We start from the raw sequence: 72089 nt of genomic DNA, 5'->3' as shown, positions 1-72089 counted from the left end.
AAAAAAAGCCGTAATTCCTCCACTAGCCTCAGCAAAGCTCAGGACCCAAACACCAGCTGCTCCCTCTCCAGTTTCCAGCAGGCAACCCACGCAGCAGGCACCATGGCTCCAGCCCTCATAAGCCATCAGCCTAGCCCGTACCCACTCCATTCATTGAACCAGATGAACCCACACCAGCCGTACTCTCCCCTATGCCTGGCCACCACAGATCCTCGCAGAAATTCAGGATGCTGGTGCCAGAAGCGGAACCCTATCCAACCCCGGTTCCTCTCTGTTCACAACTAATATTCCAGTGAACCATCCTTTAAGGTCCCTCCTTGAAGCCTCCCTCGACTCAATCCTACAAGCAGTTTCTCACAGAACCCTGCAATCTTACCTGACCGCTTGGAAATGCTTTAAATCTTTCTAGGCAAGGCATAACCTCCAATTCCCTGATTTTTCCCTGCTGTCTATGACTTCTTTCATCTCCTTTCTTAACACCTCAAAAAACCTGCAAGTCGGTTCTATTAAGGGCTACTTAAGCGGTATTCAATTTTTCCATAAACGTCACGGCATCGCCCCACCTCAAATAACCAATGCTCAGACCTATTCTGATGAGATTCTCCGGAATCTCATCAGAAAATTTCTCCACACATTCCTTCAGAATAGGTGCAGCCACCACTGCAGCAGAGAAGGTCTCTTCCAACAGCAAATTCAAACCCTCGGCCGTTGGTCTTCTAACGCATTCAAAAGCTATATTTGTTCAGACTATTAAAAAAAAAAAAAAAAAAAAAACCCTCCAGACCCTTACCAGTCCCACAGGGGATCACCCAAAGCAGGGCACCACTCCCACTACAATGGCCAGCTCTCGCTGTATATGACCATATACAAAATCTGCCACCGCAACGGCCATCCCAAGCAGGAGCATTGCACCCACCGCCATTTACTGCTCCCACTGTATATGACCGTATACAAAACCTGCCACAGCAGTGGCCAACACACGCAGGAACATTGCACCCACCGCCGTGGACCGCTCTCTCTGTATATGATCGTATACAAACCTGCCCCTGCAGTGGCCACCTGTAATGATCTGCCTGAGATTCCCTGGGTTCACCACTGGATGGCGCACTTTCTGTCCCAGGTCACCACCCTGTTAGAGACTTGTAGCACACCTGTTTTTGATCACTCCTAATGAACAATCTTATTTAAATGTCTCCCTGCCTATTGTTCTTGTTCAGTCCTCATGTCTTTCTCAGAATCATGCTGCCGAGTTTTTGCTGTAAGAGGCTTTCTTGTTTTCTGTGTTCTTTGTGATTTTTCTCCTGCCTGAGGTCTAAGGACAGCTTTCTGTTTGGATTACTTTTTTGTATTTTGTACCAAGGAGTGTTTTGAGTTCATCAGTAGCTATTCTCGTTGTAAGTCTCGAAGACTTTTTCTTGGTTCTTGGGATTCCTTCATTTTTATATTTTTGCTTGAGTAAAGAACCTGTCTCTTTAAGAAAGTCTCTTTAAGCCTTCTCATTATTTCCTCTGCAACTGGGTTTCACCTGCTCCAGTAGGAGTAAGTGCCACACTAATACATCCCGGAGACCTGAGTTCGATCCCCATCTGGACCGTAACAGTAGGACTGAACCATGGATACGAACCCAGCAGAGGAGACTCAACCTTTATCGAATGCAGAACGCATCCTTGCAGCTGTTTCAAGTCAGGCAGCCACTATGGAACGACATGAACAAGTCCTTGCACAACAAGAGGCGGCTGTTTCAAAACTGGGTCAGGCAGTCACTGAAATTCTGCATCACCTTCAGTCTATTTCAAGCCCACAGCAGGGAGCACAGGGAGCTCAGTCTCAACCTCAGGCTCCACTGCCACCTCCTAGCATAGCAGTGCAAGGCCCCGATATCCACCTGCTTCATCCTGAGAGGTACGATGGAAGCCCTGGCAGATGTAAGGGATTCCTCACCCAGTGTTCACTGAACTTTGAACTGCAGCCGAACAAATTCCCAACTGCCCGTAGCAAGGTGGCTTACGTCATTACTCTTTTATCTGGGAAAGCCCTTGCCTGGGCAACAGCCTTGTGGGAGCAGTCCCCTCAACCAAGGGTTTGTTCAGATTATAACAGTTTTATTGAGGAGATGAGACGAGTATTTGATCATCCATTGAGCGGGCGTGAGGCAGCCAGCCGCTTACTTCAGTTAACTCAAGGGTCTCAAAGTGTAGCGGAGGAATTTCGAACACTTGCTATGGAGAGTGGCTGGAATCAGGAGGCATTAACTGTTGCTTTCAATCGGGCACTGTCTGATGAGATCAAGGATGAGTTAGCAGCCCGGGACCCTGCAATAGACCTAGAATCCTTGATTGCTATGGCCATTCGACTAGACAATTGCCTTCGAGAGAGACGACGAGAGCGTACAGAGACTTCTAGATATGTACACAGTCAGTATCCCTCTGCACGTCCCCCGTCTCCCGATCTCCCTGCCTCATATGTAGCAGGATCTGAGGAACCTATGCAGCTGGGTCGGTCACGGCTTTCCCGGTCTGAGCGAGACCGCAGGATGAAAGAAAGATGCTGTCTGTACTGCGGAGAATCTGGCCACTTTCGTGCCTCCTGCCCTATTCTTTCGGGAAAAGCCAACTCTCGTCCAGGGAAGGGAGGACTGTGACGAGAGAAGCAACCACTCCCCACTCAGCATCTTCTGGGGCTCTCTTGAATACTTATCTTCTATGGAATGATCAGTCACATCCCCTGAAGGCCTTCATAGAGCTGGCAACTTTATGGATTTGGAAGTCGCTAGACATCTTGGTGTGCCACTCACTAACCTTGATGAACCCCTGACTATTACTGCACTAGATGGGAGGCCTCTAGGGTCGGGGCAGGTGAGTCTGCGCACTATTCCCTTATATCTCCGGGTTTGGGGTCACCTAGAAACTATACAGTTTTATGTAATCAAGTCACCAGAATTCCCTTTAATCCTGGGTTTCCCTTGGTTAGTCCATCATAATCCCCAGATAGACTGGTCCTCTAGTAACATTCTCAGATGGGGGCCTGACTGTAATAAGCGTCACTGTGCTTTATCTCTTGAACCTTCTGTTTCTCCTAAGTTACTTCAGGTCACCCCAGGGCTGTTAATGACCACTCTACAGTTACCCAGGACTTCTTCAGAGCTATCACATGTTCCTCTAGACTATGCAGACCTGTTAGAGGTGTTCAGTAAGAAGAAGGCCTTATCTTTACCACCACACAGACCTTATGATTGTGCCATTGACTTGCTGCCTGGAATGTGCCCTCCAAGAGGGAGGTTGTTCTCTCTTTCAGCACCAGAGAGGAGGGCCATGGAGGATTATATACAGGAGTCCCTGGCATCTGGCTTTATACACCCCTCAACGTCACCAGCGGGAGCTGGCTTCTTCTTTGTTGCTAAGAAAGATGGTGGGCTCCGACCTTGTATAGATTACAGGGGACTCAATAAGATCACTATTAAGAATCGTTATCCTCTTCCACTAATGTCTGCTGCTTTTGAGTTGCTTCAGGGGCTACTATATTTACTAAATTGGACCTTAGCATACATATCATCTGGTCCGCATTCGTGCTGGTGATGAATGGAAGACTGCTTTTAATACACCCACTGGCCATTATGAGTATCAAGTCATGCCTTTTGGTTTGGTAAATGCCCCTGCAGTATTTCAGGCTTTGATTAATGACGTGCTAAGAGACATGCTGAACAGATTTGTGTTTGTATACTTGGATGATATTCTTATTTTTTCCAAAGACCTCAAGGAACACGTGCAGCATGTTCGCCTGGTCCTCCAGCAGCTTCTAAAGAACCATCTATTCGTCAAGTTGGAGAAGAGTGAATTTCATGTGGAGGAGGTTTCCTTTTTGAGTTTTATTGTTTCTAAAGGTCATATCCAGATGGACCCTGCAAAGACTCGAGCAGTTAGAGATTGGCCTCGGCCAACTTCTGTCAAGCAGAACAGGTACAACGTTTTCTTGGTTTTTCGAATTTCTATCGCGATTCATTCGAGATTTCAGTGCAATTGCTGCTCCACTAACTGCTCTCACTAGGAAGAATGTTAAGGGTTTCCGGTGGACAGAGGAGGCTGAAGAGGCTTTCGGGAGACTGAAATATCTGTTTACCTCAGCACCCATACTAACTATTCCAGATCCTGAGCTGCCCTTCATAGTGGAGATGGATGCTTCTGAGGTAGGAGTGGGAGCTGTTCTCTCCCAGCGTACCATAGGAGATAACAAATTGCATCCATGTGCTTTTTTTTCACACAAGCTCTCGCCTGCGGAAAGGAATTATGATATTGGGAACAGGGAGCTATTAGCGGTTAAACTAGCATTGGAGGAATGGAGGCACTGGTTGGAGGGAGCCAAACACTCTTTTATTGTATGGACTGATCACAAGAATTTAGCCTATATCCAGGAGGCTAAGAGGCTAAACTCTCGCCAGGCCCGGTGGGCTTTATTCTTTAATCGCTTTGATTTTGTTCTCTCTTACCGACCAGGGTCAAAGAATCAGAAGCCGGATGCGCTCTCCAGGCAGTTTGATCTAACAAATAAGGTTTCAACTCCGGTGAGGATCATTCACCCCTCCAGGATTGTGGCATCAGTCAGATGGGGTGTAGAGACTACGGTTAGAAAGGCACAGGAGCAGGAGGCTGACCCAGGTAATGGGCCTCCAGGCCATCTCTTTGTACCTAAAGCTGTGCGCTCTGACGTTTTGCAGTGGGGACACTCCTCATCATTTGCATGCCACCCTGGAGCTAGTAGGACCCTAGAGTTCATTGGCAGCTGTTTCTGGTGGCCAAAGATGGCGGAAGACATCAGAGCCTATATTGCTGCCTGCTCCATTTGTGCTCAGAATAAGGATTCCAGATCCCGCCCTCAAGGTCTCCTGCAACCCCTCCCTGTTCCTGCTCGCCCGTGGTCACATATTTCTATGGACTTTGCAACTGGCCTACCACCTTCCCAAGGTAACACGGTCATTTTTGTAGTGGTTGACAGATTTTCAAAGGCTTGCCATCTTATACCATTGCCAAAACTCCCCTCAGCTCCACAGACTGCTGAGATTGTTTTGCAGCATGTCTTTAGGTTGCATGGCTTTCCCCGAGATGTTGTGTCAGATCGTGGTCCTCAGTTTGCATCCAGGTTCTGGAGGTCATTCTGCCAGCTGATTGGAGCTACAGCCAGTCTATCGTCGGGGTTTCATCACCAGTCTAATGGACAGACAGAACGTACTAACCAAGAGATTGAAACAACCTTGAGGTGTCTGGTGTCATCCAATCCTACGTCCTGGATTAAACATCTGATTTGGGCAGAATTTGCACACAATACTCTTCGCCATTCCTCAACAGGTATGTCACCTTTCGAGTGTCAATATGGCTTTCAACCTCCTATGTTTTCTGAGCAGGAGATCGAAGTGGGGGTTCCGGCTGCTCAGCAACTGGTTCAACGGTGTCGCAGGATATGGAGAAAGGCCCGGGCTGCTCTTCTTAAGTCTTCACAGCTACAACAGCAACGGGCTAACCGTAGACGCAGACCAGCGCCAATTCTACGCCCAGGGCAGAAAGTCTGGCTTTCAAGCAGGGACATTCCTCTCAAGGTTGAGTCACGCAAATTAGCCCCCAGATTCATAGGACCATTCAAAGTTTTAAGGAAAGTAAATCCTGTTTCCTACCGTCTCTTGCTACCCAAGTCTTTGCGCATTCACCCCACCTTTCATATCTCACGCTAAAAGCCTGTCAAATACAGCCCTCTGTCTCCTGTCACCAGGCCACCCCCAGCACCACAAATAATTGAGGGTCAGCCAGTATACACAATTCGGCGGCTACTGGACACTCGACTGGTTCAGGGAAGACGACAGTTTCTTGTGGACTGGGAGGGATTTGGCCCGGAGGAGCGAACCTGGGTCCCTGTTCGCCACATCCTGGACAAGGCTCTTATTAGGGACTTTTACCGTCTTCATGGAAACAAGGCCATTGGGAACGTCAGGAGCCGTTCCTAAAGGAGGGGGTCCTGTAATGATCTGCCTGAGATTCCCTGGGTTCACCACTGGATGGCGCACTTTCTGTCCCAGGTCACCACCCTGTTAGAGACTTGTAGCACACCTGTTTTTGATCACTCCTAATGAACAATCTTATTTAAATGTCTCCCTGCCTATTGTTCTTGTTCAGTCCTCATGTCTTTCTCAGAATCATGCTGCCGAGTTTTTGCTGTAAGAGGCTTTCTTGTTTTCTGTGTTCTTTGTGATTTTTCTCCTGCCTGAGGTCTAAGGACAGCTTTCTGTTTGGATTACTTTTTTGTATTTTGTACCAAGGAGTGTTTTGAGTTCATCAGTAGCTATTCTCGTTGTAAGTCTCGAAGACTTTTTCTTGGTTGACCGTATACAACAAACCTGCCACCGCAGTGGCCACCCTAAGCAAGAACATTGCACCCACGACCGTGGACTGCTCCCGCTATAAATGACCGCATACAAACCTGCCACCGCCGTGGCCAACACAAACAGGAATATTGCACCCACCACCGTGGAACGCTCCCGCTAGAGACGCTCACTCGCACCCACTGCTTTTAGCAGCAGACCGCAAAAGCTGGGGCTTTGCACCCACCGCCATGGACAGCTCCCACTAGAGGCGCTCACTCGCACCCACTGCTTTTAGCAGCAGACCGCAAAAGCTGGAGCTTTGCACCCACCGCCGTGGACAGCTCCCGCCAGAGTTATTTTGGCATTTACTCTCTCCCGACGTCTTGGTTAATTAAGTTTGTTTTCTGTTCCCAACATTTATATAACGAGGAGCACTCGATGAAAATATAAAGTTAACGATTTTAATCATGCACACATAAAGGTATAATACCTCGGGCAGGTAGGCAGACAGGCAGATTAACTAAACCACATAAAACATTGACAAGATCGGACAAACAGAACCGAAACCACAGGACTTAAATACACAACGGAAATACTTAATAAACGAGACACAGCTGAACACGATAAGACATTAACTAAAAGTAGGTCACACGGGGCACATGGCACACGACAAATACAACAACACAGAGTCCACGTGTGTGACATTCACGTTTGCTGGTATGCTGTTATTTGTACATGTTACAATGGTCAATAAGTGTTGTAGTTGCTATACTATTATTATCATTATAAAGTGATGAGGGCTATGTGTGTGTGTGTGTTAGGAATAATTGAAAATAAGATGTTTATTTAATAATACTAATAATTATTGTATTTTATTTTTTTGTCATTTCGAAGTTCAGCCAATAGGCAACTGGACTAGTGTCCTAAACATGAGGCTTGCTTTTCACATTTACTACTTTGAATAAAGACACAAGTTCAGTTTTTTGGTAATGTGATTTAATCTTTAATTACTTGTAGGGATGTAAGAGGTAGGTGGCTTTCAGGCCAGACTGAATGAAGGGCACTTAGAGAGATAATCACAGAGCGGGCACATGCATTAACAGCAGAGTCATTATAACCCACTCAGGAGTGGATATTGAATGCTTCTTTAATGGACGACACTAATGGCAGCCTGTAATGGACTGTTTTTACACTCCCAGTGATCAATGTCTTCTCAAATGCAGGTGTTTGATCTTAATAGGAGGTGAAATATTGTTGTAGATTTGAGATTAATAGTGTGGAATAGTTTGTGTTGACCCTTGGATGAATGCCTGTTGCAAAAGTTTTTTCATATTATGATCTCACCACCATGCCAACTTGTTTTACTGGTATATGTCAGTATTGTCTTGCCACATTACACTTTACAAAATCATCTGGTCATTTTCATAAATTAAACACAGCATTTGTAAGTAATGACAGTTGTTTGAATATTGTACGTTGTATAACATAAGGTGAGTATTTTTTTGATGACTTTGTTTGATGACTTGCTCTAAAGGGTCTCACCTTGTGCTATTGAAGGTGGAGAGAGAGCGCTGGATATTCACTCCCCCTACCAGCAATCCTTGCTGGACTCTCTGTTAGGCCACAACTGTATAATATCGTTCCATAATTGTAACAAGGATGCGGAGGCTGAGTTGGAATCCATGTGCAGTTGTTTATTAAGAACAAAGGCAGCACACATAAACTATAAGCCAGGCAGTGAGTCAGTATCATAAAGGCAGTCCGATCTGTGAAAAGGTACAGGGAAATTCAAGGAGCAACGTTAAGGCAGGCAATGGGTCTAAACCAGAACAGTCCAAACAGGCAAACAAGACAGAAGGGTAGGTCCGGGAATTGGTGAATAGGAAAACAGGCAGAGGTCATGCACATAAACAGCAATCAGAAACACAAATGGATAGAATGTTTGGTAAGGCAGATAGACTGGCAATACTTCGCATTGAGCACATGGAGGGCCTTGGATTATAAAGACCTCAAACAGGAATTGGATGTAGAAGAAGCAGAGGGGCAAAGTACAGCTAGTACTCGGGCAAGGGCTCCTTCTGCTGGCTAGATGTTACAATAATATTGTTAACGATAATGTTATCTCAATAGTTATCGTGCTTGGTGCGAACAGGCCTTAATAAGAATATTTATTGTTTTAAAATATTTACAGATATAAATAATCATAACATTATTATTCTGAATTATTTATTACAATTATTACAAACAACTAAACTTCTGAATTGTTAATTAACCAAAAAATTAATAAATTATAATAATAATATTTAAATAAGTTTCAAAGGATATGCACTTTTGGTATTTTGATTTTCTGGCACGATGGCCAATTACTTTGTTTAGCAGAATGCAGCAACTGACCAGTCATAATCAAGTATTACGGATGTTTTATTGATTTATATCTCACTATTCTGTAACATAAAATCTGTTTTAAAATTACAGATTATAATGTCAGACATTTTACAAATGCACAATAAAGTGTAACAAGTGTATCAGAAATTTTTCAGAAAAACCATCAGCAATATCAGTTACTGTAACAGAGCTGTAGATTTTCATAGTAACTAATTTTCCTTTCCCACCACAAATGTGCTCCTAAAAACCAAAGCACATCTTGTCAAGACAAAACCTCTCTGAAATAGATAGAATTCATTATAGCATGTTTATGGTGGTTAAGAACTTGCAACTTTTCACCTCAAACAAATTATTGCATGCACATCTGGGACAATTATGTGACGTGAATCATCAACACACTTGCTGGGTTTTTGTTTGCGTCTATCATTGAAGTAGAAGAACAGACATAAAGAGGTCGCAAAGTTTGATGTAACAGGAAACAGAAAGACAAGAAACGCATCATAGCCCAGTTTTTCAAGAGCAACTTTGGAGGCTTGTGAACAAGTGCTTCTCCTAACTGGTGTTCAAAACCTCCACCTCCCTGTGGTTTCTTGGCACATCAATAAAGTTGCTGTTTCCATTCTTGGTAATCTCCACCCACCCCCTGTCCCTCCTCTTCCCATCTCAGTCTTTCAGTAACCCACATAGTAAGTGTGGAGGATGGGATTAAACTTCAGGGGGAAAACACTTACTGAAATGCAATCAAATAAAGATGGAAAATTACAGACTTTATATGTCTTGAGGTGGGACTGTATATAGTTGTTTCAATGCAGATTGAGGTGTCCTGCTGATTTGTTGCTTTACTTGAAAATGAGTTGGAATCAGGAATTGATCCTCTAGAATCCAGACTCAGAACAATAGACATTTATTTGAGGATTTTTTTTGACCAATTTATAATAGACCTATTTCTCACATGTTATGCTGGGGAGCTTTTATAATGTACACTATCATTATTTGGCACATATTCCCATTAAAAAAAAGTAATATACATTATTTACAATTTTGTGGTGAAGAAATATTCCAGACTGAATTATTTAGCAAATGAAGTGTGTGAACAATGGGGAATAAATGAAAAGATAAAAAAGAAGCATCACTTTGGTCTGATGATCAATGGGCAATTAATCTGTTTCCCCATTTCTGCTTGTCATCCTGCTCCAGCAGAGGAACAGGATGAGAAGTACAGCCTTTGTTCTTCTGCACTTCCTGCTTTTCTTTATAGCCTTTTTGAATATATATATGAACTGCATGTTCAACAACAATAATTGGTTGAAAAGTGATTTTTCACTGACTTTTAACCTCCAACAGCTAAAATTAAAAAATGTCCATAACTAAATGAAGGATGGATAACAAAAATATAGTTAGTATATGTTAGTAGTATTACTGTTATAGGTCTCTGAGTGCTAAAATGAGGACAGCATCCACTTTACGATTAATGAAGACCAAAATATCACTCATGCTGCATTTCTTTCATTTTTTAGGATAGAGGAGGCTGTACCCCTTTTGTTTTTACTTCTGAGTGCTGTGGGGCATTTCTAGCTGATTACATGCCTCTTTATCTCTTGACATTACTGACGACTTGAAAGAGAATTTATGATTTTGTTTAATATTCAACAGGAATACATTAGCGTCACAACGTGGCTGGGCTGTTGGCAAACACATTTGTGCCTCTGCTGCAGCAAAGATTATATAAACGTAATTTTTTTTTTTACATTTCTGCAGTGCTAAAACTTTTAGTTACACTGAACACAAAATCAAGAAGCTTGACTTTCTTTTGGATGATTTTGTTTGATGATGGCTCATAAAAAAAAAATAAAAATCATCTTGCAAAAAGTGGTGGTTTCCACTTATGTAATGTAAAAATCATGCTATATGGTGTTTTTAGTGGTTACTAATGTGATTTGAGTGGTTTTGTAGCATGTTGCTATAGACCTTTTTCACTGAATGCAAAATTACCCATTATGCTTTGTGCATACACGTAGGGTGGATGCTCTGAACTTCCGGTTCATGATGTATTACATGCACCTCTCACACTACACTTATGTTCTCACGCAATGAACAATATATTGCAGAGCAAAGAGAAAACTGACAACACAGCGACAAAGACGTTGTCTCATTTCACTATGTACTGCACAGCTATATGTATTTGAAATGACAACAAAAGCCACTTGACTTGACTTGACTTGAAGATGACAGAGCAAGTTATTTCTGAAATTAAACAAGGTCTCTTGACTCTCAGCTTTTAAAATGGTGTCATTTTTAAAATAAACTCAAACTATAAATACCGTTTTGTGGCTCTTTACCGTGTTGTTACAGATTACTGTATTGCCTCAGTTAAAATACGTAAACTGATCATCTATTCATATTTATTTAAAGCATGAAATGAAAATAAATGAATAAACATCAGATTTCCGTTACGGAACGTGCCATATTAAGTTTAAGTCCAACAAAGTTAATCTACTCTTCTTTCTGATTTGTGGTTAAGCCCTGCTGAAAAATCCAGCTAAAACCAGCCTAGGCTGGTCAAGCTGGTTTTATGTGGTCTCCCAGCCTGGTTTTATCTGGTTTATCAGGCGGGTTTTAGAGGGGTTTTTACCACTTTTTTTTTGGTCTGGCTGGTTTTAGCTGTTTTTTTCAGCAGGGAGGCTAGCTATACAGCAGCGGTTACTGGGTATATACATATTTACCTATTTTCCAAGCAAACAATATAATGTGAAAACTACGGAAATGATTTTAAAAAGCATGTGACATCATAGTTTCATTACTTCAGAGTGTCACAGTGAAAGTCTTTTTGCAGTAAAGGATCATACTTTAATGAGTGAGAAGATAACCTGAAGCAACTCGAGAAGCTGCATTCAAAACAGATGATCTGCATAAACAGATCCTGATTGGACCAAAGTTCACAAGATTTTGTCCACAGAATGATAAGAACATACATTTTAACAGATTATTTTATTATTTAATACCAATAATTTAAATTCAGCGCTAAAATCCACACATACAGTACCGGACATGACATTGACTTATCTTTTTTATTTTGCCTCATAATTCTTCAGCATTTTTCATTGACACACTTCTAGATTAGCTTCTTTCTTTCTTTCTTTCTTTTTAAATCATGTACAAATTATTGGTGTGTCTTTATGATTGTCTCTCTCAAGTCATGATTAATATCTCACCTTTTGTGTGTGTGTGTTTAAGGATGTCTCCCACCTTTCTAAAACTGTATATAGCAGTGTATAGATTAGCCTAATTCCTGTCAGTAAGTCTGTGCAATGTGACAGGGGTTAATCATCGAGTCTCACAGTACCTATCCCTCTCTCTCCAGCTAAAACTGATGAGGGAAAAATTTGAAAGGATTAGGATAATGTGATAGAAAAGCCCCTTAGAACTTGTGTATCTATCCAGAGACAGCTGCTGGAGTGAGTTACCAACTCATGGTAAACTGGAGAAAAGGCACACTATCTATGTGTGGTGCAGGGGACCTGGCTGCAATTCAAGTGATCTCATCCATTTTTACAATAATTTTAGGTGTTTTCTTTTTTGCTTTGATTGTTACTGACCTCATTTTTGGATTATAGTATAGTTTCTGTATTGTTATAATAAAAATGAGAATGTTTTAGTATACTTATTTTAATGCCATTAAATTACAGAAAACAAATGCAGAGTGTTTCTAATACAATGTCTCTTTTGTACAATGTAATCTCTCTCTTCTAACATACTTGCAAAAATCAGTGGTGGACAGTACTTTACCTAGTCTTTACTTTTATTTCATTAGGCATTTGTACTAAATGCATACATAATAGGTGCATAATATAACATTTTTTACACATTTAATAAAAAAATATGTTTTTGATCTGATTGCATCTGTTCAACAACACAGATACAGTAATTAATTTAAATTGACTCAAAAAGAGATAGCAAAGCACAACATTACAACAAAGCGGGTGATTAGCCTTGCTGTATCTACAGGATTTGAGAAGGGAGCGATGAAGGAGGACATGCCAATGCTTTCAGAACCAAAGCTAATCCCCAAGTGGAGATAGTAGATGGGCAAGTAGAGTTTAGCCATCTCGTATCACATAGAAATCTGATTATAAGACCACGCCCACTGACCGCATGCCAACCTTGCTGGGGAAGGCAGATAGTGTACACTTTGAGAAGGCACACAGCTGCTATCTAGGAATAAGAAGGACAAGATGTATTTGTGTGCACAACCCTTTTTTCAAAATATGTGCCTCTAAATACATTTCTGCAGCACCGTTATTATGTACCTAAATGTATGTTTTGCAACAGTTTCAAAGTGAAATGTCCAGTGAGTTGTGCAAAAACACCAATTTAGTTTGTGAGCCCGGCACGTTTTTGTTGATATAGGCATGAATTGCTGTGTTTGTTTTGTTTTTGTGGTGGTTCATTTTTCAAATATGTGACAAAAATGTCATTAAAAATTAATACTCTATTGTGTTGGAAGCATCCCCTACACACCAAAGCCAACTTAAACCAACTCAATACTATAGATTCATGCTTTTTTTTATCTTCATCACCCCAGTGCAACACTGTATCACTTAAGGTACCGAAGATGAAGTTCTCACTTCAGCAAATATTAACACTTGTGGAGTGCAGACAGCTCTTTGGAAGTTCATTGTTAGCCCCAGCACTAAAGATTGTTCTAAAGATTAAGTCTATCCCTTTATATGGCATTTTTGTAAGTCTGATCACTTAGAAATATAATAGCACAGGCCACTTGATTTTATATTATGTCTATTGTACAAATTGATTTGAGTTACACAAAATGTAAAAAAAAAAATTAGGTAGTGAATCTGACTCTTATAAAACACAAAAAAATTCTGTGTGCATATATCTATTATACATGAGCAATATTATTCATGTCTTGTTCTTTTTTTCAGGTCTGCTCATTGGTTCAGGATGTGCTCTGTATCCTCTTGGGTGGGACAGTGAGGAGGTCCGGCAGACATGCAACAACAGCTCAGATCAGTTTGAACTTGGTACTTCCTCATTACCTACAGCAGTGGTCAATCAATCACTTTTATTTACACAGCACTTTTCAATTTCAAAAAACTTTATTTGTCCCCAAGGGACAAGAAAGATTGTGTCAAAGCACTGAATAGTATAAAATAGAAGAATACAATGATAGGGATATTATAATGACGAGATTAAACTATTTCTTATTGAACACAGATATGGACTCTGTAATGAATTTGATGATAATCGCTGTTACGTGTTTGTTGTTAAATGGGGATGTAGTAACATTTAAGTGAGATGCAACTGCTGCGAAGAACTGCAATAAAGAATGTCCGTGAGGCAAACATAGATGTTCAATCAATCTGCTTTTATTTTAACAGTTTCTTTTTAAACAGAAGAGATAGATTCATAAACTTAAAAGAGAAGAGAAAAGAATGAGTGACGCCAAATCAAAGAAAATATAAAAAGCAAAACAATCCTAATAACTAAGGCCCCAACCCAACTAATCTAACTAGCAAAAAGAAAATGCAGAAACAAAACCAAGGTCTTCAGCGTATCCGACGCCCAAATTAACTACACTACCTAATAAAACAAAAGTACACGGGAGGCTGTCACTCCTAACCTAAGCATAACATGAAGTAAACTAAAGTTAAACTAACTTACCTTCCCCTTCTCCAGCATTCACTCAAACAGGTCACGAATGGCCGCAGCCATGCCGAGTTACCAATGCTAACAGCATATTAAAGCTTATATATATAGTTCACTCAAATAGTCTCTAGAGTTAAGCAGAAATTGAATTGCCTTCGTGACACAATTAACAGAAAGGGGGTAACAAAAGCACTAATATGTAATGGCACAAATAACGAGATACAACCCACGATCAGATGATAGAAGCAGGTCATTTGTAACTCTAATGAGAGCAGCCTCAGTACTATGGTATGGTCTAAATCCTGATTGGAAATCCTTGAAGATACCTTTTTTTCCTAAGATCTTTTTTTTCAATCTCAAATTGAGCAAATATGACAATTATTAAGCAAACAAATGTCACACAGACACGTTTTGTCTTAAATGAGACAGGGTTTTGTTCCTTTGACATACATATAGGGAACATGTAACAGCCCTTAATAAATGTCTCACTGCCATACTTTTTTCTTTTTTGAAGATAAAAAATCTCATGAATTCTGATATTCTGATTTTTTTTATTTGAATAGCCTCCTGATCCCCATAAGCAACATGAGTCTGTTTAATTCCCTTCAGTCTGATACTATGTTTAGCATGAATGCCCTTGAACTTAACAGCGCAGAACACATAAATATTGTGATTTTCTATTTAATTAATTAATCATCATTATGATGCCATTGTTTTTCTTCCTTTAATTAGCAGCTTTATTTGTACTTATAAAATATTCAACACTTCACACAGATATTAGAAGCTGTAATGTTCGTTTGACTTTGGTATGAATGCTAACAACTTCATATTCTGATTTTTGTTTGTTTGGTTGATTGTTGTCTTTCACTACAAAAATAACAATATACAGTGTAATTCCAAATATTAACAAAAACATATAATAGTACATCAGTGTTACTAAAATAAAACTAATTCACCTAACGCAGCATGCGCCAAATAAACAGGAGCAAAATTCTACACTAACTGGTTAAAATTATTATAATTTAGGATCATTAAATATTGGGAATATATTTTAGATTTTAGTGTTAAAGTGGCCTCTTTAAACTTTGTATGTTGCATACCATATGCAATGCGGAATATTTTTCTGTGCCAAAAAAAAGAAATTTAAAATGAACTTTGCTTGAGAAATGGTTGAGGTGAGCAATTCACTGGCAGATTTTCTTGCAGAGGAATTACCCATATGCCAACAAACCAATGAGAATGTGAAACAAGAATAATGATTTATAACAATAAAGTGTAGGCACCAGAGCACATGTTTGAAGAAAAAGCATGACAAATAAATATGTCATGGACAGTTACATATTTATACAGAACATTTAAACTTTGTTACACATCAAATGACATGGGATTTTATACAAACCGGATTCCAAAAAAGTTGGGACACTATACAAATCGTGGATAAAAACTGAATGCAATGATGTGTAGGTGCCAACTTCTAATATTTTATTTAGAATAGAACATAACTCACGGAACAAAAGTTTAAACTGAGAAAATTTACCATTTTAAGGGAAAAATATGTTGATTCAGAATTTCATGGTGTCAACAAATCCCAAAAAAGTTGGGACAAGGACATTTTCACCACTGTGTGGCATCTCCCCTTCTTTTTACAACACTCAACAGACGTCTGGGGACAGAGGAGACCAGTTTCTCAAGTTTAGAAATAGGAATGCTCTCCCATTCTTGTCTAATACAGGCCTCTAACTGTTCAATCGTCTTGGGCCTTCTTTGTCGCACCTTCCTCTTTATGATTCGCCAAATGTTCTCTATAGGTGAAAGATCTGGACTGCAGACTGGCCATTTCAGTACCCGGATCCTTCTCCTACGCAGCCATGATGCTGTGATTGATGCAGAATGTGGTCTGGCATTATCTTGTTGAAAAATGCAGGGTCTTCCCTGAAAAAGATGACGTCTGGATGGGAGCATATGTTGTTCTAGAAACTGAATATATTTTTCTGCATTGATGGTGCCTTTCCAGACATGCAAGCTGCCCATGCCACACACACTCATGCAACCCCATACCATCAGAGATGCAGGCTTCTGAACCGAGCGTTGATAACAACTTGGGTTGTCCTTGTCCTCTTTGGTCCGGATGACATGGCGTCCCAGATTTCCAAAAAGAACTTCGAATCGTGACTCGTCTGACCACAGAACAGTCTTCCATTTCGCCACACTCCATTTTAAATGATCCCTGGCCCAGTGTAAACGCCTGAGCTTGTGGATCTTGCTTAGAAATGGCTTCTTCTTTGCACTGTAGAGTTTCAGCTGGCAACGGCGGATGGCACGGTGGATTGTGTTCACTGACAATGGTTTCTGGAAGTATTCCTGAGCCCATTCTGTGATTTCCTTTACAGTAGTATTCCTGTTTGTGGTGCAGTGTCGTTTAAGGGCCGGAGATCACGGGCATCCAGTATGGTTTCTGGCCTTGACCCTTTCTCACAGAGATTGTTCCAGATTCTCTGAATCTTTGGATGATGTTATGCACAGTTGATGATGATAGATGCAAAGTCTTTGCAATTTTTCGCTGGGTAACACCTTTCTGATATTGCTCCACTATCTTTCTGCGCAACATTGTGGGAATTGGTGATCCTCTACCCATCTTGGCTTCTGAGAGACACTGCCACTCTGAGAAGCTCTTTTTATACCCAATCATGTTGCCAATTGACCTAATTAGTGTTAATTGGTCTTCCAGCTCCTCATTATGCTTAAATTTACTTTTTCCAGCCTCTTATTGCTACTTGTCCCAACTTTTTTGGGATTTGTTGACACCATGAAATTCTGAATCAATATATTTTTCCCTTAAAATGGTACATTTTCTCAGTTTAAACTTTTGTTTCGTGATTTATGTTCTATTCTGAATAAAATATTAGAAGTTGGCACCTACACATCATTGCATTCAGTTTTTATTCACGATTTGTATAGTGTCCCAACTTTTTTGGAATCCGGTTTGTATTAATAATATTAATTAGCCATTCTCCAAACTCATTCTCTAAGATAACTTGGTTAATATAATATATTTGCAGCTTATATTGACTGAACATCCGTTTAGAATGTTCCTAATTTGTGTGCCAAAATTCACAAATTTTACTGTATGTTTCCATAAGCTAAGTAACAAAACATTTGTCACATATCATTTATAAACTTCATCCATTACAAAAAAGATCTCTTCATTATTTGACATTTTAAGAAGTTTATGTATTTATGTATATATATTATGTATGCATTTATGTCAGCTTTTTTCTCTTTGACTTGTTCTCAGGCTCTTGTCAAATCGGCTGGGCATATTACTGCACTGGGGCTGGCGCCACCTCAGCCATGTTGTTATGCACTTGGCTCGCTTGTTTCGCAGGGAAGAAACAAAAGCAATACCCATATTAGAAGAAACGACCGGAACTACAGTCTGAACCACAGCAGGACAGATCCCTTGGTGGAGACTGACTGTGCAGCCTATGGCATGATGACTTTACATTAATGCAACTTTGACTCAAAGACTCAAAATGCTCATCTGGACTTTGTGTGATTAAAATGAGCATGATTCAAAGAGAGAAGCAGTACTGCTCTCTAAAATAACTAGAGAGTATTTCATGTGAAAGGACCAATTATTGTGTGTATGTGTCTTTTGTTCTTGTCCACTGTTGTGAATATTACAGGTATGCTTTTTTAAGCTTTGGTTTAGGTAAAAAATACACTTTAGATGAAGTCTGCATATATAAAGTATTATATTTAATTATATTTTATATATACTATAAACATACAATTGAAACTAAATCTGACATTTAAAAAATGCTTAATTGATTAAAATTATATTTACAGTCAATTAAGATTTAAAAAAATTTAATAATTTGTTGGCACAGATAGCCTTTTGGGCACTGTGTCAATTTGCAGCACTGTTACGCTTTATCCTGGCTTGTGGATATTCCCTGATACCTTCCTCCCTCTCCCTCCCCCTTCATTTCCTCACAATTTAAGATGTGGTGTTTAAAACCACTGGGTTCATTGCAGAGTAAAGTAACTACTGTTGCATCAATAAAAGCGAAAACTTCAAAAATAAAACTTTAAAAAGTTGTACTAGTATGTTGTTATGGACAGCAGTGAAAAAGTTTAGTAATCATTATCTAAAAACATTTGACCACTCCAGAATAAACTATTCGCTGTTTACATAATGACAATTATGACGTGTATTAAAAATTATATAAAGTAATAAAAAATATATATATAGAATTATATATACAAACTTCATGTAAATTGTTATCAAGGATTTTTCAAGATATTAATCATTATTGTGTTTATATTTACATATCCATTGTGAATTACAATAATATTTATGGTTAATATCTATATATTGCCTTTTTTGTTTCAGCTTAATTTTTACATTAATGTATGCTAGAAATATAGAATACAATATATGTTCTGAAATATGACTCATTGGCATTGTGTTAAGAACCATTGCTTATTTGATTCATCTTGTGTTTGTGAATAAAATCTGTGTATTAACATTTTAGTTTTTATGTTATTCGGACAAATATTAGCTTACAAGAAAATAGTCCACACTATACAGTACATCACATCTTCACACAGAACTTTTTACACATCATTTGCATAATAATGGTAGTATGAAATTACATTTTCACCCAAATATGCTTCCAAAATCTAACATTTTTCAGAGTAAAACAAGACACTCAATGGAATTAAAGTAGGCTGGGACATAATTTTATCCAATAGGATTTGATTAAATGTTAGTTGTTACACTTGGTAAAATGCATGTACCACTAACCATGTATGTGGTGTTAATAATTCATATTCTGAGCTCACACACTCATTAGTGGGACATGCTCCTGTGATCTGATCCCATAATGATAATACCCACGATACCTTACACACACACACACACAGAAACCTTTATGTCGCTTTCATTTTCACTTCTAAGAGATCCCGTTCCTTTGGTGCTAATTGTCTTTCAGTTCTGTATAAGATCTTTTCTCCCATTGATATTGCTGGAGATTGTTGGAAGTTTGAGGTGCGCAGCATGACACATTGGGGTCAAGTGAACAGAGCACTTCACTCCTCTGTTATCTCAGCTTGACATCTTACCACTGGCAGTTACAGAAGATACAGCAAAAAGACTGATTGATATCATTACAGCCATTATATGCAGCAGTTTTACTGAACACATTGCTATTATTAGCCAAGCCGTGAAAGAGATGCAAGCGTTTGATTTCAAATGTAAATGAATCACCCACAATACTGAACCCGATAATACATAGCTTGCCTGTGATCTATTGCTCTGTGTTAACTGCAGCTCCATTTGAAAACAGGTGATGGGATTTACCGCTAATCAAAGAACCGGGTATATAGACGAAATGTGCATGAATATATCGTATGATATATTGCCAAACCACAGCCCATTGAGACATTTTTCATGTTCTGGGACTTTCTGGGGTTTTCAGCGGCAAGTTTTATTTTAGTTCCCAGGCTGTTCAGCTAAATGGTAGGACAACATTATCTAAAAATATTATTGATAACACTGTTAGAACAATATCCTTATTCTAATAAAGTTTCCCATCAGACTAGACGTGGCCTTCTGTAATACAGTGGCGGGAGTCTACGTCAAATCAATTTGCATTGTTTATTATAATGGGCAGCAGCAATAATCATAAACAATAAGACAGGCAGTGAGTCAAAATCAAAGAGCTAGTCCGATCTTTCGACAAACACAGGGGTAATCCAAGAGACAAGAGTAACAAGGCAGGCAGTAAGTCTAAACCAGAAAGGCAGTCCAATCATACCAATGTGTCCAATGGGCAGTTCCATGAATCGAGGGTCAAGCAAACAGACAGAGATCATACACGTGGCAACAGTCAGGATTAGTACAGAGAACGCTTGGTAAGGCAGATAAACTGGCAATACTTCGCTATGGGTCTGAGAAGGGCTTCTGGTTATAAAGCCTCAAACAGGAAATGACTGTAGAAGAAAGCAGAGGGAGTGGAGTGCTGCTAGTACTCCGGTGAGGGTTCCCTCTAGGCAATACAGGAGCATCCTGGAGTTTGGGAAGTCCCTTTAGTGGGATGAGGTGGCAGGATTTGGAGAAACAGTTTATGATTACTAGTATGGTCATGAAATTATTGGAGACTAAGAGAACTGTTACAAAGTCTATTGATAAATGTGACCAGGGCCGTTGTGGGATAGGGAGTAGTGGGAGGAGACCTGAGGGTAATTCTTTGATTGAGCGCAGACTTCAAGTCAAGTCAAGTCAAGTGGCTTTTTATTTTCATTTCAACTACATATAGCTGTGCAGTACATAGTGAATTGAGACAACATTTCTCCAGGACCTGGCGCTACATAAAGTCACAACACAATACGAAAAAACTCAAATACTGAGCTAAGACAGTGTCTTAGCCACATAAAGTGCAAAGTGTGCAGACTAGTGCAAACAGCAAGGAAGTAAAGTGCAAAACCCACTGTGCAAACTAGTGCAAACAGTGCAAGGACAAGATTAGTGCAAAGAACACAAAATACAAGACAACAATGAATACAAAGTGCAAAGAATGCAAATGAAAGAGAAAGTCCATTCAGGTGTGATTATTGAGAAGTCTGATTGCTTGTGGGAAGAAACTGTTCAGCAGTCTGGTTGTGAGGGCCCGAATGCTCCGATACCTCTTTCCAGATGGCAGGAGGGTGAATAGTGTGTGTGTAGGGTGTGTGGGGTCATGTGCTATATGATGGGCTTTACGGATGCAGCATGTGGTGTAAATGTGATAGAGGGCAGAGAGACGCCAATGACCTTTTTGGCTGTCCTCGCTATCCTCTGGAGGGTTTTGCGATCTGATACGGTGTAATTCCCAAACCAGGCAGTGATGCATCTGCACATGCAGATGCAGACTTCAAGTGCACATGCTCTCAATGGTCCCTCTGTAAAACACAGTCAGGATGGGTGGAGGGAGATGAGCTTTCCTCAGCCTCCTCAAGAAGTCCGCTGGGCTTTTTAGATAGAGCTGGTGTAGATTGACCAGGTGAAGTTATCCTCCAGATGAACACCTAGGAATTTGATGCTCTTGACGGCCTCCACCCTGGATCAGTTGATGGACAGCAGAGACTGGTCACTCTTTGCTCACCTGAAGTCAAAGACTCATCGTCTTTTCGACATTCAGAGATAGATTGGCTGTACACCAAGTTGAAAACTGCTGCACCTCATCTCTGTATGATGACTCGTCGTTCTTGCTGATGAGACCCTCCAAGGTCGTGTCATCAGCAAACTTGATTATATGACTGGAGCTGTGCATCGCTGCACAGTCGTGAGTCAGCAAAGTGAAGAGCAGTGGACTGAGCACACAGCCCTGAGGAGCTCCAGTGTTCAGTGTGGTGATGCTGTTCCCGATACGGACTGACTGAGGTCTGCCTGTCAGAAAATCCAGGATGCAGTTACAGTGAGAGGTGTTCAGGCCCAGCAGTATGATGGAATCAACATAACAGAAATGTGATCTGAGTAGACAAGGTGGGGGCAGAGCTCTGCACAATACACACCGGGAATGTTTGTGTAAACAAGATCCAGCATGTTCGCCCCTCTCGTAGCATTGGCCTTGCTGTTCTTACTTCCTGGTCTGTACATGACACTGAATTGAAATCATGTGAAAAACAGAGACCAACGAGCTTGGCAGGGGTTTAAGCCTTTAGGGGCTGACATGAATTTGTCTTTAAGGGACATGAAAGCCTGTTTAGCTTCTGGGGCCACATGAGCTTGGCGGGTTTGCCTCTTAACAATGAAGGTAACGGTGAGGCAACCAGACTGAAGTTACAGATGAATCGGCGGTAAACATTTCCATTCCACGAGCCACATAAATCACCACCCACCAAAATATTTGAGTTTAAAAAAAGTTGACATTATGAAATGTTAAAACTGTAAACACGCTGACCCCATCTGATGCATCTGCCTTTAAGGAGGAGTTAGCGCTTTTGGTGGCAACAGAATTGGGCAAGTTACTTCCAAATTGTAATACATGATTATTACTAGTTACTGTCTTTTTAGAGTAATTAGTTACATTACAATATTACTGTCTCTGCTTGTAATGCTTTACACTACTTTTGCATTACTTTTTGGTTAATAAAAAAAAAAAACTACAGATGTAAGCCATCTAAGCAGGTGGGTAAAATGTTAATTGAAGCTTATTACAAATCTAGTATAAGGCTATTACTGACTACTATCTAATGTAAGAGGCACAGTGAAGTGAAAATACAATAAGTAACAATGACTGGCGGAATTACAAAAGTAGACAAACAAGGTAAATTGTGGCAGACATCAAATGCAATAAAGCTAGATCCCACTATAATGACACCAGAGACACAAACTCTCTTTCGATTTTTACTGTTATATTTCAGAAAAAGTACAAAGGGGATGGGGGTATTTTTTGGAATAAAATAACAATATGAATTTGCCACGGTGTGGTTCAGGGAGAAGGAGCACTCCTCAAGAAGAAAATCATAATAGCTTTTAATCTTACACAAAGGAGAAATTAACACTGCTACAGGCAGGCAGGCAGACAGAAAATAACCACACTTAATACAATGAAGATTGGACAAACTGAATTCAAACAAACAGGAACAAGATACACAGAAGGAAATTACTGAATTAACGAAACACACCTGAACCTAATGACACAATCAACTGAAGACAGAAAGTAGGTCACTGTAATGAGGGCAAGGAGGCAGCATTCGAATCTATATGCAGGGTTTATTGGAGATAAACAGAGGACAGAATGCAGAAGGCAGGCAAAGGATCAAAACCAAAAGACAGTCCAATCAGTTAACAAGTTAGAGATCAAATCCGTAGACGTGGTAAGTAAGCAGGCAATGGGTAAAAAGCAAGTAAATAGTCCAAAAAAAAATAGTTTGCTTTCTATCAACCAGTGATAATTCTGAAATAAAACACGCAGTGTTCATAGTAATGCAACTTTTACAGGCTTCTAACAGAACTGTGGTTATATTTGAGCGTTTCTGATGAGGTTAGGCTATATTAGCAAATACTTTGCTCTGTAAATTCTGTTCAACAGCCTTAATTTAAAGAGAGTAGCCTCAACTTTATCATATGACTGTGATAAAGAGAAGATTTGTCAGCTTGCAGAAGTCATCACCTGTCAAAAAGTCAGCATTTTGAGTGTTGAGTGAACATTTGAAATAGTGGAGCATTTGCCAAGCATGTTTCATCAATACCAGATGGGGTCCCCTAGGGGAAATCTCATGAAATGTATCAATTAAAAGTTTCAGAAACACGTGACCAAACCTTTTATTGCTGTTCTTCATGAATGACACACTTCATGGATGCCACAGACGTTTTTTTCAGATTGTAAGTGTAATGATCACATTACCTTCACACAATTTACAATTTTATTATTGTAATTTTGACTTTACAGTTAAAATAGTATGTCATCTTAGTTCAGAAATGCACATAGGCCCAATGTGTCACAAGCTGGGCTTGAACTCAGGTCTTGATCCTGGGAAATGGAGGGTATCTGTGTCTGGGGGCAAAGAGACATGAAATGTGGGGTTAATTCTGAGGGAACGAGGGACAAATAAACGATAAGAAACAGGGTAAATTTACCTTGCTGTGCGGAAAAAGGTCCAATGTACTTCCAGGAAAGCTTTTTGGATTTGACCCGGAGTGGCAGGATTTTAGTAGCTAACCAAACTTTTTGCCCAGCTTGGAAATTAGGGGCCGTCTGCCAGCGGCAATTAGTCTGACTTTGGTAGCTCCAGGAGCTCCGAAAGAGAGTATGTCTGGCCTTCCTCCAGGTCAGCCGACAGTGCTAGACAAAGCTCTGGGTTGAGGGAACACCAACCTGCACCTCTTCCTCGGAGGATCATTTGGGGGGTGAACTGGCATTCAAAGGGGGATAGTCCAGTGGCTGAGGACTGGAGGGTGTTGTGGGCATATTCAGCCCAAATGCCATACACCGCAGGGTGGTCTCCAGATCCTGATTAAACCGCTCCGTCTGGCCATTAGACTCCGGATGGAACCCAGATGATCAAGCCACTGCTCCAAGGCAAGTTTGACTGCAAGCAGCTCCCGATCCCCCACGTGGTAGTTGTGCTCTGCATCTGACAGGTGGTGAGACATGAAAGCGCAAGGGTGTAATTTGCCATCCTCACCCTTATGTGACAGGATGGGCCCTACACCCACCTCTGAGGTGTGCACCTCCACTAAAGTCCCAGGAAATGACTGTAGAAGAAAGCAGAGAGTGGATTCCTTGTGGATCGGTTTGAGGAGGGAAACATAGAAGGACGGAGAGGTACGCTAGTTAGCAGGAAGCTATAATTGATATGTGACATTATTAATTCTTTAAAGAATTTTAAAAGGGCCAACATACCTAGGGCTGAGCTTCCTGCTTGGTAGCCGCAACTTGCTGTCCCTTGTGGAGAGCGAGACCTGTTGTCCTGGTTGGTAGGGAGGATGTGGGCGACATCGTCTGTTGGCTTGTATTTCCTGATTTCGGACAGCCCGCTGGAGACAAACATATGCACTGTCCCACACCCTCTTGCTATGTCGGATCCAATCATCTACAGTGGGAACCTAGGAGGGTTCCCCAGACCATGGGAACAGTGGGGGCTGGAACCCCAGGATGCATTGGAAGGGGGTGAGGCCCGTCGAAGAGTGACTGAGCGAGTTTTGAGCATATTCGACCCAGGGCAGGAACTCAGACTATCTATGTTGCTCTGCCTATAATACATACAAAGATAGCGCACAATCTCTTGGTTTAACTGCTCCACTTGTCAGTTAGACTAGGGATGGTTGCCTGATGTCAGACATACATTGATATCCAGGTGTTTGCAGAAAGCCCTCCATACCTGAGAGGTGAACTGGGTACCTTGATCACCTTGATGTCCTCTGGGAGTCCATAAACCCTGAACACATGGTAGAAGAGAGATTGAGCTGTTTCCATGGCAGTGGGAAGTCCTTTCATTGGCATGAGGTGGTCAATAATTTCTAGTATAGTTTTGAAATTATTGGAGACGGGGAGATCTGTGACAAAGTCCAGCTCTCTTCAGTTTGCTTCTGAAACGCAGCCCCTCACACATCTTTATTTATACATACAGAAACAGAAACACCCATAGAAGGATTACAATAGGCAACATTCGTTTCTGTGTGTGCTTGATCCTGATTAAATGCCAGTTAGATGGAATCTGCATGAGCGCGAGTTCAGCAAGGTAGAAGCTGCGAACAGCTTCCTGTTCTTTGTGGCCGTTATGCCAGACTCTTTACACACACACACACACACACACACACACACACACACACACAATTTCTTCAAAATAACATTGATATATCAGACAATAATGTCAATAAAAGTACGAAACAAGAATAGAAGTTCCAACAGTGATATATTTGATCATCTCAGACCACCAGAATGCGTTTTGTACGAGAAATGCCTGGATGTCCAGCATAGAGGGAGGTGTGAATCCACTGCATGATGCGATGACGTAAAGCGGTGGGAACATACCTGTTGTTGTGTCCTTCCCCTTCATCAAAGCACATGTATTGAGTCTACTTTAAACTAGGAACTAGACTTGTATATGTCTGGAACCACAAAATGCCCTTTTACCAATATTATGGATAGCAGTTGAATTATGAAAACATGATATGATATTTTTAAGTGTCAGTAAACAAATATTAATGTTTAAATATGATACAGTATAAGTCTACATAATTCTGTTTGTTAATTGGGTAATTAACCTTTTGTGTAATTTGCATACACTGTGTTAACTTAATTGCGTGTTAACGTGTTAGTGCCACATGTTTTGACCTCAATGGCCTTCCATACGTCTGAGACATATTAGAACGCCGTATCAACATACAAGCTCACAGAAACGTGAGAATAGTCTAATAGATGAGAATAGACGTCATGGGCGGATGACATCATTGGCCAGGAAGCATATGAGCATGTGGAGTGCAGCTGGCTTCAGCTTTTTGTCATTCAGCGATGTGCTCTGTGTGTGTATGTCAGTCTTTAGTATGTGTCTTACCTAATTACCATTTATGAGTGAAGACAAAAGCGGGAGCTGGCAGCATTTTGGGCTGTGTTGTTCCCCTCCTGAACTACTTCACAGGTGGGGTTGCACGCAGTCTATGTGTTGTGTGTTCGAGAACAAGCGTATGCAGTGAGGAGAAAGTCTTTACTGGCATTCTTCATGCAGCAGTGATTTTGATTCTTGTACAGGCCAAGTTATTAATATATAAAAATATGTTTGTAGTATATTCAAATGTAAAAACATTCTTACACATTTAATCATATATTTTACAATATAGAACATACTATAAAGCATTTTGTCCTTGAACAGTCTCCACTATAGTGTGCTGTGCTGCATGGGAGTGCTCCTGTCACTCACAGAAAGGTAAATGTATGGTTTCCATTCTGGTCTAGAGAGGAAAACATTTTTTAAATTAGGAAATATAAATCAAGTAACGTAATTTTTTCAAAGATACATTTAAACAATCAACAAATTAAAGCAATGGTTACATAATGTGATCATGTTGGTTACAATGCAAGGAAAATTTTGTTGTTCTGTACGTGCATTCAGAGTCCACTTCATCTGAAGTCTTCTCAAAGGCTGGCGTCATCTCTTTACATGCTGTGTCATTTAAAGTCTTCATAAGAGAGTGGATATAGTCAGCAGGGGCAGTTTATAGATTACACCAAAATGTGGATGTAATCATACATGGGAACACACAGCGAACAGGGAACGACTTGTCAAAACCCTGTGAGGAGACTCCTTATGAGGGTTATATCTCATTACAGGGTGTCTTCAGGTGGTTATTGCTCTGAGCAAGATAGAGAAGAAGAAAAAACATGAGAAATAGTTTAGTGATGCTCCATCACATTTCAGTGCTGTGGCATCTGCTCCTTCAACACGGTGCAGTATAAAATACAGCAATATAATTTTGAAATGAATAATTATAATATGTTAAACTTTTTATTCTCACTTAAGTCTATTAAATAACTCCCCACGAGCAGAAATCACATTTAAAAGCCTTAATTACACAACGACAAATAAAATTGCATGAGGAGAATGAATAGCATCCCATAAATCTATTAATTAAATAAAGAATAATCTAATAATAATCAGTTATAATGCACAAGGTAATTTGAGTAGCTGTGCTGATAATATACAATTTTATTTTATACATATTTTATATGTGTCTTACCTTTAAAAAGTTAGTCAAATCGACCTCTTCTGCTACTTCTCTATGATGCTGAATGACTTCCGGGAACTTTGCAGAACAGTCGATCACCAGGAGCAGGATTGGACACTCCTGGCTTAGCTCCATTCAATCTTTCGGTACCAAACAGGCATGAATTTAGAAGCCACCAAACACTTCTACGTTTTCACTGTTTAAAGATAAAAGATAACTATAACATATAGCAGGTAAAAGATGATAACTATAACATATGGCAGTCGGAGTGCTGCGAAGTGTTCTTCTGCCATATGTTGCTTTGAAAATCTATGTTGCTATGTTTTATTGTCACCATACTTGTGTAACTGCTCATGTAACCGCCTTTAAATATGGAAAACATGGAAGTGTTCTAAATTCATGCACTGAGATGGGACAGATATGTATCAACTCGTTAAGGGAAGAATATGAATGTGGGAGCAGACTTGCTGTTTCTGACAATCTGTAACACAGGGAATGAAAATTTCACCCCAAATAGTCAAATTGGGTAAAATTTGGTAAATTTGGGTAAAAATTGGTAAAATTTTACAGAGCGAATGTTTGCTTCACAGTAATTAATCAGCCATTTGAACAAATCCATTAAATGAATGATTAGTGGAAAAGAAGGTGACTTGATGCCCCTATTGGCAGTTTCAGTTTCAAATAGCTGCAGTAATTTTGGTATGCTGATTACTGATCAAATTTACTTTTTTCAAACAATAAGCACATGCTCTCTATAATGATAATAGGCTTCAGGGTAGGAAATCACCAAGGATTTGTTATATCTAACTACACACTATTCCTGCCATCTAGGGACTAAATTTGGGCACGGCTATGACAGAACCATTGCCTACCTCTCAAATAGATAACAAAAAAAAAAAACGTAAGTTATTATAGACATCTGTAACTGGCCCATTTCAAACAGCGCTGAGAAGAGAAGCGGCTGTCGGGTGACTAGGCGCTATTTGAGCAGCTGTATGGATAATATTTTAAACATGATACTGGTGGGAGTTCATAGCGAAGACATAGCGAAATAGTCGGTTACACAACACTGAGAGACCTTTATCAATACCCAGTTAATTTATTTAGTATTCATTGAACCTAATGTCATATTGTTTTGTATGGGAAGTGGAATGGGAGGTTGCGGTCTACGCTACACAGGTCAAAAGCGTCATCATTACGTCATGTAACAATACGGAAGTGATACTATTGCTTTTACACCCGAAACAATGGTGATGCTATCCTTAATATATCCTTAATCTAGTTTCGTACTGGTAAAAATTATTTATAAAATACAGAAATATTTTTTCTGTGTCATTTTTAAGTTGCTATTATGGATCAATATTCAGTAGAGAAAGTCATTGGCGAAGGGTCTTTCGGTCGAGCTCTTTTGGTTCAGCCAGTAAATGAAGAGCAAAAATATGTTATGAAGGAAATACGACTGCCAAAGGTAACGAAAGCTCATAATTAAAACAAGAATAATTAAAAAAAACAGTTTTTATTATAATCATACTTGTAAAATGTTCCTGTACTGATTCATAGGCTGATTCTGGGATAAGAAACAGCAGAAGAGAAGCTGTGCTACTGTCCAGAATGAAACATCCAAACATTGTGGCATTTAAAGAGTCATTTGAAGGTCTGTCAGGGTGTTTTATATAATGCAAATGACATAAATTTCATAAGGCTGACAGTCATAAACATCTCTTTTCATAAATCTTTTCTTTTCAGCTGATGGTCATCTTTACATTGTAATGCAGTTTTGCAGTGGTGGAGATCTTCTTCAAAGGATAAGACAGCAAAAAAATGTTCTGTTCACAGAGGACGTGGTATGACAAAAAAAATGAGTACTAATATTGATAGTAACTCCTTATTCCTTGAAATCCCAAACGTTCTATGTTATTTTATTGCAGTTTATGTTGTTATCATCATCTGTTTATTGTAGATCCTGAAGTGGTTTGCACAGATGTGTCTGGGCACCAAACACATTCACGACAAGAGAGTACTTCACAGGGATTTAAAATCAAAGGTAAATGTTGTTATGTTTGGTGACTTTTTTTTTCCCCTTTTTTTAAAAAAATATTTAGTCATGTTGCAGAGGAAAATAGTTTATAAAAAGTAGTAAGAAGGAAAGCCCAAAGTTATTTGCTTGCATATACATTTTTAGCCTAACTATTCTGCACTACAAAGGTGAAATGCAGTACTATAATTATACCAACCATGCCAATGTTTGATGAAGGGATTCAGGTGCAAATTTTGATAATCTAATTATTTATTAATCTTGTATAATAAGCATGATTTTAATTTTTTATTTTTATTAATTCATAATTCATTAACTTGGTATCTGAACATTTAGAAGATCTAATGCTTGATCTTGGTCTTTGCTCTCAAATTGTATAATTACTGTGTTTGGTTTTGGTAAGGCCAGTGTTATCAGTTCACTATACCATCACAATTTGATTGCTATTCATTTTCATTACAGAATATTTTCTTGACAGAGAGTGGAAGTGTGAAATTGGGGGATTTTGGTTCAGCATGTTCTCTAAACAGGTATTCAGCAATTTTTACCCAATGTATGTATTTATGTGTCATTTCATTTTGGCGTTTACAATTCTGTGCACAAATATTAGAATTTCAGTAATTTTATATGCATTTCTGCTAGTGGAAAAGCATATGCTCAGACCTATGTGGGTACTCCATATTATGTGTCTCCAGAAATATGGGACAACAAACCTTACAATAATAAAAGGTGAAGTTTTCCTGATTTTACAGCAATTCCCTGTAATTTGACATCAGCTTTACATTTCAGGTTACATATGTACTAATATGTGTGTATATTACAGTGACATCTGGTCTCTTGGCTGTGTATTGTATGAACTTTGCACACTCCAACACCCGGTAATTTCCTCGTAAAATCCTGAATAAAAATGGCTTTTACATCAAACAATGTAAAATGTTGGGCTAATCATACATGGGGCAACCTTTTGAGCAGTTTTGCCAGGCAGCTCTTTTGAGCACTGTTGCTTCAGCACTTTGCCATTGGTAATGGGTAACAAATTTCTATCTGGAAATTGTAGATCATTCTTTGGCCCTGTGTCTTACCTGGTTGCCTGTTGATTGCCTAAAGCAGGCCAGCAACATTGCTTAAAATGTTGCCCCATGTATCATCAGCCTTGGAGTGTGTAACATCAAAAACACATATTCCTTCAATCTTCCCTTCAATAGTTTCAGTCATGTAGCTGGAAGAGTTTGATCTTGAAGGTGTGTCGTGGGGCATATACACCTTTACCCAGTCACTTCTCCTATGAGCTACATTACCTCATCAAAAACATGTTCAAGACTAACCCTAAAGACAGACCATCAGTACACACAATCCTCAGCTCTCACCGTGTGTCTCGACTGCTGCATAAACACTTGGTGCCAGAGGTACATCAACTCATTATTCAATTAAATTGTTGACAAAGCAAAGTTAATTTGGGAAAAAATGGAATGTGTTGCTACTCCCCGCATAAAAAACTCATGATATTTAAGAACTGGCAGTTCAAAATAGTTTTACACAGAATATATATTTACAAAATATACAGAGAAAATCTTTTTAAGAACCAGTGGTTAAAATGTGTAGCACATGTAGTTAAAATTTTTTAAAAGATTTTTACCACTCTTATTTGTTAAATAAGACCTGTAAATTAGTTTGTAAATTATATTAAAGTACCTCTTTATTTCTCTCTGTTTTGCTGTGCAGAATAAGGAACTGGTGCAAGAACGAACACACCACTGGAGGAGAGAGAAAGGAGAGGAAGTGGCCATGTTTTTAGGACAGAAGAGTTTAGTGATCACAACTACCACTGAAGGTCACTAGCACTAGCAGATCTGCTACACATTAACTAACTGCCAATTTTAGGTAAAACCTGTAGTAAATCAACCTAACTGATTAAAGGGGTCATATGATGCTATTTTAAAGATCATTATTTTGTGTACACACACACAAAAACACACAAAAACACACAATGTGACGCAAAACTCTGCTGAATAGTTAGAAATACCAATAACAAAACAAACTTACAATCACTGATTCTAAAGCGGCAGCATTTGGGTGGAATTATGCAAATATTACCACATGGTCACCTAGACATGTGGAGGCATGTTTTAATAAAGTGTTTTAGTCCAGTCTGGATAAGCCTTCTTTTTTAGATAGAAAAAATCCTTATGTGGGAGACTTTAAGCTTTGTAACTATAAGTAGATTTAAATTCTGTAAATCTTGTACATGCACAAACTGCTATATAACACGCTAAAGAAAAGGAAAACAATTCATTTATTCATTTGTGATCAGGAACTATGCAAGTAGAACAGTCCACTTTGGAAAACAACTGCATTGATGACCCAGCTTCTCGTAAGAGATGGGCAGTCGGAACTTGTAATACTGTGCTGGGGGTCCTAAGAAATGCTGACATCATTTCCACTGGTAGTATGGAAAATGCAGAACTAACTGGTCGCATTTCAGGTACTGTACAACTAATACGTAGAATGGTATTACCCTGTTTATTGGATATATATCTTGGTAGTTGTTTAGTTAAAACTTTATTTTACAATGTCCTTGTTACATGTGCTTATAGTATTAACCGCAAACCATGTAAAATTCCCATAAACCAAACCCTGATTTTAACCATATAGTAAGTACTTGTTGTTAATTAATATAAAACTCAATAAATTAAATGCATAATTACACTTAAGCAAATTTTGCATTCTTTTGCTGTGTTATAGAAGCTGAGTGTACGAAGACCCAGGAAAGACGAGTGAGGAAACAATGGGACAAAGATCCACCTGAGAGACTCCTGAGTGCTCTGGAGAAAGCGCAGCTCTGCTATGGCTTTGAGACATACACTTTACATAGAGATGGTCAGTCTGCACACATCAGATACATCAGGACACAGAGTTATACACATTAATAACAGCAGAGTTAAAGCTGCTGTATGTAACTTTTTTTTGTCAAAAATGATCCACAATTGTTATATAAACAAGTACATAACCAGTCACTGTCCAAAACTATTGCCATACTTTAGCCCAATTCACAATGATTAGCTTGTAAAAATGTTTTCTAATTTGAGTGGTACAGGTAGTTTTTTTTTTTTTTTTGCGGATTCGAGCATAACACCAAATTATTACATCGAATGAAGCTGACAATGAAGCTGTCCCTGCAAGTACAGGCTATGGCCTCATTTGGCTGAGGATTCAGCAGGAGGCGCATTGTTTAATTATAGCCTACTCTCACAGCAGCTGGAATAATCTGAGTGAAATTAAATTTTATTCCATTTATACTTGTATTAAAAAAAAACAAGGGAGCAGTATGCTTTTTGGGTTAAAGGAATTTCTTAATATAAAAATTTGAATTGTTGATGAAAAATTAAGAGATTAGACTGTACAGAATTGAAATCTATATGTTAAGACACACTATACTCAGTCACACAATAACTTTGTTAATAAAGTACAGCAATAATAATAATTTGCAGGGTTTGATGTGATAAGAGCTAATTAATCGTTTGATTTAATCACCATTGGTAGCATGAATTATTGTAATGTTTTTATCCCCTCAGTTGGTCAGTGGTTAGAGTGGCAGACCTATTACTTGTTCAGATGACAATATCCGGTGAAAATCCTTATTTGGGTCACATATTCTAAGGTGTATTTTAGAATCTGTGATTACTATGTACAGGATTCCCACTGGTGCAGTGACTGACAGCTACACATGCACCTCAAAACTTTAGATTCATCCGCCACTGGAGCCGCACCAGAGTACAACCCATGCATGGGATATAATTTTGCAACATTAATTTTTTATAAAAGATTTCTCATCTGTTTATACTTCTTTTTATATTTATCTAGCAGTATGTTCAAATGTTATTTGGTAATGTGCTAACTTTAAAATAAATGTTTCACATGTAGTGCTTGTGCATAATCTGATTATTTTGTCATCATGTTCTCTGACCCCAGAGCATGGAGACAAAGTGGACGGCCCTGAGGAGATAATCACAGACTACAGCAGACTGGAGCCACGCTCAGATGATGAAGACACGTGAGTCAGTCACTATGACATTATGTCATTGACCAGAGGCATGGAAACCTGCTCAGGAGCCCATTCACCTCTGATCTTTAGAGAAAGCAATTAGGAATTGCCTTTTTTTTTTCCCAACGTTTTTTCCCAGCGTGTTTCCCCCATTCCATCTTCTGTATCCTCATTGCTATTTAGTGTGCAACACCCCCAACCTATGCTTCTGAAGAATCAGGCATCCCTGGCAGGCTTGCTCCAGCCGGCCCCCAGGGCGTTGGGATGGTTACGTGTTGAGTCCCATTTGTCTGACACGCTAGCCTGTCAGCATTTATGCCTCAACTACATGATGTGGTAAAGGTTGTGGCGTTTTCCATAGGGACCCCATGACGTCAGCCAATAACATAATGTCATAATTACTAACTGAAAGGGAAAGTCTCCGTTACTTGTGGATGGAGATGTTACGTGACTCTTGCCACAACCTTGATCCATGCTGGGAGTCAGGTAAGCTCTTGGCTCCTCAGCATAAACCGGAATAGTGGTTGCATGCCACCAACTTATATACCCATATGTACGGGGGAGGGGCTAGACATGCAAATATCACTAGCCAATTCCTATTGGTCTTTTCTCTAAAGATCAGAGGCGATTGGGCTTCCGAGCAGGATCCCATGACATCAGTCAATGAGCCTGCCGAGACTTTTCTCTTGTTTTTCTTCTGTTAGCAATTCTGTATATCTCCAACTAGCCTACTATTTACTATAAATCTGACTGTACTCTCCTGACTGCAGGGATTTTGAAGAGGAGTTTTCGTATGACTGGATAAATGAACTAGAGGAATTGATGGGCTAGAGAAACTTAAGTGAGTAATTGTATGTGCTGTACATATTCATCATTTTTATTTTTAATATTAAAATAATTTTATTTTATATTTAATATTTTTCATAAATCATGAAAATATAACTGTAAAGTGAAACTGATATGAAACAATATACAATCTCAATTGAAAAAAAACAGAGATCTGGTTTAGTATATTCCTACACACCTTTGTGTGTGATCAAACATATAAAAAAACCTTGTGAAGTTAAGTGACTGAACAAGTGTTGAATATTGAATCTAACCTGGCAGGAACATGTCTGGGCCATATTTTAATTTTAAATCAAAAGAAAAGAGTTATTAATTATTTTTCTAAAAAGACTAGATATAATTTATGTATTCTTTTCTTTTCTTTTTACTACTATGAAAGTATGAAATGTTTGGTGTGAAAAGTTTAGCCTCTCTCTACTGTTTGCTACATGTAACATGTACAATCATATAAACACACCTGGATCGACTTAGCAATCTTGCCACGAATGCTGTCACACACACTTTTCTTTATTTTTTTAATACATATTTGGTTAAGAAATTGCAGAAGAAAAGTGTTTTCTTTTATTGCCACTAGGTGGAATCAGTGTTATATATAAGTCCAGTGTCTGTGACAAATATTGAGTCCTAGTATTTAATAAATTGAGCAGAGGTAGGACTTTCAAACAGTTAAAGTTGATGAGATACTTAAGTGTTTAATTTAGTAATGATTGTGCATTAGTGATGAACACCAGCTGTTATGGAGAATTACAGAGGATCAGATGTTGATGTTTTCATTGGTTAAAATGATACCAGCATGGAGATTAGAGACTGGTGTTTGTTTTAGTTAACATTGATATTCTCTCGGCTACACAGGTTTCTAAAATATTATGTTAAAAGGTTGGATAACCAGTGTTATATCTGGGTCCAGAGTCAAATCTTAGTTTTTAATCAGTTGAGCAATTTTAATCAATCGATTACAATCTAAATATATATATTTTTGTAGTCAACCCTGTGAAACTAAAGCATGCAAACATTCTAGTAGTTCATCAATTTTAATTCTATGTAATGCGTATAACAATTTGAACTCCAGTATTATTTAGACACACAAGAACCAGTATATGAATTAACAAGGGTGACAATAAACAAAATGCTTTACGCTGCAATGAATGCTGGGTAATACCAAACTAAAAGCTCCCATTATGAATCTCATCTGCTACTTCAAGGTTTGATTTAGCAATACACAAATATTTGCTATGAAAAAAACATTGCAGTTACTTTAGTAAAAGGGTCAAGAGCTCAACTATGTCATAGACCGATCTCCATGATGGTGGCATAAATTTAATCAGCAACTGATTCTGTGTAATAGTCAATAACAGTAAGTGTTCATCTAATGTGCAATCATCATTTAAATAGCCTCTTAATTATCTCATTAACTTTAACTCTTGCTTAATTGGGAACACATAATTTCTAGTGATTATGATTGATTTGATTACACAGACCATCTCTGCATTTACTAAAACTTAAGTGCTTAATCTTGTCAATTATACTTACTATCACTCTATTCTCCTATTTGATACAGTTCGGTGCTTTGACACAATCTGTATTGTTAAATGCGCTATATAAATAAAAGTGATTGATTGATTGTTGAAAGAAAGTATAATAATATAGACAATTTACCAATCAAAGGAAACAATAATGGTGAGGAAATCTTATGAAATCATACAAAAAAGGAAATCTTATGTTGCTTATGTGATGTTCTCTCAAGATATTTCAGTTCTATTGAAAATTCAATACTGAAGACGTTGTGATTATTTTATATGTACAAATGGTTGCACTTGGTGAGCTATTGGTGCTTTTATTGCAAGACAACTTGGAATACACAGTTCAGAAAATAAAATACTAATAAGATGTCTTGTAGTGTAATATTTGGTTGTAAATTTCAGTCGAAGGGCAACAATAGTGTATGACTTTCAAAATAATGAAAAATAATGGGAGAATGCCTGTGGATGAATAAAACTGACTGACGGCCACACATTCACCTACTGATTCGTAAAAGAGAACTGAATTGCTCATGACGTAAACAATATTGGTATTCCCCACTGTGCCCATACATCCCATTGAATTAATGAAATCATATGAATTTAATGAGAAAGCATCAGCTAAAGTATCCCTATACATTGTTACATAGAGTTGTGTGTGATAGATGATTTGCATCGCTAAACAAACCCATAAAAACGTAACGTAAAAACAACATGTGCAGGACTAAATTTACAACAGCCATTCAACCTTTTCATTTAATTTTCACTTTCACTATTGTCATGTTTTAAGTAGCTATAATAGATTTATTGAAAACCAGGCGACCCCCTCAAGTATCTGAATGAAGTATTCACTGAATAAACTTAAGCGCTGCACTTTTCAAAGTCAGCTTTGTGTAATGCATGTTACTGGGGGATTTACTATATTTCTGCATTTCTGAAAGTGAAACCTGCTGGCAGAAAACAAATGAGCTTTTTCAGTGAGCCCATCTGCTATCTTTGCTACGTATTTTTAAGGTTGAACCAGTGGATCAACAATAAGCTAATGCATTATAAAAAGCACAAAAACACTAAGATTATTTACATTTTAATATAATAATTCATTGATAACTGTTTAAAATAATATAATACAGATACTTTTGACTTAAAAATTGTTTAAAGGCTAAAATATGAAGGACAGATTAAGTTTTTTTTTTCAATAAGACATACGTTTTTTTTTTTAAGCCTCTTAGGTTGTTTTGAGAATATTCTTTTAGCCACTAATAAAAAAGGAACTCTGTACATTTGTTTGTTGCAATTAACATATACATATACATTAGCTTGTTGTGGTATTATTTCTGTCCAATGACAACAAAGTTCTGAATTAACATAACTGCATAAGTTTTATAGTTAATCAAATCTTTAAAGACAAATTACATTAGTTATACTACACTAAGTGATTAAGGGTGGATCATTTCAGCTAACTTGATGAACCTGTGGTATCTTCTTGTAAGAGTTCACCACTGGACTGTAATACACCTCCTAGTCAGCAGGTGGCGCCTCTCTCCAGGCTTCTGCTGAACAGCACCTTTCGTTTGCCCTGATAGGTGACACCTGTGTTCAGCACTATTTAATGAGTTTGTGCCATGCTTGTTTGTTCAGTCTTGAGCCTTGGTTTCCAGTGTCAACTGTGAGATAAGTCTGTCTTGAGTTTATGTTTTTGACTATCATGTCTACTTTGTTTTTCCCTGTTTATTGGAGTCACTGATTCCTGTTTTGTTGGACTTTTCCTCAAGTAAAGTTTGATTTATTTTTGAAGACTTTTTGACTCTGGCTTTTGCTACCTCTGCACCTGAATTCATTTGTTGGGAAGTTAGCTCAGCCTGTCTACACAGAGCACTGAGTCTAGTAGACCTGGGTTCGATTCCCACTCAAAGCAGAACCGTTACACTTCTTCAGGGAGTAAAAAGAAAATAAAAATTGAAATGTTTTCACGGAACCTTGCAAAAGCTGGGTGTTACAAAAGTGAGGGAAAAGCTTTGTGTATTGCATATAATTACATCCATACAGCCTGTGATCATAACAACCATGTTTGTTAGGCATATACATTGTCATCTGAGGAGATTACAAAGATTGTAATAAGCAAAGTGATCACGCATTGTGGACCCGCCTATAGGTGCTTTTTCTACTAACACGCTCTTTAAATACACACACACACGCACACACAAAAAATTGTGCTATTTACTTTAGACTTTAGACCAGGTTTGCAAAGAGTTTAGCTGAGTTTAGTCTATTTTCAGTTTCTATTTTCAGTTACTTAAAATAACAACACGCCAACAATGGCCCTGAACACAGCGCAAACTTAGTCCATAAATTAGCTTTGACAGGTTTTGCAGTGTACAAACGCTACAGGTGTATGTGCTCAGACAACGTGCATGTCAAAAAAGCATGTAAATTAAATGTTTAACTGCAAGGATTTAAAGCTCATGGAATATAATGAGCTTGAATGTAGGCCTACTTTTATGATTGCAAAAAAGTGCAGCGTCCAGTGAGTGTAACTGTATGTTGTGTTTATGATCAAAAGTCATCATATCACACACACCTAAGCACAAGTGTTGCTGACATTTATAATAATAAGAAATGTCTCTTGAACACTGAAACCTGTGTATAAATCCAGGTTTTTTTTTCAGCTAATGGCTCTCATAAAATGAATACTATAAGTCATTTTGCAGTTTTGCCAGCTCTGCTTGATGTACGAGTGTTTTCTTTCTGACTGTTGGAAACGCTTGGTGTGCAGATAAATGCCCTAATTTTGTTTTTGAGGAAATGCTGGGCTAGTGTTAAAGCCTTATCTGAAAGCCACATAAAGGGCCTTAGAGACCAAGTCTAGGTTTTGAAAGACCTTTGTTTCTAAAAATGTAATTTTGGACCGCTCTGATATTAAATAAAAGTTAAATTTGTTACAATAGATGGTATTGTTCAATAAATAGTACTGGTGTTTTTTTCATTCAATTACAATGAATACAGCTTTTATTTATGATGATTGACTCCGCAGTACTTTACATTTACATTTACATTTAGTCATTTAGCAGACGCCTTTATCCAAAGCGACGTACAAATGAGGTAGGCATATAGAAGCAAATTAATATCAGCAAAGGGCAGTAGTGCATAAGTGCTCTTGAGTGGGGTCTTGTCTTATCTAACGCAGACACAAGTCTTTTTATTTTATTTTATTTTATTTTATTTTATTTATTTATTTTTTTTTTTTTTTTAAACAAGAAAAGGATAGGAAGGAGCAGGAGAGGAAGAGAGTGCTATCAATGTTGGGTCAAGTGCAAACGAAAAAGATGAGTTTTGAGTTGGTTTTTGAAGATTGCTAGTGACTCTGCTGCCCTAGTGGCAACGGGCAGATCATTCCACCAGCGAGGAACAGACCAGGTGAAGGTGCGCAAGAGTGATTTTGCACCTTTTTGTGAAGGCACTGCAAGACGCCTTTCGTTTGCAGAGCGTAGGTACCTAGAGGGAACATATGATTCAATTAGTGAGTGTAAGTACGAGGGAGCGGAGCCTGTGATTGTCCTGTAGGCCAGCATCAGGGATTTGAATTTGATGCGGGCATCTATAGGAAGCCAGTGTAAACTAATGAAGAGGGGTGTGGCGTGGGCCCTCCTTGGTTGCGTTGAAGACCACCCTTGCCGCTGCATTCTGGACCATCTGAAGAGGTCTGGTTGTAGAGGCTGGGAGGCCAGCAAGGAGGGCGTTGCAGTAATCCAGTCTACTCAGGACTAGTGCCTGGACGAGGATCTGTGTAGCGTGTTCTGATAAGTACGGTCTGCTGTACAACATCAGGAAAAACACAAACCTACAAGATCGAGCAGTTTTTGAAATGTGCTCAGTGAAAGTTAGCTGGTCATCAATGATCACTCCAGTACTTCCAGTACTTGAGTGGAATAAATTATAGTCTTGTGATGTGTTAACGTGAAACAGACTGTGTAAAGCTGACAAATGACCCAATTAGGCTGTTCTGTTTTTGACATAAAACATAAAATATATTTCTGCATGGCAACTCTCGGAGGGAAATGTTAATGTGTTTATCTTTTGCGGAACAGATCTGCTGTGCTTCTGGTGCCACTACCAACACTGCTGCTGTGAGCATGTAAGATGCTGCTGCTGCACATATAACATATATGAAATAGCCACAAATGGCATACATGATTTACATATCTATACAGTTGGAGCTAGGGAAGGTAAAGATTTCTGAAATGCACTGCAACTGCTACATCGAGCATTAGCCAAGTGTTTGAATGTTCAGAAGTAAGCTCATTGGCTGCTGATACAAAATGAACCAATCAGCTACCCCATGCAATGATATTATTATGTCAGACTGCACCACTTTTGTTTTTTGAACAACAATGTGGCATGTTTTGCATAGGAATGCAAAAAGTGTGCTTTTAAATACCATTTGTGACAGTGCAAAATTAAATAAACCGTTCAGCCACAATATTTGCTTTCTTTAGTTTTTACTAAGTGGAAATGTACCATTATAGTTTCTATGTTGGTTTGTCTAGATGCCGCCATCCACTGAATACTGCACACCATTAAACACAAAACAAATGCCATAGAGCATTTCCTCTTGTAGGAAGGAGACATGAAATCATGACTTTCTAAAGAATAACAAACAAAACAGTAAAGTTAACAGTAAATTGCACATTGTATTAAGTGTTAGACCACATATTCTAGACTAAAATATGTTTCTGCTGGCTGGTCTCTCACTTTCTCATCTTATGGTACATTTCTTACAAATGTTGCTGCTTAATTCGTAGAATCAGAAGCTCAGGGTTAAAAATAACACAAAAAGTTTTTATAAATTAAAAAAAAATAACGCACCCCCTGAGAAACCTGATGAAAGTGCTTTAATAATTGGCGATTCTATTGTACGAAACGTGAAAATAGAGCCACCAGCCACCATGTTGACCAGGAGCCAGAGCGTCTGACATCTTGTCAAATTTAAAAGTGCTGGCTAATGCTAAATATAAATTCCATAAGATTGTTATTCACGTCGCCGCTAATGATGTTCGACTTCGCCAGTCGGCCATCACTAAAAATAACATTAAAAAAGGTTTGTGAATTTGCAAGTACAATGTCAGACAATGTAATATGCTCTGGTCCCTTCCCTGCTTATCGGGGTGATGAGATTCACAGCAGACTGCTGGGTCTCAATGGTTGGATGTCTAAGTGGTGCCCGCAGAATAACATAGGTTTTATAGACAATTGAATGAGTTTCTGGGGCAGACCTGACCTGTTAAAAAGAGATGGTCTTCATCCCTTCTGGGATGGTGCCGCTCTTCTATCAAGAAATATGGCATATATTCTTAGAGCTTAGGAAGCAGACAGACTGGCTAAACCGAGAGAAAGACCAAACCAAATTAAAAGCAATAATTTAACTGATGTTCAACAAATAAAAACAATTTATAATACAAAGAAGCAAATGATAAAACTTGGCTTGCTGAATGTTAGATCCCTTTCTGCAAAAGCACTTTATATAAATGATTTGATCAAAGATCAGAACCCAGATTTGCTCTGTCTGACAGAAACCTGGCTAAAACCAGATGAATACATTACTTTAAATGAGACTACCCCCCAAAATTACTGCTATAAAATTAGCCATGTCTAAAAGGTAAAGGGGAGGTGTTGCTACAGTTTATAACAATATTCTCAATACTTCTCAGAGTGCAGGCTTTAAGTATACCCCATTTGAAGTTTTGATGCTGCATATAACATTATCTATAGAATCATGTGCTAGTGGAAAAAAACCCTGTCATGTTTATACTGGCTACTGTATACAGGCCACCAGGGCACAGCATAGATTTCATTAAAGAATTTGCTGATTCTCTAATACTGGCTGCAAATAAAGTCTTAATTGTTGGTAATATTTTAATAATATCCCAGATCATGTCGGAGCATTGTTTGGCTCATTTTGAGTTCACAAATAAACACTTGTTGCAACACGATGCAGCCCTACTAGATCTGACTGCAGCTGCAGCACAAACCTTAAGTAAAAGATTTAATAATGCTTTGTCTGGAAATGACAGATTTATTTTTATCATGCTGTCAAAACATTTACATGCAATATCAAATGAGCATTGATGCTGTTTCCTGTGCAATGACATTAGCCAATCATAACATTGATTGATTACTGACAAGCCTTTAGCCAATCTCACATGATGCAATTTTGGCCACGGTTTAGTCACCTGAGGCAAATTTTGAAAATTCTAAACAATTTATTTAATCCTAGGCTAAATCTATATCTTTGATTGCTGGTTTAACATGTTCACCGAAAAGTTGATTAATTGCTATTGTGATTAAATTTGACCTAATGAAATTCTGGCAGAAGATTGTCTTGCAATGTGCTGCCTTTTAAGACTAATGCCATAACTGTCTTAGTTCTTCAAGACAAGCCATCAGAATTAATGCTACAGATGCTATAGATGACCACCATAAACTCTGGTGCTCCTGGCCACCAAATTCATATATATTGCTTTTGCTATGATAAACACCAGTTGCACATCTGTTTTCATTAGGGAGTATAGTGCTGCTTACTCTAGCCTTCTTAAATACGCTGGTATTACCACTAATCATACTACTTTTCATGATAGCCAACATTTCATCCCAGTGTGTAAAGACTGAAGCATACTGGACAATTTTTAATTGTTAATCAATAAATCAATCATTCACCTACATTTATGTAGCGCTTTTAACAGTACATATTATGTCAAACTGAACAGTGTCAAATTGGTCAGTATATGACAAGATTAAGCACTTAGTTTTCAGCTAAAGGCATTTCATTATTGAATGCAGAGACGTTGTCTAGATCAGCTCAGTTTCAATAGGATCTCTGAAATCAAATTGACAATAATCGCTAGAAATTAAGTGTCCCCAACTAAGCAAGCCAGAGACGACAGTGGCAAGGAACCAAAAGTCCTGTGACAGAATGGAGAGAGAAAAATCTTGGGAGAAATTAGGCTCAGTTGTGGGGAAGCAGTTCTCCTTTGGCTAGATTAAACCAGCACTTAATTTCCAGTTCAATTTTAAATCCAGCCATGTCAGATTATGTAAAGGATTTATTGTGGGTTTGTAAGCGTGTGAGTGATTCCTGTGATATGTCTCTGGAGCTTGTCGTGACAATTTTAAAAACAGCTCTCAAAGGTAAAAGACAAATTCAACAAATGCTCTTTAAGGATTTTATTCTTGTAAGAAGGTCAGACAGTCGTACAGAAACACAGAGTTTGCTGCAGAGTGCAACAAATATGACACGACAGTCCTGCTATTTATATCTTGTCTCACCCTCAAGGTTACCATTCTTAACAGCTGTACTTTTCCACACATGAGTAAGAGATAGAAAGAAGATATATATATATATATATATATATATATATATATATATATATATATATATATATATATATATATATATATATATTTTTTTTTTTTTTTTTTTTTTTTTTTTTTTAAATGCTCATCTTAAATCTAAAGGATTTAAATGATACGGTACACATCTTACATTAGCTGTTATTCCACATCTCTTTTTATACCACTTTCTTTCTCTCTCATTTGTCTTTGGCAGTTTTTATTTTCTGCCTCACCTCTTTATCCTTCTCTGTTTTCCTGGCAATGTCATCCATCACCACCACTTTCCCATTTAATGTCTCAATCAGACAGTACAGGAAAAGGATAAGTCCAGCAGATGGACAGTGACCTACTGATCTTAACTTCCTACAGACTCCATTAAGCTCTCTATTTATTTGTCCCAACTTCTGAAATTGCAGACACAAACCATTTATAAAATAAAAAGGTTTCTTTTCAAAAAAACTAAACTGAACCAGAGCATTCACTCATGAAAATGTTGATTTTGACAAATTCTATTTACATATATAATCTTTCTGGGAAGTATTTTCACTAAATAAATCTATACAAGTGTGTTTCTATCTAATTACGTGTGTCTAGATATTTAATATGAAAATAAATGTGGCCTAATTTGGTTATGATGGTCTTTTCTTATTCAACTATAATCATGAAATTGTAACTGTACTGTCCTGCCATTTGTTTGATTCAAAATAAAGCAAAAGCAGTATTTTTAAGTTTTTAAATTTACATTTTTAAACTCCTTTCTAGTTGAATAGATTTTAAAATGTTTTAATGAAACATATTACATGGAGTGTTTAGCACTCACGTGACATTCATCTCACCTTATTCTTACAAATAAAACATTAGGTCATGCACAGATGATCATGTCTCTTTCAATTTAAATCTACAGTTATTCACAACAGATTTAAAAAAAGCTTCTATATCAATCAATCAATCATTTTTATTTATATAGTGCTTTTAACAACACAGGTTGCACTGAACAGTATAAAGCAGAAGAATACAATGACAGGGATGTGTAATGACGAGAATGAACAATTTGTTATTAAATGCAGTCTCTGTAATCAATTCGACGATAATCACTAGAAGTTAAGTGTCCCCAACAAAGCAAGCCAGAGACGACAGCGGCAAGGAACCAAAACCCCATCCATACAGAATGGAGAAAAAAAAAACCTTGGGAGAAACCAGACTCAGTTGGGGCCAGTTCTCCTCTGACCGGACGCCCAGCACTTAACGTCCAGTACAATTTTAAACGCAGATGTGTCAGATAGTGTAAATGACTTAGTGTGTGTGTGTGTGTGCATCAGGATCTGGTGATCTGTCCACAGAGCGCATCTAGGTGTTCTGGTCTCTGATGAACATAATCTTTGGGTGCTGATCCACCATCTAGTCTGGATACAAACTGTGAAACAGATTAAGAAAGAAACAAGAATAATATTAGCATAGATGCCGTTCTTTTTACGATGTCACAAGTACATCGTGTTTTAGGAGTAGTGTTCCTGGTTCCAGCAGATCTAATTAATGCAGCCTAAAAATCCTCGGATTTGAATAATAAACGTGTGTTGGTGTGTTATGTGTAGGCTAGGTTAAAAAGATGTGTCTTTAATATAGATTTAAACTGACAGAGTGTGTCTGCTTCCCGAACAGAGTTAGGGAGATTGTTCCAGAGTTTAGGTGCTAGATAGGAAAAGGATCTGCCGCCCGTAGTCGATTTTGATATTCTAGGTATTATCAAATGGCCAAATGAGTTTTGAGAACGCATGAGCGGACGTGCAGGACTATAATGTGATAAGAGCTTGCTGAAGTATTGAGGAGCTAAACCATTCAGGGCTTTATAGGTAATGAATAAGATTTTAAAATCTATCTGATGTTTGATAGGGAGCCAGTGCAGTGTTGACAGAACCGGGCTAATATGATCATACTTCCTAGTTCTAGTAAGGACTCTAGCTACTGAGTTTTGGACTAGCTGAAATTTGTTTATCAAGCGTGCAGAACAACCACCCAATAAAGCATTACAATAATCTAACCTCGAGGTCATAAACTCATGAATTAATATTTCTGCATTAGATGTTGAAAGCATAGGTCGTAATTTAGATATATTTTTAAGATGGAAAAACACAGTTTTACAGATGCTGGAAACATGGTTTTCGAAGAAAAGATTGCTGTCAAACAGCACACCTAGGTTCCTAATTGATGATAAAGTATCAACAGAGCAGCCATCAAGTGTTAGACTGTGTTCTAGATTATTATATGTGGGGTTTTTAGGTCCAATTATTAGCACCTCCGTGTTTTCAGAATTTAGCATTAAGAAGTTACTCATCATCCAGTTTTTTATATCAATTACGCATTCTGTTAAATTCTCAATTTGGTGTGTATCACCAGGCTGCGCTGAAATATAGATCTCAGTATTATCAGCTTAGCAGTGAAAGCTAACACCATGTCTCCTGATAATATCTGCCAGAGGTAACATGTATAGGTTGAAAAGTTACGGTCCTAGCACCTGAACCTTGAGGAACTCCATATTTCACTTGTGAGCGATATGATACCTCCTCATTTAGTGCTACAAACTGAACATATATATGAACATACGTGCCAGAAAAAGTGCGGGGGACGAATTTAGGTGATATTAAAAGTGTTTGTGGTTGGAAACTAGTCGTGTGTTCTGTTAAATAATATTTATATTAGTTCATAATTTAATTTGTATTACTTTTTTTTATTTACAGCTTTTTATTCAACTATTTACAGCATATTCACTCATATTAATATATGGTGATTTTATTGTTTTTACCAGGTTTACTGTATTAAAATTGTGTAAATTATTTTTTTTTTAAATATGTAAATGAGAACAGTAATGAGAATTTGAAATTATTTCCGTGAAAAGGAGAGAAAAGTTATTTAAAAAACATATGGTTAATAACTATTTATAATACAATTAAGAATATATCATAAGCAAAAGCTCAGAATCTGACCTTGTGTCTGAATCTTGAGTGTGACATTTAATTGGGCCTGCAAAGAAAAATAAAAGCTGAAAGGTGTGAAACCACTTCCTACAATAAGATTTTTTTTTCTCTTCAACTGTTGCTTGCATGCAGGTTTAATATCAACCAGTTCTAAAGCATATCCTGTAGTTTCTTTCTCTCTCTCTCTCTTTTTTTTTACTTTTTTTTCTTACTTTATAGTGTGTTCTGATGTGTCCCACATTATGTAACTGCAGAGGGGAATAAACAGATCACTTGTATCTGTTTTCCGTGGCCGCTGTGGTGATTCTGTTTCAGATTGCATGTCATGAAATTCACACGTTAAGCTTCAATGAAATAATTTACCCAAATTATATCACCTGTCACCTTTGTACAGTACTTGTTTCAAACCTATCACAGAAACTGTGTTGAAATTTGAAAACTATAGATTTAATTACATGTGCATTAAAAATGTATCATAAACATCATGGGTCAAAATGTGAGATAAGATATGTCTAACTTATGAATAATGCTAATCATTTTAAGAAAGCTGGGATTTTCCCAATTACAAGCCTCAGTCAACGATCCTGTGTTTTTATGGCTCTGACATTGTTATTGTCTCACTCTATTGTTTTTGTATACTGAATTTTCACCAGATGGTACACAAAAAAAAAAATTGCTTGGTGGGACTGGCATGCCAATGTAATTTATCCCGTGCTCACTACCCAAAGGTCAAACATGGGTAAAAATAGAAACATGCGTTGGTGGAGCAGTGTATTGAGTTTTTAGAAATATGTTGCTGAACCATTGTTCCCCGTTGTCTCTGATATGTCTCCCACTGATTTGAAAAGAAATGAAACACTCCATCTGTTCTTCAGTCTTCCTTCCTTTCCAGCCAAGAATAGCACAAAAAAAAATCTTAAATGCAGGTCATGTTTGTCACTGAGGCTTGAAGGACTTATAATTTAATGCTTTTGTTCCATATATGTTCAGTTCGTTGTTTTAGGGCAGAGATTTACATTTATTAATTTTGCAGACGCTTTTATCCAAAGCAGCTTATAATTGTGGAATACATAAAGCAATTCTTCATAATAAGGGAAACCATTACAGGAAGTGCTCGTGATACCAAGTCCCAGGCATTGTTCAAAGTACAAGCTAAAAAGGGAAGGAATAAATAAAGACAAGTTTTTTGTTTTTAACTGTTTCCAACATTGATAATAAGAATTATTTTTTAGCTCTAAATTGTGTATTAGAATGATAATTTTCTGAGTTATAAAAATATACATATACAGTATATAATATTTATTTGGTTTAAAAAATAAATTCATAAGATTAGGTGTACAGAGTTTGTTTCTGTAATAAATGTTCTGTTCCTCCCAAGCAGTCCTTTTTTCATTTATGCTGGCTCATGGTGTCTATTGTTAAAAGTGACCCACCTCTGAGCTATGACAAGGATCAGCACATTTGAAACTGCAACTGAATACATCTGTCTAGAACAATACTTATAAATTTGGCAACAGCTACTTTAATGATCTTAAGACTGGCATTATGAACAGTAGAGCTGGACAGTTATGATAAGACACTGAGTAACCTCAGCTAAACCTGCTTCTATTTGTGTGTGTGTGTGTTTATTTCATAAGGTTTCCAGGAAGTCGGTAGCTTATCACTTCCTCTCTGCACCGGATAAACTGAAACATCATATAGTCACAACCTCTGAAGCACTTTTACAACTGATTCAAGTACTTAGTGCTTTAACTGTTTCGATTATTGTACATAAGTATATGTACATTTTTTTTGTTTTGTTTTTTGGACAGAAACAAAAACTTAACTAAGCAACAATAATAGATTATGCCAAGTGCTGGTATGTGGAATTGTTAGTTATTTTGCTGTATTTTAAAATTTACTTTAATGCGTTTTTCACATGTAGAGGAGTAGTAGTAGACATTTTTCACACAGCAAAAATAAAACGTTTATTTTTACTAAGTGTAGTTTTTATAAAGGTATACTTTCTTTGCACTAATGTGTGGCTTTGTCACGGATTTGCCAGGTTCTGCCACCACCCAATCACGGTGATCTCTTTTACCTGGAAGGCCAGGCATACTCTCCTTCGGACCTCCCGGAGCAAGTAGTTTTTTTAAACATAAACCTTTTAAGATTTGTAGTACATTACAATTGTACTTTATTTTCACAAGGGTTGAATAAGCAAATGCTTACAATTTCTCATGATTTTATATTAAATTTGGTAACACTTTATGATAAAGTTACATGAATTACCATGAATTCATGTATAAATTCATGCATAAATCATGCCTTACTTCATGCATTAATATCTTAATTAATTATCAGTAACTAACATGAGTCCAAAGTCCTTCATGGATAAACTACACATTAATTAAAACATTAACTAAGATGGGTACATCATCATGGTTTATTACACATGATCATGATGTGTTCTTTGTTCACAAAAAAAGAAAGAAAGCACTATCTACTTTGGATAATATCATGAATTTTTAAATAAAAATAGCATTATTTTGTGCAGGTAAAAACTACTTGAATTACTAAAATATTTACAAAAATCCACATTGCCTCATGCATGCATAGAGGTTAGAACAGTCTATTAATTAATGTTAGAACATTTTTTGAATTAGTTATTAAGCTCGTTCATATAGCCACCAGGAAAATGGACAGACCCCAAATACAAAAGTTTTTGTTTCTCATGACTTAAGTCAGTGTGTGGCCACTCAGTCCTTTGAAATACTGAAAACCAGTGTGCAAGTTGCAGGAATCTACAGCTTCAGCTATTTAAAAAAAAAGTTGGTAGATTCTTATTGAATATTTACAAAAATTAATAAGTTTGTAAATGAACTGCCATGTGTTTGTGCCATTTATGTGCTTAACAGTGTATTTTTGTTCAGCGTTAAATATTTAATTTCAATATTTCTACACCTAACCAAAATTACCCCCAATCTACACCTAAACCCAATTTATAGTAAATATAGACAATTTGTAAACAATAACAAAAACTTTGGAACACTACTGCACATGTCTGGTCCTAAAGAATTTCCTGTAGGACCATGTTTAAATCTCATCTGTCAAAACAAAAATATTTTTTTGGTTTGAGCGAATACGTAATGGTTAAATCATTCAAAAGTCATTCAAAAACTTAAATGGTGATTGGGATTATCCTTTAAAAATGGCTGAGGCGCAAACCTACAAAAAACATTCAAATTAGTCCTCCAGACGTCTCAAATCAGCTCTGATTCATGCTGCGTGTGTGTACAAGAGAAATGGCGGCAAATGCGTATCACAGTTTGGATGCTTACAATTACCTTCTTAGTGGAAAGGTTAGGACCATTTGTCCGTACAGTGGATGACATCAGTGTTGTTAGTTAATCTGAAGCAAGACAAACAGTGTCACTTATGTACTTGTCATATTTTGTCGTTAAGATGTCCCAGGGAGATGATTAGTTTACATTTCACTTGCATTGCTGGACTGTATATCTATGTAAATATCTATGTAAATATTAATTTTCATGCTGTACAACGCTTTTCACTGTACATATCATTTCTGCATACTGCAGCTTTACAGAACATGCATATATATGCATATATGCATACGCTAAATTAATGCTAGTAAACTAATCACTACATGCTATTATTACTGATCAAGATAAGAACACATTAAAATTTAATGTGTTCTTAGTTTGAAATCAAGTTTGTTACTGTGGAATAATAATATTAATGTTTGAATGCTCTGAGCCATCATGTGGTCACAAATAAACAAGATGAAAGCAATTCAGTGTTGGCTACCATGTTTTGCATAAACCTCGCACATTTACTGTAAACACATATACAATAGTACTCGTCAAAAGTGTGGGCACTATTACTATTTTAAATTTTTTTGAAAGAAGTGTCCTATGCTCATCAAGCCAGCATTTAATTTACCCAAATACAAGCAAAAACAGTAATATTCTGATATATTATTATGATGTAAAACAATAGTTTTCTATTTTAAAATGTAATTTCTGTGATCAAATTTGAATTTTCAACATCATTACTCCAGTCTTTAATGTTACATGACCCTTCAGAAATTATTTTAATATGATGATTTATCATCAGTGTTGTAAACAGTTATGCTTCTTAGTATTTTGTATAACCTATGTGTAACGCCCAACCAGCAGAGAGAGCCTTCACCCGAATACTAACTGTGTTCAACCCCTTCAGCTTCCTCTACAACCACTTCCTGTTTGAGGGCTTTATAACCAGAGGCCCTCCAGGCGTTTGGACTGATGTTTCGGTATAGACCCATTGCCTGCCTATTCACTTTAGCCTTTTGGATTAGCCCCTTACACGTTGTAACACTCCGCGATTTAGGATGTGGAGAGTACAAACAATATAAGAGGGACGTTCGCTCCGCTCAACAAGAAATAAGAAATAAAGCACAGACACAATAGCTTGTATCAAATTACCCTCTGTATTATGTAAAGTGACCCACAGTACAACAATTTCCCTGAAATAAGTGTATGAGTGGTGGATATATGTGATATGTACAATGTCTCTGAGTCCGTGAACTATATACAAGATTTGAATCATTAAGAGTTCTCTTATGAATGTCTCTGAGCAGAATCCAAATACAGCAACCAAAAATTATTACATGCCTCCTTGAAAAGTCCTCCAACATGTACAACGAACTCTATTAGAGAGGCGGATATAATCTAAAACTTGAACCTGGGCAAAAATCAGTAGCAAACAGTGTTGAGCACCGAACGCAGGGAGCGGGCTATCTTTATCTCAGTAGTGATTTCCTTGTTGTGATCACGTGACTTATATCATTCCGGGAAAACGCACACCAGCTGAGGCGGTGACACAGAAAGGGTGTGACAATTAAATAAATAATAAATCAACAATACATGAGCGACAGTCAACAATGTTATAAATTAATCACACCTTATGTGGCAGTGCTACAATGTCGACAGATTGGATGTTCTGCCTGCCTGCTTGTATATTATTATTTTGCCTGTTTAAAAGGATTCAATTTAAGTTTACTTTACTTAAGGAGCGCCTACAACCTCATCAGAATTATGGTGGGTGATGAGTGGAGAACTGCTTTTCTCACAACCAGGGGGCACTACAAATATCAGGTTATGCTGTATGGGTTAGCCAACTCACCTGCAATTTTCCAATCCTTCATCAATGAGATCTTCAGGATATCATCAACAAGTTTGTGGTAGCCTATATCGATAACATCCTCATATATTCCAGGAAGAAGCTGAACATCAGCCATGTAAGAGCAGTCCTTTCTAGACTAATAGAAAATCAGCTCTACATAAAAGCTGAGAAGTGCCTGTTTGGACTGATGTTTTGGTATAGACCCATTGCCTGCCTATTCATTTTAGCCTTATTGATTAGCCCCTTACACATAGACAGATCGAACTGCTACTTGCTGGTTTTGACTGTCTACCTGTCTACTCATATTTGTGTAAAAAAGAACACCATTTATTTAAAATATAAATATTTTACAACAACATGCACTACTTTTAAACATGAACAACTGCAAATAGTGTTACACTAGCATCCAAGTTTACAGTATACATTTCTATTATGGGTTACTTTACTCACTGAATTTACCTGCTGGCAAGATAGCTAGACAACCAATGTGAACTCATATACTCACACAACACTTGGCAATAAAACGGTAATAAATACTTGCCATTTTCTCTAAACAATAATCAAAACGACATTCCTTACCCGACTGGAGAAGAAGATCTGCTAGATGCTATTCTGTCTTGCTTCATTGTCACAATCCAGGTGCATTTCTCTGAAATCTAATGGCTTTAATTTTCGATCATTCGTAAATTAATGTTAGTTCCAGGGCAGAGTTAGTTCCATTGCCCACAACAATGGAGCCACAAGGATCTAATTTTAGCAGAATTATACATATTATAGCAATCGTATTGTGCATCAAGCGCCTATTGCCATAGTTTTGAATGTGCTTGAACACAAACTGGAAATGTCCAAGGACCCAAGACGTCACTTCCTAAATGGAACGAATAGCCATCGACTTTGCAGCTAGTAGTTGGTCTGTCGCTCTCTGCTCTTGATGGAGATGAAGATCGCAGAATAAAGCCTTGGATTTGTTTCTTTTACTCACAGTCAAATGGATTGTGAAGATGTGGATTACACCGCATGAACAAAATAATTTCCGTTTGTAATTTTGTTGCGTTTTTGGTGTATTTCATGGTTTTATGTTCAGTCACAGCATGTTGGAGAAAATGCCTTTTGTGTCCCACGGAAATTAAAATAAATTTCACATGAAAAGAAATGGTTAAACGTTTGCAGTAATGTTATTCATTTTAAGGATCCAAAATGCATTGTTTAACATTATGTAATCCTATTCTTCAAAATGAGTGGCAGCAGATATCACACAGAAAATATTTTATTTTATATTAAGTAAACGGCTAAACAATTTAATGATGCAATTGAAAAAAACTGAAAGCCAGGTGTCAGGGTGTGGTTTAGCATGAAGGAGCACTCTACGACAATAAAAAAATCGTAAACAGTTTTAATCTTCTTCAAACGGATAAAACAACAATATGCAGGCAGGCAGGCAAGCAGGCAGACAGAAAAGCAGAACAAAAACCATACGTATAAACCTTGACGATCGGACCAACTGAATACAAACACACAGGACTTAAATATACAAGGAAATAACTAAATTAACAAGACACGGCGGAAGACGATAAAGACAATTAACTAAAGTAGGTCACACGGAACACATGGCACACGACAAAAACGACAACAAAAGTCCAAAGACGTGACAGCTGTTGGAAACCTTTTTTTTTAGCTTCTTTTTAAGAAGAGAACAGGAGATTCTTGGTAAAGCAGGAGTTCGTTTTTATTTCGTTGCTGTAGTCATCTGCAAGAAGTCTTCAAGAAATCTTTAAGAAAATCGTCAAGCAATCTCCAAGAAAAAAATCTAACTAAAACATGCTAGGTTGAAGTTTATATGTTTCAAGGGGGAGGAGTACATAGAGGTGGAGACCATTAAAACAAAAGTATGCAAATGCAGAACAGGAACTTAGCCTAGAACAGGAACTTTCCCGATCCTTGATCTATTTAGCATCCAAGTGTCAATCAAATGCATAGGTGAAACAAAAGGCACAGTTGTACCTTAGGATTAGCATTCACACTTGACTTAGGACACCTACCAGATGTTCAAGAACTGAAAGACAAAAGATAACTGTCTCAGGGCTTGGGCTTCCTGCTCTTAGAATGTAAATTACAATACACATTCAGCATATACTGTTATATTGGAATCTGTGTTTAACTTTTTATAAATTTGTAATACAACACAGCTGAGTACAATAATAATGAAATTAATAAGGCAATTTCAATATTCATAAGGATTCATTTTTTGTAGATGTTGTTGCATCAGTATTGTAGGCTAAAATGCTGAAAATGCATAAATATTGGTTTGTTCAGATGCTGTAAATATATCAGTATTGTACGTTTTAGTGCCTATGAAATGTAGGTAAATACACTTTTTTGATAAAACCACATTTTACATAATATACAATAAATACAAATTATCATGAGATGCATTACTTTGCAAAGAAGAAAAGTTAAGTACTTTTGTGTACATTGTGTGCAAAAGCTTCATAATTGTAACTTTCAAACTTTCATATTTGTGCCATTTCATAATTATGCCATCATTAATAACAAACTGATATTTAGTATTTTAAAGGACCAAGTCACCACTTTCGTTGAGGGGACACACACATGATGAAGTCATGAGAAACTTGAGAAACATGCTTATTTAATGATGACTACTATATTTTGATGTCAACAGAATTCACATGCTGTGGTATGGTTGGCCAAAGTTGGGGAATGTCCATTTACCTGCAGGTTACTATGAAGAATACATGAACATGCTTGATAACACATCATAATTACTGAAAAACATTAGTTCTCATATTATCTGATAAACCTTTTCAGCCTGTATGCATGTATAGATTTTTGTATATTCCTTTATTAATTAAAGTAGTCTTACCTGCACAAAATAAATCTGCAAAAACTCAAGATAATTCATTTACCATAAGCCTAGATTTATCCAAAATGAATAGTAAAGATTTTTTTGCTATTGCTAAGTATTACATAAAGTATTACAGCCTGTCACCACTCTATTGTGACGAGTTGGCTGCCCCTCCCCCTTGATTGTCATTATCACCCCATCCTTTATTCGCCGCCCTTCACCAGGTTCCCAACAGGAGTGGGCATGCGTGAGAGGAGGGGGCGTGGCATTGGACAGGTCTGGCGGCCTGTGACGAGGCACACCTGAAGTGCATCGAACCTCATCACCGCTGCCGTTAAATGCCGAGCACGCCTCTCCTCGAGAGAGGAGTGAAGGAAGAAGTGAAGGAGAAGCCACAGGAAGAAGCCACCACCCCTCGCACCCCGGACCAGAGAGGGGAGCGCATGCGGCCGCCGGACTCCGCCCCTTACCTAGACCCTTCCCCTTGGAACACTACCCTACCTACACTCCCCATGCAGCATGACGAGGACACCAGTTCCCCCGTTTATTTTGGACACTCTTTCCCCTGGACACTTTATTTTGAATATTTTTGTTAATAAAAAGCCTCTCCGAGGCCTGAAGCCACACCCACTGTGTCTGTCGTTAGCTCCTCCTGCCACAATAGGACAAAAGACCTATCCAGTAATCAGTGTTGCTGGAAATAAGGGTGCTGAGGCATGCTGCAGAGTTTGTGTTTAATGTATTTTATTTAATTGTTTAATTAGTGTAATTTTAAATTTCATAAATAAACAACAAACAAATTAACATGTACAATAGTGATGTTAATATTTAGTAAAATCCCCTTAAATAATATAAATATTGTGGAGGGGATCTTAAAATAAATACCCCGTAAGGTAGATTTATTGAACAGAGGTATGATAAATACGATAAATGGTGCAAGTCCCAGGGCATGATAGATGCTGCAGTGCTTTCCACTCTGTCACACGCTACTGTCTAGGTAACACAAGAAAAAGGATGTTACTGTCAGCAGTTTCAGAGTTCAAAGGCCTCGTTGGCTTTTCAAGTCAGGAGGGGGAACGAGCAGCAGCTGCGACCAATTAGCCTGTGATGAGTGAATCCAGGTGCCCTCGTCACACCCGTGAGCCCAGCCCGTTGGAGTTTGTACAGCACCCTCTGCAGATGATTGATGTGATCTTCACCCCCCTGCGTAGGCTTGATGGGGGCGAAGGATGATGCCCATCATGCGTTGGAAGGTTGCTGGAGCCCGCACAGAAACGAAAGACACTATCTGTGTTTAAAATTGAACCAGTCAGAGGAGAACTGGCACCAACTGAGTCTGGTTTCTCACAAGGTTTTTTTTTCTCCATTCTGTCATGGATGGGGTTTTGGTTCCTTGCCGCTGTCGCCTCTGGCTTGCTTTGTTGGGGACACTTAACTTCTAGCGATTATCATCGAATTGATTACAGAGACTGTCTCTGCATTTAATAACAAATTGTCAACCAACGTCATTATATATCCCTATCATTGTATTCTTCTACTTTACACTGTTCAGTGCTTTGATACAACCTGTGTTGTTAAAAGCGCTATATAAATAAAAATGATTGATTGATTGATTGAAGGGAAGGGAAGGGTTCAATATTGCTAGTGGCCACTGGGCGTGGAGAAGGCAGTCTTTTCTTTTGTGGTTTCTGAGAGCAGTACCTGCCGGTACCCTTTTGTCAGGTCAAGCATTAAAATATACCAGGCCCTTCCCAGTCGGCCCAGCAACTCACCCACCCGAGGCATGGGGTAGCTGTCAAACTCTGATACCTCATTCAGCTGACGAAAGTGATTGGGGCCACTGCCAGACAATAACTCCTGGAGCGGTACGGATCTCGTGCTGAATGACATGGGTCCACCCGGTTGAGGTGAGAACACATCAGAAAACTAACAGACCAGGTGCTGGAGCTCTCCCTTCTGGGCAGCCAAGAAATGGTGGTTGACATTGACAACCACAGCATCCGAAGACACAAGGGCTGAAAGCTGGTCCTTGTTCTCTCTCCATTTCTTGAGTAGATTTATGTGGTACAGCTGATCGGTGAGCCATCGGCCAGGTTGATGGAGATGATATGTGACGGGCCCAATTTGCTCCATGACAGTATATGGCCCCTGCCAGGTCGTGAGGAATTTGCAAGCGGCTGTGGGAACGAGGACCATTACCTTGTATGTGGGTTGGAATTCTCGTTGGGCTGCCCGGTTGCAGTAGCATTGTTGGGCCTGTTGGGCCTTACTCAGGTGTTCCCAGACTAATGGCTTGACCCGGTCGATTCTCTCCCTCATCTCCTTGACATGCTCGATCACAGTGCGATGGGCTGCCGGCGGCTGCTCCCATGCCTCCTTAGCGACATCCAGGAGGCCTCTTGGCGGCCAAAGAGGAGCTTGAAGTGGGTAAAACCATTTAAGGCTTGCGGCACTTCCCTGATCCCGAAGAGCACATAGGGGATCATTAAATCCCAGTCCCTTCTGTCTTCTGCCACCACCCATCGCAGCATTTGCTTGAGGGTTTAGTTGAACCTCTCTACAAGTCCGTCTGTCTGAGGGTGGTACATGGTGGTCCTCAGCTGTTTTTCCTTCAGCAGCTGGCAAAGGTCAGCCATTAGCCGGGACATGAAGAGGGTACCTTGGTCAGTCAGGATCTCGGTCGGGATTCCCACTCAGCTGAAGAGGATAAACAGCTACTTAGCTATGGCCTTTGTGGTGACCCTTCCTTCCTTCGAGATAGGTGATCAGAACCCAGGTTTTTGGAATCCTGGTGTGTTGCTCCTGGACCACCCCCCAGGGAAATGGCGGCGGTGGCGCTCACTCCCCAGGTTCTCACTGTTGGGCAGCATCCGCCAGTTCCACTGCCTTGACGAGCTCCAGGATAGTCACAGGATTGAGCATCCTGACCACTTGGCTATGAGATCGTAGCAGGGCCCGCAGAAAGTGATCGACGATGGTGTGTTCCGCTACCTGACGAGCCAACAGGGATCCCTCTAGCAGCCAGTGATGAGCAAGATGGACATGCAGAGGTAGGCATCCACATCATCGCTGACAGATATTTTTGGGATGTGCCGGGTGGCATGAGCTTGGGGGTCAGGTAGCGGAACATGTTGGGCAGTGGCGGTCCGAAGGGCAGCTCAATCTCACCCTGTCGAGTGGCCAGATGCTCAGCTATTTGCTGCTGGCGTATGCTGACCTGGGTATGTGACTGTACAGTTATTTATTATCAAGAGATTTGGGCAGTGTTAAGTTTAATTATTAAGTGTGTATCATAAAGTAGGACTATGTCAATTCTCAAGTCACTGTAGAAATTTCATACAAAGATTTTTACACCAGTAAAAATGACTGGCCAACACCATCACTGATCTTAATGAGAGATGATCCAGGCCCTGAAACCATTCTGGCAAACGTGATTGATTGCTCAAGACGTAAGAGGTGCCCCACCTTTACTAGCCCACCCATACTAGCTCTTATGTCATTCATAATGCTCAGAACAAAAATCCACCCTCTGGACAAAACCTAGAGCTTTTGCGATTTCCCTTAAACTATGAATGTTTTACGACAGACCATCTGATAATAAGCAGTGTAAGTAAATTATAACCCATCTTATGAAGATGCAAAATATAGTATGGACAGTATGAACAGCAGTGAACTACAGGAATATAGGAAGTTGATGTCATTTTAATGTGGGAATTTCCATGTAACAGAGTGAGGGTTTATGGAAATAATTTCAGTTACAGAGTGAGTAACGTTCGATCACACAGATGACACCTTGTCTGGAAGTCCTCAAAGACGTGTATGAACAAAACACAAAGTTCTCCTTGCACTCTGTTTGATTGAGTAAAATAACAAGAGCAGTTGTGACTTCTAAGCAATACATGACCTGATTAAATGCTGTCAGATTTAAAGGACGCATACCAATAATTTCATTTTGGACTCAAGAGTCTATCATTATGTAGTTTTAACTTCAAACTGTTGCAGCTAAAATCTTGAATTACCTTCTGGCAAATTTTCATTGAAGTAAATTTCTAGCAAATACTTCTTGATGAATTTCTTTGTTAGAAACATCCTAAAAACAAAACAAAAACAAAAAAACATTGTAAAACACTAAAATTATTAGAATTATTAGATTATTAGAATTATTAGATATTTTATCCATTAACCTGCATGTCATTTAGCTGAATTCCGATAAAGTATTTAACTAAATTCAGATAAGGTGGGTTTGCTCACCAAAATGCTCCTGCTTAGGGAATTTCATTCTGTGGCACCAAACAGATGTGGGTGGGTCTGTTTTATTAAGCTAAATGTTCTAATAAAACAGGATAAATGTTAAGGATAAATGTTCTGAAGGGGAGTGTACCTTCCATTTACTAGTTTTTCATTTCCATTTGCTAGACACTGTCTGCTCTTTGTGCTTCAGCTCTGTTTGTGATATTAAAGGCAACACAGTTACAGAATTTTCCCTGTGCTTTGATAAGTCTTGTTTGTGCTTTAAGAGTTAAATATCGTAATTTCATTAATTTAAATAACGATAATATATAATACCAACCTATTAAAGTAGTGAAATCTGTTTTGTACCATTGAAATAGACTGATAACCAACAAATGCAGGTGGTGATGATAAAGTCACATTTAAATCAAAGCCCATCACAAGCATTTAAATTTTTTTTCTGTTAAAATCACGGTAATTTTTTACTTATCTTTGAATAATGTTGGACATGTTAGTTTTGAAATTCTGTATTATGTACAATTTGAAATTCACAAAAGACTTCCTCTAGTTCTATGTGAAATTATGACATGAGCGACATGAAGGTGTGGTGCAGGAGAGAATGCACAACAATCAGAGTTCACAATGAAGAATCTTTAATAATTCAAAAAGAGTAAATCCAAGCAGGCAGGGTAGTACACACAAACTGACAACTATGTTGCATAAACAAGACCAGATGATCAGACACTGAACAAACTGGAGTTTATATTGAGGAGTAACTAATGATAACTAATTAATTATAAGTAACTAATTATAACTTCTGATAATTTTTGCATTTAAATTCTGTTGATTAGTTTTTTCGAGGATTTGGTTAATTTCTTGATTGCCGTTTGACAGTGTCTGCCAGTTTACATTTTTCATCTAATTGGGTAATTGTCTTTAATGTATTTTCCCCCATTTCATATGGGAAATCTATATCTAAACTATATTTATATTATTTTGTTTAAGGAGATAAAAATACAACATATCAACCTTGATTTACATTCTGTCGAAGAGACCAGAAAAATAGAAGACTGAGTCACACCTCTTGGGTGTTGAAGAGCCGAAGATGTCTTAAACTTATGGAGGGACAGGAGGGACTTGGAGGGACTTTTTGTCTCTAAGCATGATAATGTGCATATGCACTGGACTGGAGGTTGATATACAAACTAATAAAGATTTTTAGAACACGAATATGTTGCAAAAGTATCAACATATTATAATATGCGCTCTCAATTAGATCACATGAAGACAAATTCATAGAGTTCAAACATGGCTAAGGAGAGGTGATATTAACTAGTATGCAATACCAAAGATAAAAGACAAGAACAACCGCAATATACACAGTGACCTGAAGGATATGTGTATTTTTTCAAAGAAAGGTTTTCCTGTTTTCCTAATTAGAGAAAAGGCCATTGTTGAGGACATCATGTGTCTTTCCAAAAGGGGAAATGGCGTTAGAGTTGCTTTGTCCACATTCCTTTTAGCAATAAACCAGTGTTATCAGTTGGTTGCCAGGGAACCAGAGGCCTGTTCTGGCTTCTAAGGTGCATTTCAGGGGAAGGGCCCCCTGACCCTCCTAGTTGCACTTTATTACCCTTTTGGTTGAGTAAAGGGGCATTACAGATTATTTGTTAACTATAAAAAATTGTTTGTGTCTAATCGGTACTTTAATGATCCCTTCAAATTTCCGACCAGTTTCTTTACAAGGTAAAATAGTGCAGCTCAAAGATCCAGAGGATCATTTAAAGAGGTTACACTCTGACCCAAGACGCAAGAGTACCTGTTAGTTCCTACAGACATTTCAATTCTACAATTACATCAAATGAAGATTCATCCTCTAAATTGGAAAGAGGTGGTAAGTGTAGTCTATCATGCAAGATCGTTATCAGTACCAGGGACAAATTGAGTCTCATATAAAGTACTGTATATAAAAATGCCCCAGAAGAGGTTTCTCTGGATGATCATGGGGATAGTGTGGCAGGAGAAGATTATACCTAGAGTGTGGCGTAGGGCAGGAGAAGTTCTGATTCGAAAATATCAACCGGTTTTCACCAATAAATATAGAGGGTAAAGTAATGGTAATCCTGCAAAGTAATAGCTATATTTATATAGCAGTAGAAAAGTCAGATATATCAGATATATTATAACATTCCGGTATGATATGGCACCAGATCCAGATCGCAAAGGCAGGAAAAAGTTCTCCATGTTGTTTTCTTATACTTCCATGTTGTTTTCCTAGTCAGTGGCCCATAATATCCTATGGACTGCTTTCAACTTCATTTACATTCCAGACACCACCATGACAGTGGTGAAATCATATTTCCAACATACATGGGACACCAGGTATCGCCGTTGAGCCCTCTGGAGATGTCGTGGGCTCATTGAAGAAACATTGATGAAAGAGGGAGCCCACTTGATGGCCCCAATGACGTACCAACCATTCTATATCTAATGATATACCTGTTTCCTATAAATGCAATTCCATCATGTTGCTTTAGAGTACCCACAATTATTAAGAATGAATATACTTAACTGGAATGCTTTTGCACATAAAGGATATTTACATCTTGTCCTGTGTTTAAAAACTAACATGATTTTTTTTACCTAGGTACATACAATAATAGTTTAAGACACCTAATATAAAATACATATCACTGAACTTTTACTTTCACTTAATCTATTTTTGGTGTAGTACATGAATATTTCACGAGGTTTAAAGGTGACCTATTATGACTCTTTTTACAATAGGTAAAATTAGTCTCTGATATCCCCGGGGTGTATGTGACGTTTTAACTCAAAATACCTTAAGGACAACTTTTACAGTTTGTTAAAATCAAAACATAGGGTATGAATCAAAGCGCATTTGTCCCAGAGGGCATCTGGCACTCTTTCAGGAAAGATCTCAAAATCTGGCATACAAATAAACATTCTACTGATAGTTATAAGCCTGTTAACTCAACAGAAAGTGGTTGATTTCACATTGCTTTCATATGCAATTTTTAAGTACAAGTACCACATTTCTATTTACGATTATTCTAGCAGCAGGTGAAGGCAGTACCAGTGAAAACAGGCAGCGATAATGATAGCTTTAGCATGCCAAGAAGCTCTTTCAGAAAGATCTGTAATGGAGGACTTGCTGCTTCTCACTAGGGCTGTGTTTATGCTAATAGAGCAGATAAATGAGTGGAAGTTTTTAGGGAGAAGTTTTTTTAGGGAGAAATCTGTAAAGACTTGATTTATTTGTTAAAAAAAATGTGGATTGATTTATAGCATTATAGGCTAGTTGTTTTCACACACTGCAGACACACAACTGTTTAAACACCTTATAAAAGTGTTTTTTGGGGCATTTACAAAGTTTTGGAAATTCTAATATTGCAAAGCAATTTACTTCCTATCCTAGACAACTCAGACTGACTGCTGCACATCTCCAAGCAAACAGAGTGCTGTTTTAATATGATGAATCTGTGAACAAATTTAGTGTTCCTAAATAAATCAGCCATTTGAACCAATCAAACTAAGAATTTAATGTTTAATATTTCTATATTCCAAACTTTATATTTCAAACATTTAATAACATTGCTATAATGAGAGTATATAATGATGGCATTAATGCCATCTTAGTCTGTAATGCCAAATTTGGGCTCTTCTGTACCATGAAAAAAATAATTGTTGATGCGGATTTCATAATAGCTTATTCTTCTGTGATTGTATTAATTGAAAACTGTAACTATTTTTTAAATAAATTTATTGTTTAATACATTTTTAAAAGTGTATAAATGTACATTTTTGGCACAAATATTTAAGTAGGAGCACACGTGTGCTCGTGAAAGAAAATGTAAGTATAGAGCCCTTAAGAATGTAATGTTACCTTTAAAAAATAATATTCCAAATAATTTAAAAAATCTATAAATCAGACGTGTTTGAATAAATTTTTTATTCAATTATTCTTTCATTTCACTAATCAATATATTTATTTGTTCGCAGCATAGATAATGTTAATTTCCTGTCCTTGACTGTCTTCCTGTGGGCCATATCTGTTGTTTTGAGCAATCTGATGCTATGCTACCTCTGTGTCTGTACTGTGAAACACACAAGAGAAGCATTTAACAAAGAAGAGAATTTTAAGAATAAAAACAACTAACACCCCAACTAATCAACAACATAGAACATCCGAACAATAAAATTTCCTAGCAACCACAATGCACAGGACAATTTTGCAATCGCATAGCAATGCCTTTGAATATATATATAAATCTAACTTTTGGTTGCTTTAACAAACACACTTACATTTACACATAGATGTACATCAGGGTCTTCTCAGTTACACCAATGATGAAACAAAGATGCAGTGGTGTAAGAGGCTTGAGATTTATGTGTTGGACATAGTGAATGTGTGTTTGCATGTGTGTTTATGTGTGCTGTATGCTCTGGCTATTCTCAGTCCTGGCCTCAGGGGGAGAGCTGTTAGGGTGAAAAGATGAGACTACTCAGAGCAGTCACTGTAGCTTACATGCAATCAAGGCTCCGGATGCAGTTCAGATAGGGTTTGAAACCTCACAACCACAATCAACACTAACACAAACACACACACATACACTTTTATTTGTCTCTTTGACATGATGAATATGTTATTTATGTGTTCAGTCTCAAATGCAATAACATGCCAAATTCAAAAATTGTTGACAGAGATTCATTGTCTTGCGTAGATGCCATAAATTTTATTTGTTAGTACTAGTTTAAGCATATGTTAAGTGCATGTGAATAGTTCACTATGTTATTAAAAAAAATTATATTCTTTGTCAAAAAAAGTAAAAAAATAATACAACACAATTAATGGTGAAAAATCACCCAATAAATAAATATATACATAAATAGTTATACTTAAAACCTGGTACAGTATATCTTAATGTGCCATATTTGAATGACAGGTGTTGTATTACAAATTTATAAAAGGTTAAACACAGCTTCAAATCTGAAAGTATATGGTAATATTTTGTTAATATAATATCAGTTACTGAACATCTGGCAGGTTTTCCCAAATTAAGTGTGAATGCTAATCAAAAGGTACAACTGTGTCTTTTGTTAATAGCACCTATGCATAAATTAAATGACACTAGGATGCTAAATAGATCACAGATCTGGAAATTTCCTATTCTGGGCTAAGGTCCTGTTCTGTATTTGCATACTTTTGTTTTAATGGTCTCCACCTCTATGTACTCCTCCCCCTTGAAACATATAAACTTCACTGTGCTAGGTTTAGGTTTTTCACTGTGACCCGGATAGAGCTGCTCACCTGAATCCAGACTGAAACTTCAAGCTCAACAAAGATCTGACTTCGTCCAGACTGAATCTTTCAGTACAACCAAGGGTTGGTGACTGTAACTCTATCCAAAGAACCATTACAGACCAGTAGATGTACACCTCTGTGCCATAAGAGAAGAGTTAACAGAAAGCTGTAGGGTTTGGTTGACTAGGTTATCCTTTAAAAATGTATTTTTAAGGAAAATTTATTAGCATTATGTGCTAATTTTTGTTATTCTCTGTTTTAGGCAGGGAAGATTGGCATTACATGCTAATTTGTGTTATCTTCTGTTTTAGGCAGGGAAGAATTTGTTATCCTCTAAACCAACAGGGAAGATTGGCATTGCGTGCTAACATTTGTGTTATCCTCTATTTTGTTAGAGAAGGTTAACCATAGTTGATCTGTGTTAACAAGAGACGTTTAATGTTTTATTTGTGTAAGTAACAAAAAATCTCACAAAATGTTAAAAAAGAATGCTAGACTGATTCTCACAACTGAAAAAGGTAGTTTCACAACTCCTTTGTGTTCAGATAGCAAATTCAAATCACTTTTAGGCATGCAAATGCACCTTATAATCACTGAGAAAGTTAGACAAAAGCTCCAACCAGATAAGACTTGGTCTGTAGAGGAGTGTAAAAGGTTCTAGGAGCATGTTTACGGAAGAACAATGTGAAAGGCATTATCTGTTGCCACAGAGAATTTGGCTTAGCACTAGCTACACAAAAATCTCAGCGCAAACTGATGTGGAAGTTAGTCAGCCTGATAGCATTTATCCTGATTCGCAAGCAATTGATATAGCCATCACATCAGTAACTGAAGTGTCTGTAGATTCAGTGAAGGTATGTGGTGCTAGGAGAAGATCTCAGGGAATTGAGGGAATTGAAAGTGTTCCTCCCAACTTTTCTGTTGTCCAGGTCCAAACAACTGCAAAAATTCTAGGGCCTAAAGATATAGAGAGAATATCCCAGAGCTTATCCTCAGCCCGCACACATTTTACTGAATTTAGAAGAAAATTTTACTGAATTTAATTAGCAAAACAATGTCGTTAGCAGAAATCACACAGCTGATGTCACAAATATGTCAAAGGTCACAAGTTGTATGCAGAAGAAAGATGAAACTGTAAGTGAGTACGCTGAAAGGTTTTTAGTTAAGTACACTAGTTAAGTACACTCACAGCCTTCAAAGATATGCTACAGCTCACTCCAATTACACCCATCCTCTATTATGTTATGATGTTTGCTATGACTGATGTTTCATTGGAGGATGAAGATGTTTCACACTAAAGTTTACAAATTATCTACAGGGATAGACTAGGACACATAGACCAGTGAGGAACCCAAGGAAGAACCGAATGCAACAGGCCTCGGGGGCCAACCCCTGAGGTGAAGATTTTCCTCATAGGCTTTTCCCCATCCATCCTTACCTCACTGGTCTATAGGTGTGAAATGACCTAAGACTAGGTCAACAAAACCACTATACGATCACCAAAATTTAAACCACTCACCAGAAGAAGTCTAAAAATGTCTATGCATGAATACTGCTGGTCTGCTGTTTTTTTGTTTTCTTATGTTTCAGGTACTTGTATATGCCATGTAGTCTCATATGCAGCACCCTGATGTAAATTTTTCACCTCCATGAACAAGCTTCATGAGGACAAAGAAACCATCCGAATGAATCTACAGGGGAAATGGACTACAGGAAACAGACGTCACAGTTATTCAGCTTCCAATCTGAAAGTATATTGTAATTTACAATATAAGCATAGGAAGTCCAAGCCCTGAGACAGTAATGTTTTGTCTTTCAGTTACTGAACATCTGGCAGGTTTTCCCAAGTTAAGTGTGAATGCTAATCAAAAGGTACAACTGTGTACTCCTCTGTACTCCTCCCCTTGAAACATATAAACTTCAATGTGCTAGGTTTTAATTGGATTTTTTCTTGGAGATTTCTTGAATTTTTTTTTTAGAGATTCCTTGACGTTTTTCTTAAAGATTTCTTGAAGACTTCTTGCAGATGATTACAGCAATGAAATAAAAACGAACTCCTGCTTTACCAAGAATCTCCTGGTGTTTTCTTAAAAAGAGCTAAAACAAGTTTCCAACACAGGGCACAATATTTAGCTATTTTTAATCTGTTTGTCGATGTTATGCTTCAAGCTTTAGAATCTTTGTAGTAAAAATACAGAGTAATAAGACACATGGACTTCTTTATGGTGCTTTTTTGTTAATAGAAAATGTGTAATCGAACTTGAGAAAATGTTGAAAGTGAGGAAGACTTGGTACTAGGGTGTAACAGCACACACACAGAAACACTGTGTTACCGCTGTAACACTTTTAAAAAAACACCAATTATTATATTTGTCTCACACACATACATATGCTTATCTCTCAGCATGAGAAAATGTCTATTTTGGCGTCTTTTGTTTCAAAACAGACTGATTCGGCATAGTGCAAGATTACAAGCATTATTATAGTGTAAACTGATAATCATATGGATATATACATACACATTATGTATATACAGTATATATATATATATATATATATATATATATATATATACTGTACCTATAATATATAGAAAAACAATAAAGACTGTAACATTGCCTTCTCTCATCGGAAACTGAAGCCTTTTACAGACAGATGCATACACACACATCAACATATCTCCGCATGAGAAACGTTTATTAGACGGGGAAGGGTGTGATCTGAAAACTAAACATAAAAGATGCAAAATGCATACTTCATTAAATACAATAGGGAAATGTAATTTAGCAAAAATACATAATACATGAAACAGTTTTACTGCTGTTTTAGTGATTATGTTGCAAATAGTGGTTGCTAAGGGTGTTGCACAGTGATACACAGAACCGCTGGGTGAAGTGGTCATAGCTATGCTGTATCATGAATAAAACACAGCTGCTGTGTCTGAATCAAAGAATTTTTTATTAAAATTTTTATAAAAAAGCTACTTGAGACAGTGCTGTATCATAAATGCATCATGGCTGAAGGGGGACAGGCACTGTTTCACATCATGCCTAACAACACCCTCAGCCATTAATTCACAATACAGCACAGCCTTTCTTTACCTTATTACTTTACTTTAAATGTAATAATGCAATAATAAACGTTGAGTAAGGAAACTAGTTTCTAACTCTTTCTTTATTATTGCAATTAAGTGAAATTATAGGTATACTGTTTATAGTTATTATATGTCTTATTTATTTACTTTATGTAAGTACATTTTGAATAATACTTTCTGGAAACTTCCAGTTTAAGAGACCATATAAATATAAAACTATAGTTTACTCAGACAATTTTTTCATAAACTAAAAATCTGTCTATAATTATACAGCTAATAAACAAACAGTATACAAAAAGTTCACTTACTGTATAGTTTCTATACTAAAAACACTTAGTACCTACCGTTTACAACTGTTGCACTCAGTGCCATACTTTAATAAACTTAAAGTGATGACAATTTAGTCCCAAGAAGGGAAAAGAAGAGAATTTGTATAATTACTACACCAGTATACCTGACAAATATACTTTAAATAAAATGAACTTGATGTTACTTTTTTGTAAGACTCTAATACAACTTTACTGCTTGCAGTAATGACTGTGTCAGAAGAGTCAACAACCTAAAAAAAAACAACACACACACAATGCCTCAACTCATGAAACAAGCTTTCAAAGCAAGCTTCATTTTGGTTTCGCATACCTGAGCCAATGTTGAGAGCAGTTCCTGTCACATGTGCTGTCAAAATGGGGTCAGGGGTGATGGGGAAACCTAATCTTGCAGCGTTGAAGATTCTATCAATAACTTCAGCAGATTACTGCTTTGCTTGTTCAGCTGTTCTTTTTCACCATGAGTACGTGTTAATAAACATGCTAATCTCTCATGTAAAGACAGATGAAAATAAAAACACTGAGATTTGATATTTAACAGTTATTATGGCCAAGCCTTTTTCTTGACAACTGCTGTGCTTCACAGCATCTCTTGTAATGCAGGCCTGGTCAATCACAAATATACCTTTTTCCTTCTTTGCACTCTCATATTCAAAGGATACAACATGAAAAATGTTATGACTTCAGAAAACTAAGATGAAGTATATGTGATATATACTGAATCACAACACACACACACACATATATATATATATATGTGTGTGTGTGTGTGTGTGTGTGTGTGTGTGTGTATGTGTGATTAAAAAAATAGTAATTATATATGTAATTACGCTTTTGGATTGCCCTCATCCTTTACTGTATGGGAACAAAAACTGCATAACATACAATACTAAATTTAGCGAGTGAACTTTTCCTTTAAATGGAAGATAAATGTTGTTATCAATTATTAGAAAATTCAGATACAACAGAATCTAACTGACTGACTAAAGATAATTACTTTAGATAATTACTTAAAGACTCTTTTACCCCAAACCTCACATTAGTTTTACCTGCACCAGATTAAATATTTATAAAAGCATAGAAACCTTTGAAAAAGCACAGTTGGTTCTTAAATGTGTCTTGTATCAAATAATAAAAATAAATAAAGTACATCTGATTCACTATTCGGATAATGACACCTTAAGTGGTAAAAAAAACAATCTTCTTACAATGCATTGAGTCAACGGACTGTTCTTTGTCAATATTAAAATAAATCACTAACACAGAGAAAACATATTTCAAATCAATGCAGCAGTACATTTATGGAGATGTATAGATGGTATCAGTTTAAACAAATTTAAATATGACATTTAAATTTTGCAACTGTAATATTGCAGACTATTGTTCTTTCTGAGCAGAACATTACACAGGTATAATAACTGATAATAATTTATTGTAAATAAACACCTCTACTTACAATTGAAAACTTTATTATCAAATGAAGTTTGTAACAGAAATATGTGCATTACGACAGCATCAATGTCAGTGCAAGTTAATATACAGTATTATATAAAGTTCCAACAAAAATGTTAAGCTTGTTAATACTATGACATTTTAGGCAGTCAATATGTTTACGTGTGGCATTGCATACAATTGTATCATTCTATTTTGTTTGTAGGTTTATTTAAATAATGATTATATGTTATTTTCACATTCACTTACCATTCTGGAAATGTAAGTAAATTCACATATAGTTCTGATTCTGGTCTAGTTTAATCAAGTTCCAGTTGATTTACAGCATGTATGTATTATTCTTACTCCACAGTTAAGTATTCCAAATGTTTGGATATAATTCCATTGTGAACAGGTGTGCTAGTACAGGGCTGAAGGATGATTTTAAGAGAGGTAAATGCCTCTAAAGGGGCATAGTTTACTTACTGCCCTGAGAGATCTTAAACCAAATACTTGTCTTTATACATTAGATTCATTGTGGAACATCTTGTTCTTTATGGACCTCAGGCTGAACTGAAGAGAGGAGCTTGTTTCTGACTGCAAAGCCTCAGAGAACTTGACATCAAAGGAACAGTTTTATCTGAGACTTCCTCTTAATGGAGTTTTGAATTGTCTCTGAGGTGAAATAGTAGACGATGGGGTCAAAACAGCAGTTGGACACAGCAATACACAGAGCGATCGGAAATATCGTCCGAACTACTGATTCTACTGCGCAGCCCTCCAAAGTTTTTGTCCGCACCAGTGAGTAGAAGACAAGGTTGACATTGTAGGGGATGAAACAAAGCAGAAGATGAAGAGGTGGACGATAATCATCCTCAAGATCTTTTTCTTGTTCAGCTTCCCACCCCGACTAGCAGTCTGCGGCCTCCTCAAAGTTTGGAGCACCATAGCAGAGCAAACCACATTTAGTATCAAAGGGATAAGGAACCCCACTGTTTCTATGAAGATCACCACCTTTGACAGATGGCTCTTCCACTGATTTGAGGAGAAGTTTTCAAAGCAGGCTATTGTGTTGTTTTTGCTTGTTAGTACTGTTCAGCATGAAGCCTGTTGGAAGACTTCCAGAAAGCACAAGAACCCAAACAGCAGCACATACTTTTTTGGCATTACGTTTGGTCCGGAGACCCCTTGAACGAAAGGGGTGTACGATGGCAAGGAAGCGGTCCACACTGATGCATGTTAGGAACAGGATGCTCCCATACATATTGGTGTAAAAGAGTGAGACAGAGAGCTGACAGAGCAGGCTGCCAAATGGCCAATTCTGCTGGATGAAGTAAAAAACCCTCAAAGGGAGTGTGAGTACAAATAATAAGTCAGAAACCACAAGATTAATCATATATGTGGTGGTCTCATTCCGCAGTTTCAGTGAACAAATAAAAATGTACATGGCTGCAACATTGGTGATGAGTCCCACCATGAAGACAATGCTAAACACTATGCTGTAGAGTGGATATTTGAAGTTGTCATTCTTTGGGCAGTTGTGTAGTTGCAGAGAGGAATTTTTGTTGCTGGCACTGTCAGTCCATATCTGGGTCAAAGCCTCCATCTGAACAGTGGTGTTGTACATCTCAGTGAGAAACAAAGGCGCACTATGGGGTGGCGGTTGGATGAGACTACACAATAAGAAGATTTTTTTCAATCCACAATTCAGCAGGGCAAGACAAAGCATGTGCAGCAGATTTCTTTCAACCACAAGATGGTCTATCCTTTAAGGGCACATAGAGCTGTTTAATGTGTTTTTTTCTTTTGTTTTTGTTTGTTTGTTTTTCTTGTTGGCAGCTCAAAATTAAAGTGATTAAACACTCCCCTGTGGCATTCTTCAACAAAAATTTACGTTGAAGGAATTTCACCCCAGAGAAGTCATTTCACCCTGTAGCCAGATACCATCTACCTCTTCCCCTCCCCCTTCCGCCTGTCCTTCCCCTACCCACCCCACAAGATTGTTGCCCCAAGCTTAAAAAGCTACTCACTCCAAAGTTTCAATTCTCACAGTCCTTTCCTCTGGTTTGACTTCAGAAATTCAATCCACAAGTCTCCACAAATCCACTCTAGTATATCCCATTGAGGAAAAACAAGCGCCTTTGTCCAAAATACTTTACAAACTTTACATTACAAAATTATTCCAGATAGGTCTTGCAGTATCCTTCAAATTAGCCCTCTTAGTTCTCAGTCCCACAGATTGTCAAGTGGTTGTAGATCACCTGTAGACAGCATGCAGCTCTCTTTGAGAGTGTGACAGTGCAAAAGCAAGTTAGACTTGCTTCATCCAGAGATCTATTTCTGGCCCACCCCTTCCTTGTTGCTCTGTCTTGTTGTCTCCGTCAGCAGTAGCCTCAGAGGCATTCTGTGCTGTGAGCATTGAATAAGCGAGAGAGGCAGCTGTGCAGTGGAGGACTTTACAAGCCAGTGTTATCATGACTAGCATACTTGACTAACCATGACTCCTACCATCTGAATAGATCCCTCCCCATCTGACAGAGAAGCCAGAAATGATTATATGTGTACAAGGGAAAACTGTTCTACACTGTTCTCAAACATAACATGTCAGTATTTTCATCAGCTCTGAATTCGTTATTGTATTTATTGTTAAACCTCACCCAAAAGAATTATAACAGGAGGCTTTAAAAGTAGCATAAAAAGAGAGGCATACTGGAGTTCTTAAATGTGTTTCAACTATTTGTTGAAATTAAGATAAAGTAGTTTAAGATAGCTTTGGGAGAATTTTGATAAAAAATGGTTTAGTTAATATTGAAATCTTTGCTTTGTGTACACTAACATTGGCATCTTTACAACGAGTTATTATTTCCTCTCAAGAGATGTTGTACATTTGAGATTACTAGAGACTTTTTTTATGTAACAGTTTGCCAGTTTGCTTCCAAATAACCCCTGCTGGTAGATGTGGTAATCACCATGTGAATGTAAAAGAGAGCATTTAAGGTTATTCAATTGATCTGACAATCACTGTATTTGTGTGATTATGTTTTAAAACATTTTACATATTCAGCTTTACATTTTATTTTATATATATATATATATATATATATATATATATATATATATATATATATATATATATATACTCTATATATATATATATATACATAACATGAAATGTACTTACATTTTCTGTCTGCTACTAACCTCACTGATGTGCTTACCACTGTGTGAGAATACCTTTGTGATG

The 72089-nt window shown here is 37.8% G+C and overlaps 2 protein-coding genes and 1 pseudogene across 6 annotated transcripts in view; 2 read left to right on the top strand and 1 right to left on the bottom strand.

The window, feature by feature from the left end:
• LOC122359209 (LHFPL tetraspan subfamily member 6 protein-like) overlaps positions 1 to 18917 on the top strand; it is a 114125-nt gene extending 95208 nt beyond the window's left edge. The window contains 2 exon segments of the mRNA XM_043259510.1: positions 13672 to 13770; positions 17691 to 18917. Coding sequence (XP_043115445.1) covers positions 13672 to 13770; positions 17691 to 17809 — 218 coding nt within the window. The 3' untranslated portion in view covers positions 17810 to 18917.
• A 9904-nt stretch (positions 18918 to 28821) lies between these two features.
• nek3 (NIMA related kinase 3) lies at positions 28822 to 55064 on the top strand. Of its 5 annotated transcripts, none has more exons than XR_006252687.1 (15): positions 28822 to 29079; positions 29172 to 29265; positions 29358 to 29455; positions 29572 to 29655; positions 30109 to 30176; positions 30289 to 30375; positions 30470 to 30524; positions 30852 to 31052; positions 31369 to 31477; positions 31958 to 32128; positions 32389 to 32523; positions 33616 to 33697; positions 34459 to 34529; positions 48454 to 48527; positions 54663 to 55064. XR_006252687.1 is itself a non-coding variant. In XM_043259301.1 (14 exons), exons 1-13 carry the CDS (start codon positions 28963 to 28965, stop codon positions 34517 to 34519), a joined length of 1362 nt encoding a protein of 453 aa, XP_043115236.1. In that variant the 5' UTR covers positions 28822 to 28962; the 3' UTR covers positions 34520 to 34529; positions 48454 to 49121. The 5 variants fall into 5 exon arrangements, 3 of the variants coding, with proteins under 3 accessions (XP_043115236.1, XP_043115238.1, XP_043115237.1); XR_006252686.1 differs by having other exon boundaries at positions 48454 to 48531; XM_043259301.1 differs by lacking the exon at positions 54663 to 55064 and having other exon boundaries at positions 48454 to 49121.
• A 14256-nt stretch (positions 55065 to 69320) lies between these two features.
• On the bottom strand, positions 69321 to 70923 carry LOC122358456 (annotated as a pseudogene).
• Positions 70924 to 72089: the final 1166 nt, after the last annotated feature.

This window comes from Puntigrus tetrazona, chromosome 15 (assembly GCF_018831695.1).
Source record: "Puntigrus tetrazona isolate hp1 chromosome 15, ASM1883169v1, whole genome shotgun sequence".
In the NCBI taxonomy this organism is placed as follows: domain Eukaryota; kingdom Metazoa; phylum Chordata; class Actinopteri; order Cypriniformes; family Cyprinidae; genus Puntigrus; species Puntigrus tetrazona.
The sequence above is the reverse complement of the archived record's forward strand: the minus strand, read 5'-3'. Positions and strand labels throughout refer to the sequence as shown.

Excerpts from the sequence above, each read along its gene's own strand:
- nek3 (XM_043259301.1), top strand. The coding sequence starts at position 28,963 with ATGGATCAATATTCAGTAGAGAAAGTCATTGGCGAAGGGTCTTTCGGT. Across the intron at positions 29,456-29,571 it reads TTCTGTTCACAGAGGACGTG|ATCCTGAAGTGGTTTGCACA; the intron begins GTATGACAAAAA and ends TGTTTATTGTAG. Across the intron at positions 33,698-34,458 it reads CGCTCAGATGATGAAGACAC|GGATTTTGAAGAGGAGTTTT; the intron begins GTGAGTCAGTCA and ends TCCTGACTGCAG.